At 34.3% G+C, this 72,089-nt stretch overlaps 3 protein-coding genes across 5 annotated transcripts; all 3 read left to right on the top strand.

Annotated features, from left to right (window-relative positions):
- The first annotated feature begins 930 nt into the window (after positions 1-930).
- Positions 931-3,232, top strand: LOC107435683 (ankyrin repeat-containing protein ITN1-like). Its single transcript, XM_016047313.4, has 2 exons — positions 931-1,720; positions 1,991-3,232. The coding sequence occupies exons 1-2, from the start codon at positions 1,115-1,117 to the stop codon at positions 2,942-2,944; spliced, it is 1,560 nt and encodes a 519-aa protein (XP_015902799.2). The 5' UTR covers positions 931-1,114; the 3' UTR covers positions 2,945-3,232.
- A 21,502-nt stretch (positions 3,233-24,734) lies between these two features.
- LOC107404825 (ankyrin repeat-containing protein BDA1-like) lies at positions 24,735-56,903 on the top strand. Of its 3 annotated transcripts, XM_048473827.2 has the most exons (3): positions 53,934-54,369; positions 54,722-55,338; positions 55,714-56,903. In XM_048473827.2, exons 2-3 carry the CDS (start codon positions 54,733-54,735, stop codon positions 56,680-56,682), a joined length of 1,575 nt encoding a protein of 524 aa, XP_048329784.2. In that variant the 5' UTR covers positions 53,934-54,369; positions 54,722-54,732; the 3' UTR covers positions 56,683-56,903. The 3 variants fall into 3 exon arrangements, with proteins under 3 accessions (XP_060671030.1, XP_015902744.4, XP_048329784.2); XM_060815047.1 differs by lacking the exons at positions 53,934-54,369; positions 54,722-55,338 and adding an exon at positions 24,735-25,468; XM_016047258.4 differs by lacking the exons at positions 53,934-54,369; positions 54,722-55,338; positions 55,714-56,903 and adding exons at positions 24,736-25,468; positions 26,979-27,863.
- Positions 42,922-44,044, top strand: LOC125422402 (uncharacterized). The gene is made up of 2 exons (XM_048473862.2): positions 42,922-43,442; positions 43,542-44,044. Exons 1-2 carry the CDS (start codon positions 42,922-42,924, stop codon positions 43,573-43,575), a joined length of 555 nt encoding a protein of 184 aa, XP_048329819.2. The 3' UTR covers positions 43,576-44,044.
- Positions 56,904-72,089: the final 15,186 nt, after the last annotated feature.

The raw sequence follows: 72,089 nt of genomic DNA, 5'->3' as shown, positions 1-72,089 counted from the left end.
GAACGAGCAGACCAGCTGGCTTGTGCGACGACTGGAGTGGTAGACCTAAAGTACTCAAGTATTGAATAGTCCAGCCTGTAGTTTAAGGCCATTTGGAAAAATTTCAGATGTTAGAACGCATTTTGAATGAAATTGCTGATGGAGATTTTGTCTCAGTTTATGTTCAGTCATTGTAGAATCTCACTTATTGCAGCTATCTTTTTCACTAATTTTTTTTAATTTTTATTTATTTACTAATGCATTAAAATAATATACATGGTATCATCTCAGTGATGGAGACAAATGAAAGACGAGAAAAAAAACCAAACTCAAAATCTGGATTCCAAAACCACAGTCCATCTTCTTCTTCTTTCAAACCCCTATTAAAAATAATAGAAATTAAATTAATATATTAATTTATTATCATCGTATCTTTATAATATATTTGTTTATTATCATCTTATCTTCTCTCATAAAAATTATTTATTATATATATATATATGTATCTCAAATTCTTTTTAAGATGAAACGGTAGCTTCAACAGTAAAGCTCACTGGGCCTAGGGCCTAGGAATAGAAAAAAAGCAAAAAAAAAAAAAAAAAAGGAAAAAAAAATATTTTTCCATAACATGTACATTTTCCAGTGGCCATCTGCCTTGTGCGATTTTTTCTCATAGATTAGATTGAAAACGACAAAGGAAGGTGCCAGGCAGCTTCGTGCTTTTATGTGGTTCTGCACATCTGCTTTTAAATTTTTAATTTGAGACGCAAAGATGATGACGGTGGATTATGATGTCAGCTATGACGTTCCTGCGGCAACGAGGACAACGCGTGCAAAACGTGCTTTTACAGAATAAGAAACTTTATCTACATATACTAACATCATCAGCAATAATGCATCCAGTTTATTTAATAATTAAGCATATGTGTATTCTCTACCCAAATTAATACTTTATATATCTTTATCTGGAATGTAAAATTGGGCATATGAAGCTAGCATTCGAATTAAGGTTGGTAGAATAAAGTAATCTATAGTAGATAGATATTAATACTATAATAGAAAACGGTTTGTCTGTGTTACACCATCCAACCATCTCTACTTTTTGGTTGGCTTAGCACCGCCAAGACAAAAAGCAATGGAAGTAAGACGTGACGAAGAAGCTAGAATGATGAGACTCTACAAAGCGTCAAGCGAAGGATGTGTAGCCACATTGAATTCATTGATGGAGGAAGACCCTTTAACTCTAAGCAAGATATCAGTTAACCGTTTCGGCGAAACTCCTCTTCACATATCAGATTCGCTTGGCCACTTAAATTTCACCAAACGACTTGTTTCTCGCAAGCCAAAACTTGCCGAGGAGTTGGATTTGCTCAAACGTTCACCTCTTCACTTGGCTTCAGCAGAAGGCCACAATGAGATAGTGGAGACATTAGTAAAAGCGAGCAAAGGTATGTGCTTAGCTGTAGATGAAGATGGGAAAATCCCTCTTCATTATGCAGCCATGAGAGGACGCGTTGAAGTGATGGAAATACTTGTTAGCGCGGAACCAACGTCAATTCAAAAGAAGCTTAGTGAAGGAGAAACGGTTCTTCACCTGTGTGTTCAATATAACCAATTGGAGGCTCTAAAAGTGCTGGTTCGAACTGTTGATGATGATCATAATAGCGAGTTCCTCAACTCAAAAGATCAGAAATGTGGCAACACCATTTTGCACTTGGCTGTGATGCTAAAGCAACTTGAGGTGCGTACATATATATCCAAATTTATTTTTTTATTTTTTTTTAACTTATAACCTTCTAGGTGTGTGTAAACTTCCAGATCTGGGAGTGACCGACATATCAACTAAAACATCTTTAATTGACATACATATATATACACACTGACTTAAGATATATATAATCTCCATTAGATTATGATTTTTTCCGGTTCCGCACCATTTCTCGATTTGATTATTGATCATTTTGAAAGAGAGGCAGTACTGCTCATAAATAAAATTAATGACTGGATGCAGACTATAAAATTCTTGCTATCGATACCAGGAGTGAAAGCGGAAGCAGCTGAAATGGAGAATCAGAGCGGTTTAACAGCAATTGACATGGTAGGGCACCTTCCAAAAGACTTGAAAAGCTTCCAAGTCCAGAATATTCTTCTTAAGGATATCAAGCATGTTCATGTGGGCGGTGGTCTTCTCCACAGACGACAAAAGCAACAACAACAACAACAACAAGTTGTAGTAGTAGAAGCAGCAGCAATAACTGGTCATCAGGCTGAGAGAATATCATCACCACCACCAGAAATCTCATCATCGACAAAAGCAAAAGCCAAAACACGCATCAGAAGGGGATGGAACAAATTGAAACAGTTCATGAAATACGAGGGCGATACTTCATTGAAAGATAGAAACAGCGGACTGATGGTGGGGGCTACTGTGATCGCAACAATGGCATTCCAAATTGTTGTTAACCCTCCCGGTGGTGTCTGGCAAGAAGATAAAGAAAAAGGCAGCGCTGGTTGCGCCGCAGAAGTTAAATGTCATGCCGGAAACGCCGTATTTGGCTATTCTTATGGATATCTTTCACTTGTAAATTATAATGCCGGGGCTTTCCTTACATCCCTGAGCATAATACTATTGCTGATCAGCGGAATACCTCTGCAGTATAAGTTTTGTATGTGGCTTTTGACAGTAGCTATGTGTCTCACTCTTACTTTTGTCACGCTCACCTTCGAAGAAGCAGTAAAGTTGATAACACCCGTTGCTAAGCTATACATGGTAAATACTATGTTGGATTTTACTACTAGTGCTTGGATTTTGTTGCTCGGGATGGTTGTGTTGATCCGCACACTTCGGTTTCTCTTTTTTATAATGACCAAGTTGTACAAGTTGGTATTTACCAAAAAGTTGTACAAGTTGGTTCGCAAGCTTTTCGTCGCCAAATATTTACGCTCTGGTACCCTACAAGTCTAAATTGATGACACTGCCATCTGTACACGTAACGCACAATTGGATGTACGGTATCACGAGGCAGTCTCTGTGCATTCCTAGCTATATCTATATGTTAATCACCTCTTTAATCACGTGTCTGTAGCTATAGCGTGAACTAAGCATTGCGTCATAATATATTGTGTTGTTATGTAGTTCATAAGCCTAGCATCTTTAATTATTATCCCTGTGTAATTAAGCTATTATATTGTACAATTTTGTACCTATAATTAAAAAGTCATCCACTTTTCCTGTGGTTGTGCATTTAACTTTGATGATTTCTCACCTTTTGGTAGACCTGACAATTCGTGTTCGTATCAACTCGTTTAATAATCAGGTCAAAAATATCTAATCCGAACACGATCCATTTATTAATTCTGTTGGGTATCCAAAATACTAATCCGACCTGTTTATAAACTGGTCAACACGACATGATCCGTTTAACACGATTACTTTAATGCGTCGTGTTGATCTATTAATCCGTTAACCTGAAATTGATCTGTTAACTTGAAAACTAATCTATTAACCCAAAAACTAACCTATTTATTGAAATAACTTGTTTAAAATGCCAAAAATTGTAATTCACAATACATAAGTCTTAATATGTGCTAAAAAAAAAAAAATTCAATACACCAACATAAAATTTTAATGTCCTAATAATAGTAATACACCAATACAAAATAAAATAAATGGTATCACAACCATATAAATAGTCTCAAATTGTTACCATAATACATTTAAAACCAAAGGAAAAAGGACATAACTATCATTATGCTTCAAATTTATTTGTTGATGTCCAAATTCCAAACCAAATACGTCAATTTTTGATACTTAACAATCCGGCCTGGAGTCATAATATCAAAGTAAATAAAAAAAATCAATTAAATATCAAACAAGAAATAAAATATTAAAATATAATAAAATAAATTAAATAAATTTTAAGATTGATATTACCTTATGCTTGAGTATTGGCATAATTAGAGCATTGACTTGAAGATTCTTCTTTATTGATATCACAGCTCAAAACATCTTCAGTAAGATCATCAAGTTGTGCTTGAAATTTTTCTTGCATTCCATAAATTAGTGAAACAAAAAAATTATTTATATATGCAAATGAAATAAAGAAAACATTAATAAAAATAATTACATTTTTTCCCAAATAACCAATCTCTTGTACAAACTATTGCTTCAATAGTGCTAGGCTTTAATGAACTATGAAATTAATCTAATACTCGTCCACTAATGCTAAAAGCGTATTCAGAAGCAACGGTGGATATAGGGATACTCAATAGATCACGAGCCATTGAAGTAACTTTGGGATAACAAAACTAATTTGCTTCCCAATAATCAAGCACATTCAATTCAATTTCAATAGCCATCTTTGGCTCCTCTAAATAAAGCTTCAATTGTGATTTTTTTTGTATTGGCACCTAACTCTTCAAGTTTACAAATATTAAATTCCTACATTGTTAGAAAATAAAAATTTCAATAAGATTATTTTTCAAAAAATTATAGATAATCACTAATTAACAAAAATACAAAAATTAAAATAAATAAAAAATTTAATAGTCATTTACCTTCAAAATGGAACTAACTGTCTTTCTAAAAGAAATGACATCTTCTCTAACACCACAAGATGTGGTACTCTTTTCTTTCTCCAAAGAATGTGTAGAAGATGTTAAAGGTCTTTTTTGAACATACTCCTTAAATATTGAAAATAATTTGCTCTTCACATGTATAAACTCACTAGAACCACTTGCTCCATAAATTTTTCTATAACACCAATCTACAAAATTGAAGCTTATATCAAGAATCCATAACCACTGCAATTGCTAATATCAAACTAAATTTTGACCAATACTTCTCAAAGTTTTTAAGCATTTGATTAGCCATGGTTCTCAAGTAATCATCCTCACTTTCAATATTTTCCTTCAATGTAACATAACAAAAGAAAACCGAGGAAAATTACAAATTTGAGGGAGGATATTTAGTGTCCGAAAATATACAAGTGATATCATAAAACAAACCCAAGAATCTGCTTATCTTTTCAATCTTCTCCACTCATGACTAGAAGGACAACTCTTATAATTTGAATCACTTAGTTCCAAATGACAAAAGGCACGTCGATAGTACAATGCACTTTCAAGTATTAAATATGTAGAGTTCCATCTAGTAGGCACATCTTGCCTCAAACCTCTCTTAGAGTCCATTGACAACTATTTAACACATTTTAAAAACTTTTGTTTTCTTACTTGTGACCCTCTTACATATTTAATACTTTCGCGAATCTTATGAACAACATTATCAATATCTTTCAACCCATCTTGTACCACCAAATTAATTATATGAGCATAACATCTAAGATGAAAAAAATCACCATTACAAACTATAACCCCTTTAATTGCAATTGAGTAACTAATATATCAACAGAGAAATCATTGGCAGAAGCATTATCCAAAGTTAAAGAAAATAACTTTGTCTTAATTCCCTATTCACACAACAAAAAGTATAGTTTTTCTACCAATGCTATACCGGTATGTGGAGGTGGCATATAACAGAAATTTAACACTTTTTTTTGCAAGACTCATTCTTTGTCAATGAAATGGCAAGTAAGACATATATATCCATTAGTAGTTGCAGAAGTCCATAAATCAAAAGCCAAAAAAAATTCTACCAGGAGTTGCATCCAACATGCATTTTATCCTACATTTTTCCTTCAAATGCATTTTAAGAACATCCAACTTAGCAGTATTTCTAGAAACAAGTTGTATATCAGGATGCAAATATTGAAATATGGTTCTAATTCCCTCATACTCAACAAATTGGAAAGGCAAATCATGCATGATTATGGCCGAAGTTACCAATTCTTGAAAATGTTCAAAGTTAAATTTAAATGCATTTAATGAGATAGTCCCTCTATCTTGATATATCAATAATTGGCCTATATCACGAATGTTTCTTCTCACACAATTTTTTAAATGACACATCAAATTTTCCATTCCATATTTACTATCACAAAGATAAATTATACCACAACCTTTATGTTTACATTTTTGCTTACCATCAACATCCAATGGAAGCACATCAAAGTAAGACCAAACCTTTGAAGTGAGTTTTCTCTTACGTTTCACTTTATGCTCAAACCTTTGAAGTGAGTTTTCTCTTACTTTTCACTTTATGCTCACTTGTGACTCCCTCCATAGGACTTGCATCATCTTCTAAATTAATAGATATTTCAAAGCTACTTGATTCAAGATTTACTTGAAGTCCATCCATGTTTATCTACATGTTTTCAAAAAAACAAATTATATATTAAAACAAAATATTGTAACAACCTTATAATAAACATGTATATAATTTTTTATTTTCAAATCTCAAAGAAAAATATATACACACATATGCACATATATAATTTTTTTTATTTCCCAAGCTATAAGAGGTATAAGATGGCCAAATATCTATGCAATCAGCTTCAACCAAAGTAATACAATCAAGATATTCATAAATTTTGAATAATACAATCCAGATATTCATAAAACAAAGAAAAAATTCAAAGGAAATAAAAAAATTCAAGAAAGCCACAAACTTCCAACAACTTCATAAACAAGTTCCGATTAGTTTTTAAGGCATACTTGTCTACCAACTGCTTGAAAGGTGAATGGCCCTATACAATCTACATAAAGCATGGTTCATAAAAAAGTCCCATCACTCACCAAAAAATAATCAAATAAAAAAATACATACTTAATAAACTTTTTGACAAAATAATAGACTCCAATTATTATCCAGGAAAGGAATGAGAATTTTGCAAACATCTATCATATAACATATAGAGGTGTAACATTAACACCCAATAGTTCGCTTAAATTGCATGCTCTTTTAGATTCTCAAAAACCGCCTCCTATTGATATAAAATAAGTATCAATATACTATTGGCTTTATAATCCCACAGAAAATTTACTAGTTGGGCCGAAAACATCAACTACTTGTATCAAGAAAAGGAAATTCAAACATTTTTTTTCTTTTTTTATGTAACTCGAAATTGCTTTATGATATGCAAATTTGAAAGTTTAGCATTTGCTTCAACTTAATATAAAAATTACTCATTGTTCATCAAGAATATGTACAGAACTCTCAAAGACCCTGCATTGCTGAACCCAAAGATAAAAATAAAATTAAATTAATTAATTAAAAATCATTATGACCAAGCAAGTGAAATAGTTAAAATGGAAATTAGTAATTTAAGCCGTAAAAATGTCAATATTACTGCAGATTTCAACTCTCCTGCTTCATAATTCAACCAAACAAAGTAGAGATTTGAGTAGCTTTCTCGGGTTCTGGTGAATAATTTAGGGTGTTCTTCAAAATTTACTAAGCCAGGGGATAGCATTATACCAAGCCAATTAAAATTAAAATATACACTCCTAAAATTTCAACTCCATTTCTTCAAATAAACATAGGGCTTCATATAAACATCCTTTGTCTACTTAAAAATCTAATAAAAATAAAAAATGATTCACTAAAGGACTCATCATGTCTGTTGAAAGTAGCTTCTTCTCCTTTGTTCTTTCAAAATTTAGATTTTAGGACACCAAATCAATGAGAAGAAATAATAAAAGACCAAAGTAAGAAAAAAGAGAAAGAGAGATAGAGAGAGAGAGAGACTAAGATTGAGGCAAAGAGAAGAAGCAAGGGGTAGAGGAAGGAAGCTTTGATGGCCGATGGCGATGGGGCTTACTGGTGGCTGCGTTGTGAAGTGCTAGAGAATAAGATGAAAAGTGGGGCTTGAGTTTTAGATCCGAAATTTTTTTTTTTATGTTTTTGTTTTTGTTCTTATTTTATTAAAGATTTATTTTTTGTTTTTAAAAAATTAGTAATAGAAAATTGTTTTTATACATTTTTAAGTTATAATATTTTTTTAGTTATTAAATATTATATTAGTGATAAAATTATAATTTAAAATTAAATTTAAATGGGTTGTAATAGGTGTATAATCGTGTCGGGTTGAAATTGACATGTTTAATAAATAGGTGATAACGGGTCAATCCGAAAATGATACTATTAATAATCGTATTAAATAGGTTGAACCAAACCCATTTATAATAAACTCAAATCCATTTATTCCGTGTCATTTTTGAGTCATATCGCCGTGTCATGACCCAAATTGCTAGGTCTACCTTTTTGTCCCACTCTTTCTAATCTCTCCACATCAATATCTTAAAGCGTGGTTTGTTGATCGATTGAATTATATATAATTATATATTGCATTCCATGATCACCGAGTTGGCCAACATAAGAATAAGGGTTCCATTGCACAACAGCTTTGCTTGGACACCTCAATTTCACTAGACAATTTCTTTCTTACAATGCACAAGGTCCTAGATTTGCATAAGAGTTGGGCATCCATAATCGCCAACCCCTCAACTTGGCTTCTGTTCAGGGCCACATTGAGATAATTCAAGTTTTATTAGAAGAAAATGATGAAATGTGCTTAGTGTCTGATGAAGGAAGAATCCCTCACCATTATGCAAACCTGATAAAGCATGTCGAGGTTATCAAACAACTTATCAATGCATGGGATGAGACCATTTTTAGTGCTGCTTGTTGAAGGAGAAATGGTTTTACACTTGGCTGTTAATATAATCATTTGGAGGCCTTGAAATTAAGTTAGATATGAGAACGATGAGTTATTCAACTTAAAAGCATTTAACTGTGGCAATATTATTTTGCATTTAGCTGCGATGCTTATGAGAAGAACACAATAAACCTGAAAGAGCATAATTCATTGAACTAAAGAAAGATATTAATACATCATGAGTTTAATAACTAGATATACATACATATACACACTAAGACTTATATGCTAGTAATACACAAGAGATATACAACAAGAGATAATAACAAATAAAATTAAATTATCATGTTTGAAAATTATTGAAATTAAATTAATACATTAATTTATTCTCATCTTATATATCTTGACTAATATATTTGTTTATTATTATCTTATCTTCAGTAGTAAAGAAAAATTATTATATCTCAAATTCTTTTTCCATAACTTGGACATGTTCTAGGGACCATCTGCCTTGTGCGATTGCTGATTTGTTTCTCTCAGATTTTTATTGAAAACGACAAGGGAAGGTGCTAGACGGCTTCTTGCGTTCAATTTCTAGACCAATTCTTCCTTATGCCGTTCCGCACATCTGCTATTAATTTTCAAATTTTTTTTTTATTTTTCTGGGTGAAAAAACATCAACTTTTAGGGGGATGTATTTGTAACACCCCGTCTTGAAGTACATACGAATTTTTGCACGTTGACTGAGGTTGACCGTTGACCAAGTGGGTTAAAATTTTGACTTTTTGCTCCGGATAGAATTTCGCCTTGGCTGAGGCACCGTTGCAAAGTACACATAAACCTGAGTTCATAAACTAGTAGCACATCAAAAACGAAGCTACCATTTGAAAGTTACGAGCAAGACAAGTTAAAGTTCAAATTGTCTAAGGGGTGCCGAAGTTGACTTTTTGTTCGTGCAAAGTTGAGCTTTGACTCATGCATGGTTGTGAAGTACTCATCGATACGAGGTCATAGACTAGTGGCACGCCTGATTTGGACATGTGGTTTGAAAGTTATGGACATGCAAAGTTTTTCGAATACCGTAATATTTTAATATATTTTGACTTGAATGAACAGTGTGTGCCACATGTCGTATTTTCAGTCAATCCCGTAAGTGAACAGTGTCACCCATGGGTAGCTTTTATTTTGGCCAAAACACATGTGGGCCGGGGGGAAGAGAGAAAGAGGGGAGGAGAGAGAGAGAGGAGAGACCACCACCACCGGCCACCACTGTTGACCGCCGTCTAGTTAGTTCCCACCTACACGCGCCACCTCACCTTGATGCCCACGAGAAAATCGGCCAGCCAGCCAAAAATCACGGCAAACCAACCACCGATACGCCCGGATATGAGGTTTTTCCTGCGACGGCACCGATTGCTTCAAACCCAGATTTCTCTCCATTTCGACCTCCATTTGCCTCACTGTTGGTCCCATCCATTCACCCATTTTTCGATCTACCTGTCCTCCAAAAATCACAGCCAATCGCCACCGGACACGCCGTCGGCGGTGATGGTTTCCAATGACCACGGCGGCTCGTTGGAAAACTTGATTCCGGCGAGTTTCTAGTCTATGAACTCGTGACAACGTGTACTTTTTAATGGTATCTTGATCAATGTGAAATTCCATCAGGAGTAAAAAGTCAATATTTGACCCCTTCTCGATCAACGACGGTCAAACCCGGTCAACCTTGGTTATTTGAAGAATATGTTTTATGTGTTGAATATTTTAGTAAATTTATATTTGGAATTTTGATGCCAAAATTGAATAAATTATAATTATTTGTGCATCAAGAAATATTTTGATTTCAAGAATTTTATGGATATGGGATTTTGTTAATAATTGTTAAATTTTATTGTTGGAATATTGTGTAACTAGAAATGCTTTCATGTGAATTTTAATATATGTTTAATATTTGAAGAAATTTCCATTAAATTTTACAATGCCGATTTATGATTGTTTTAATATATGTGTTGTTGCCAAAAATGTATTTGGGATTTTAAAGGAATTATGGTTTATGGTTTTTAATTAATTATTGTTGAGTTTGATGTTGATTTTATAATGCATAACAAATGCGTTTACGTTATTTTAAGAATATATGAATTTCATGTAGTTTTAATATTATTTTTGTCATGATTTGATTTTAAAGATTTCAAGAAAAATATTGGTCTAAGTTATAGTGCTTTCAATATATATATATTTATGCACTTAAAATATTATCTGGTGGATTTTATGATATGGAAAAAATTATATATTATCGATGGATTTATGCTGGCGATATTAAAGAAAAATGTGGGAATGTGAATTTGAAAAGTGATATAATTCCCACGGTGAGTTTTGGAAAAGTTATTATTTTTAAAATAATATGGTTATTTGTTTTAAACGCACTCCTACAGTACTGGTGTTCTGTACTGTATATGTGAATGAGCGCGCAAGTTATAATGTCTCCCCCGAGTTGCAACGGACCAAGGACAGGTAAGTTTTATATGGTGCACATAAGTCATCCCCCTCCATGGCTAGGATGACGGTTTAAATAGCGGCACTATCGAGATACCAAAGCGACCGTATGCAAGTTTCTCTCTTTAACCTCCCGCCGGACAATGCTCGGGACGCTGGGTATCGTAGGGTATCACGGGTATATAGTGTAGTGCGTCAAGTATTATTTTTCATATATAAATATCAAATTCTAAAGTTCTAAAGTCATATTTGAATTAAATGTATTTAACTTGTTTTATCACCTATTTCCAATTAGTATTTTCTAAAATGTATTTATTCATATTTTATGTCACTTATTTTAAATCAATGTTTTTAAAATGCATCTTGCCATATTTTTATTATATAGATTGGTTGAATATTTCAAAATGAATTTTATAATATTTTTTACCACTTATTTTACATGATTGTTTATAATTATTTAAATTATATTTTTGACACTGTTTATTTTGATTTATTAAATCAAATTTTACCAATTATATATTGAATTTCACTTTCATGTTATATTTTTTTAATGCAAGTATTTTAAATTATTTTATTGTATTTTATTCGTATTTGGATTATTTAATTATTTATTAAATTAATTATTCTTTGATTTTTGGGGCATAAAAGATTGGGTTTTGCAAAAATGTTTTAAAAAGAGAAACCTTTCCAACGTAGTGAATGGTGAGGGTTTTGAGGGAAAATATTATTTTCAATTCATTATTATATATTTATTTATTTATTCTTAATTAATCAAGTGTACTATGATTATTATTACTATTATAATTGTATAGTAGATAGGGTCACTCACTGAGATGATTAGCATCTCGTATTTTTAAATCCGTTCCCCTAGAATTGGCAGACGTTCTTCCAGAGCAAGCTTGACCTTTGTTGCTATCGTGTTTCGAGGAGTTCTCTTTCTTTCCATTTATTTCTATTGTAATATTTCTTTACATCCTTTGTTGTATAACTTTCATACTTAATTGTACCCTATGATGCTCTATATACTGTATTAGATATATTTTATTAAATACTATGTTAGTTCCCTATTTAATTTATGGAAGTGTTGATTATTATGGAAATAAACTATAGTAAGGTGGGAGGAATAAAGTGATGTAGATAGAAGTGTGTTTTCAGTGCAGGGAATTTGTGGTGATTCCAACCCTTAGAGGAGGTTCTACCGGATTTTTTCATTGGAGGGTCTGGTAGGGTTTCCCTAGGATCAGGGCTTGTCTAGAGTTCCAGTGAGGGATTTTGGACAGGTCCTGACAACAAGTTTGGATTTTGTGAAATGATTCTTAAACGGAAAACTTTTCAAACAAGTGGAACGAGAGATCTTGAGAGAAAGATTTTTCAGATATAAATTATTTTTCTATTATACTATGCCACTCACTAAGATTTTTTTATCTGACGTTTTATTTATTTTAATTTGTTCCCCTAGGCCCAGGCAGCTAGTAGAAGTCTAACTCGTGCACAGCTTATCGCTTGTTTCCTTCCACGACAACAGCCTTATTTATCCTTTCCTTATCTATTGTTATCTTCTGGACGTATTTATTACTTATTTGTACTCCTAGACTTTGTTGACACTCTTAGAATGCTCTGATTTTAAATATGGGACTCAGTAGAGATCATGGTATTTATTTATGTAGTTATGGCCTGTAGTACAGTAGGCTGGTTGTGGACTTTACACTGTTGTGGATTTATTTTTATATATATTAAGGTATTATTGTTATCGCTTATGTTCGTTGTCCACGTTTTAAGGTGAGGTTTCATTGGATACTCTCTAAGAATTGTCCAATGGGACTTCACTAGGCAGGACCAACCTGGAGGTCTTGGGAGTGTAACAGCCCAGACCACCCGCATAAGATATTGTCCTTTTTGGGCCTGGGGAATCCTCTTACAACCCAGCCCTCAAGGTTTTAAAAGGCCTCTCAAGGGAAAGGTATCCACACCCACTTATATGGAATGTTTCATTCTCCTTTCCAACCGATGTGGGACTTCACAATCCTCCCCCCTTGGGGTCCAGCGTCCTCGTTGGCACACCGATCCAGGTATTAGCTCCAATACCATCTGTAACAGCCCAGACCACCCGCATGAGATATTGTCCTCTTTAGGCCTGGGGAATCCTCTTACAACCCAGCCCTCAAGGTTTTAAAAGGCCTCTTAAGGGAAAGGTATCCACACCCACTTATATGGAGTGTTTCGCTCCCCTTTCCAACCGATGTGGGACTTCACAGGGAGGGTTTCCGGGGCAGGTCCTATCAAGCAGGGCCCCAGGAGAATGTCATAACAAAACTGAATGAAGCATCTCATAGGGATTGTTTTTCCACTTTGGACATATTGATTCAAAAATTCTCACTCTCCATCTTCATAAAGCTTCACTTACTTCCCTCACTGAAACTCCCTTGCACAGTTCAGCCTTGCTTGGCCACTTTGCTTTCACTCAAATTGACATGACCTTCCCCGAGAACCCTCCTAGAATCTCCCGAGTGGTCCCACCTAGTGAAGTCCCACTGGACAATCCCTAGAGAATATCCAATGGAACCTCACCTTAAAACGTGGACAATCAAATACCAGTATTAACAATAATATCTAAAAATATAAATATAAAAATAAATCCACAATAGCATAAAGTCCACCATCAGCCTACTATACTACAAGCCATAGCTACATACATAAGTACCATGGTCTTTACTAAGTCCTATAATTAAAATCAAAGCATTATAAGAGTGTCAACGAAGTCTAGAACTACAAATAAGTAATAAATAAGTCCAGAAGATAACAATAGATAAAGAAAGGATAAATATGGTTGCTGTCGTGGAAGGAACAAAGCGATAAGCTGTGCATGAGGTAGACTGCTACTAGCTACCGGGGCCTAGAGGAACGAATTTAAAACAATAAAACGTGAGATAAAGAAATCTCAGTGAGTGGCATAGCATAATATAAAAATAATAATTTATTTCTGCAAAAATCTTTCTCTCAAGACCTCTCATTCCACTCTTTGAAAAGTTTCCCGTTTAAAAATCACTTTACAAAACCCAAACTTGTACCCCAAATTAATATCATAAAATCGATACTCAAAAGTATCAAGTGCACGATCATTGTAATATTATAAAATGTATTAATCAAAATATGAATATTGAGCATAATATATAATGAATGCAGTTCCACAAAATACTTATGAAAATACAGTAGTAATCATAATATTTGAAAATCAATAAAGTACTCAAAACATATACAATGTACCATTTGATGTACCAAACTGTAAACCGTGCGATACCCCCATGTCACGACCCTTAATATCCGAAAGCTATCGTGGAAATAGTAAGCTATCGGGATGTACCCAACCTCACGATCCATGACAATAATATCCTGTGGGTCGAGCCCAACCTCACGATACCGTGGCAATAATAACCTATGGGATAAATCCAACCTCACGATCCGTGGCAGTAATATCCTATAGGCTGATCCCAATCTCACGGTACCATGGCAATAATAATAAATTGTCGGATAAACCCAACCTTACAGTCCGTGACAATAATATCCTGTGGGCTGAGCCCAACCTCATGATACCGTGGCAAAAACCCGGTGCACTGTAATATAATATAATATAATATAATACTATCCAAGATATTGGCATTACATAATACATTAATTTAAAAATAACCAATACAGTATCCATAAAATAATCTTGTAAGATCATATATACTTTTTCCAAACGATACTGTATCATAAATCATAAGTCCTTATTTAATATTCAAATTCAACTGCTTATTTAAATATTCCAAAATTTTCAAATCATCATTTCATATAAAACCAGAAATACCACATGAAACATATTCACCATAAATCAATTTTAAGAATATAAATTTTTAAAATGCTTGAACATGCTTAAAATCATATAATTTTCAATTTGCTTTCTCAAATCAATTATTTTCCAAAGCGATTTAAAACCTCAATCCAAATACCAAAATATTTAAATACCACAAGTTCATTCATGAACTCATTAGAATTGCCAAACATTTAAAATATTGACAAAAGTCATATTAAATGATAACACATATACGTAAAAGCAAATCCCCATATATCCATAAAGTGAACATTCAAATCAAACGATAGGTATGAGTAAAATAATCAAACCACATACATATTATACTATACACCCAAAGCATTTTTAAAATTATAACCACTCACAGTACTGCAGATGCTCACTCCTACTCCCCTGCAGGATCACCTCCAGGCTAAACTCGAGTGCCTGTAATATAATAAAATATTTCTCAGGCTCCAAATAACTAAACCAAAGACACTTGTATGATCCAAATGTCTTACAATAGTTTATGGTACTATAAAATTACATAAATTGGATACCAAACAGTCCAATTATACCACGTACCCTTATGACCCAGTACCAAAAATTGAGAATTTTCACCTGAAGCCTAATCTTTTAAAATTGAACCACCTAATGGGTCCTAATAATATCCAATTTTAGTAATCCAACTCCAATTTTAAGTAATTTGACCAATGCTATCCAAACACAGTCCGAATTTATCCAAAAATTAACTAATTAACCTGAAAATGGAAAAAATTATCAAATGACTTCCAATATTCACAAACTTTATATTGACAGAAAGCCCATGAGACAAGGAACCCACCAGTATGCCCACCTTGGTCCAAAGATTTCTCCGGTGGCCGAAAAATGAAATTGAAGCTTTGGCCGAATTTCAAGTCATCGTATCTCCCAAATGGTGAGGAATCGAAGAAAAATAACCATGTTAATGAGTTCAGAAGGGTCAAAAATAGTAGAAAATGTGTATGGGTTGACCTGAAACTGTCAGGACCTGTCCAAAATTCTTCACCAGAACCCTAAACAAGCCCTGATCCCAAAGAAACCCTACCAGACCCTCCAATGGAAAATCCGGCAGAACCTCCCTTAAAGGTTGGACTTACCATAATTTTCCTGCACTGAAAACACACTTCTATATACACCACCTTATTCCTCCCATATTACTACAATTTAATTCCACAAATTTGCTGCACTTCAAAATAATAACAGGGAATTAATCCAGTATTTAATAAAATGTGTCTAATACAGTATACAGACATTATACAAATAAATATGAAATTAATACAATGTCAGATGAAGCAATACAAGATGAGGAGGAAAAAAGGAAGAAATGTTTCTTGGACTTTCAGCAATGAACTGAGATGTCGGGCTCGTCCCGGACGATCAACGTCTCCCAATCCTTGTACATAGGGGAACAGAATTTAAAAATATGAGATGTTAATCATCGCAGTGAGTGACCCTATCTACTGTACAATTTTAACAGTAATAATAATTATAGTACACTTGATTAATTAAGAATAAATAAGTAAGTAAATAATAATTAATTGAAAATAATATTTTCTCTCAAAACCCTCACCATTCACTCCGTTGGAAAAGTTTCCCTTTTAAAACATTTTCGCCAAACCCGTTATTTGTATTCCCCGAAAACCAAGGAAACAATTAGTTAAGTAAATATCAAAAAAAGTATAATAGATCAAGGATCCAAAATTTATAATGAAAATAAAATAGAAATAAAATAAAAATAATATTGTAACAATTACTAAATGATTAATAAATGTCATAAACAAATAATATACAAGAATTTAAAGATCCAAAATTTATAATGGAAATATAGAATAAGACATCATTAGATACAATAAATAAAATCATAAATAAACTTATATTAAAGAAATTTGGCATAAGAACAAAAATAAACCCAATATATAAATTATAAAATTTATTAATTAAATCAATGAAATAATCAAAGAAACATTTTAAATCAATTTAAACATCGATATAAAACAAATGATAAAAATATAATAGAATTTATTTTAAAATATCAATCGATTTAAATGATAAAATCAAGACAAATAACTTTTAAACATTTATGAGAATAGGTAATAAAATGACGATATCAATTTCATAAAATTTGTGTAAAGTTTTAAATTTAAATAATAATAAAAACAACATTAAATACATTCTAATTTAAATACTACTTTAAAACTTTAGGAATTGAAATTTATATCAAAAAAATAATTACTCGACGCACCACACTATATACCAGTGATGTCCCACGATATCTAGCTTCCCGAGCACCGTGTAACAGGAGGTTAAAGAGAGAAACTTGCATACAGTCACTTCGGCGTTCCGATAGCGCTGCTGCTTAAACCGTCATCCCGGCCATGGAGGGGGGCGGCTTATGGCCAATATCAAACTTGCCTGCCCTCGGTCTGATGGCAACTCACGGGAGACATTATAACTTGCACGCTCATCCACATACACAGTACAGAACACCAGTACTGTATGAGTACGTCTGAAACAAATAAACAAGTTTATTATTAAAATATCTAATTTTTCCAAAATTTACCTTGGAAATTATACCATTTTTCAAGCTCACATTCCCACATTTTCCTTTAATATTTCCAGCATAAATCCACCGATAATAATATACAAATAATTTTTTTCCAAATCATAAAATCAATTAAATAATATTCCACAAGCATAATTATATTATTTGAAACCACCAAACTTAAACCAATATTTTTCTTGAAATATTTAAAATCAAATCATGCCCAAAAATAATATTAAAATCCAAATACAATTAATTAAATGAAAACACCTTGCTCATGTGTAATAAATACAATTAAATCACAATAATAATAATCAAGAATTTCTTAATAAACCAAATTTCCATTTAGCATCAATATGCATATATATATATATATATAATCAAATTTTTACCACAATTATACTTAAATTCCACCACATGAGCATATTTCTAAATATCAATTTAACACAAAATAAATATAATTAATCAACCCAAAATAGTTTTAAAGTTGGGTCACTCACCTCGAGCACACAATTTACCTAAGATCCTCCATGGGATCAATTCCACGACGGACACGTGTTCCTAGAACAACAATATTACACATCTCAAATAAATTAATATTTTATTCGGATAAATAATACCCGGTACCCAGAGGATTTAACACAAACGTTAACCAAAATTTATGAGTAATATACTGAATCAAAGCTTGTGGAACGAGGATTATATTACCGGCCTCCATTGACCCCAATTCCGTCGGTGGTGGTCGGAATTTGCCTAGGAAGTACCGGCCGAACTTCACCTCCTCATAACTCGCGAACCACTTCGAATTTAAACAATTGGAGACCATATTTGAACTCAGAGGACCCAATATAGGGGGAAATGGGTGGAAGACCGGACTGGGTTGGCCGAAAACGGTGAGAATCGCCAGAAAAACTCAAACCACCGCCACCGACCTCACCGGCCCGATCTGGGCCCGTCCGGCGGCGTCTAGCCGGGAAATTTGGAGGTCGGCGTCACTGGGGACTGGGCTCTTTCCCTGGCCAGCGCGTGTGGCTGTCCAGTGATCGGAAACTGAGAAACGACAAGGACCCAAGAGGAGGAAAAGGAAGGAGAAGGAAGAAGAAGAAGAAAGAATTCGGGGAGGGCTGGGCTGTTTTTTCCCACGTGGGGGAAGAAAAAAAAAGAAAAAAAGAAAAAGAAAAAGAAAAAGAAATAAAAAGAATATAAAATAAAATAATTAAATAATATTAAAATAATAGTATTGTATAAAAATAATATTAAAATAATACTGTATTTGAAAAATTCTACAGGTCCATAACTTTCAAACCACATATCCAAATCGAATGTATCGCTAGTCTATGAACTCGTATCGATGAGTACTTTACAATCATATATGAGTCAAAACTCAACCTTGCATGAACAAAAAATCAACTCTGGCACCCCTTGGACAATTTGGATATCAACTTGTTTTACTTATAACTTTCAAACTGTAGCTCCGTTTTTAACGTGCTACTAGTCTATGGACTCATGACAACGTGTACTTCGTAACGGTATCTCGGTCAATGTGAAATTCCATCAGGAGCAAAAAGTCAACATTTGACCCCTTCTCGGTCAACGACGGTCAAACCCGATTAACCTTGGTCAAATTTGAGAAATTTCCAATGTACTTCGGGACGGGGTGTTACAATCGGCCAAAAATAAAGAAAATCCGATGACCCACCTCGCCGGCCACCGCGGACTTCACCGGCCTGATTTGGGCGCGTTCAGCCGCCATTCATCATGAAATTTCATGATCAAAATCGCCTCAACGTGGGCTTCCTCCATGACCCGCGGATGTAATAGATTGGTAGCCAAAATGGGCAAAATGGCAATGACCTGGTTAGGTGAAAACCGGGTTCGAAATGACCCACTTTAGGTCTGTGGTTCTAGAGAGAAATTTCTTGGGTTTAGGTGACAAAATGGGTATTTTGGAACTCTCTTCCTACTGGGCATGCTTTCGCACATTTATATAAAATCTTGGGTCACTAACAGATGAAAATTGGGGACTGGTTTGGATACTGATGTAAAACTTATGCTTAAAACTTATCAGAACCATAAATTTTTATCTGTAACTCAGAATTTGACGTGCCACTAGTCTATGAACTCGTATCAATGAAATCTACACAATGGTACCTCAGTCAAACCAAAAATATTGGCTATTGAAAAAGTCAACTTGGACTCACATATTATTCACTTGGTCAAACTTAGTCAACTTGATCAAACTTGTTTAAAATATGTGTATTTTGGTACAGGGTGTTACACAAACCCTTCTTACTCTCGCACCAAAACTTGCTACCTTGTTGGACTCCTTCAAATGCACACCCCTCCAGTGAGCTTCCACAAGGGTTGCATTCACACTGTTAAAGCCTTGTTATATGCAAATCTCCATGCTTGCAGGCTTCCAGACCAGGATGGAGTAATTCCTGTTCACTATGCCGTAATGAGGGGATAGGTTGAGTGATAGAGTGAGTGTGCAAACAAAATCCCCTATTGGTAGGAAAAAGTTCCACATTGGCTAAACATGGGGATCCTAAAGGTATATAAGAAGCTTGAGTTACTCTTCTTATTGTGTTAACATTTTAGAGTGAAACCCCAAACCTTAACAAGTGATAACAGCAGGTGGTGGACCACAATGGTGAAGAAGAATCTCATGATCTATCAAAAATTGATGACAAAAATTTCATGTCAAGGTGGTTGGGCAATGGAGACCCTCCATGCCAGCCTCCTACATGGAAGAGACCATGCCATTAGCATTGTGGTGGAGGCAACTTGAGGACAGGTAGTCCTCAATTGGAGGGGTTGATTGTAATTTTCTTGCATTTGCAGTTCAAGAGGTGGTACAAGTGGATACGTTTGCTTCTCATCCTAACAATGAAAGTCAAGAATTATTTGAGAAAGCATTTTTGCTAATCCTGGAGATGAGAAACTGATAAACGATAGTGGTTTTCTTAGGAGAAATGAACACACATTATTGGTGGTAGCTACAGGAACTCCAACAATCGCTTTCCGAGCTGCAGTTAACCCAGCAGGTGTTGTTTGGCAAGAAATTGTCTGCGATTCCTCTCAGGGACTGAACTGAAATGAAACCAATGTATACGGAGCTAGAGCCTCTGTGTTTGCATACATTGGAAAAATGGTTTTCTCAAATTCATAACATACAATTCTGTGAGTTTTGTTGCTTCTCTCACTTTCACCCTTTTGCTATTTAGTGGATTGGCTCTAAAAAAATAGGCGTTTCATGTGGGATGTTGACAGTATGCATGTGTGCCATTCTTAGATCCATGGCGCTTACCTATATATATGCAGTTAACATGGTGACTCCAAATCAATCTACTTATTGAAGATTTATGAATTGATTAAGCTCTTTTTCTTTTCGTATTTTTAATTGATTGGGATTGGATTTCTTGGAATAATTAATTTCAAGCTTAAAATATATTATGCCCCGTACCAAGTTCAAAGAAGATCAAGAGTCTAATTGGATGAGTAAGTAGTTCCTGCAGTTCGATCCCAAAAAACCATAAAGAAAAAGTTCCTAGAGTGTTTCAGCTAATTATTAATAATGAACTTATTAATTGTTTAAGAAAAGATGTCCACACACCGTAGCATTTCTATATATCTATATATATGTATATATATGCTTAGCTCTTAATTTTGTTCCTTATGTTAATTAATTAGTTCATATTGTTCAGCCTAGCTATAGTTATTGCGAAATACAGTAACAAAATTTGTGAGGATGCCCAAGGCGTTTATAATACTTCTTCCTTTTTCTTTATTTATTTATTTATTTATTTTTTTGGCCATTGGTGGGAATTTGAGATCAATTCATAAGAAATAATTTTTTAGCTAAACTTAATTATCTGTTATTGGACATAATTGCAGTCCCCTGTTGAAAATTATAGAAATTAAATTAATACATTAATTTGTTATCATCTTATATATCTTGACTAATATATTTGTTTATTATTATCTTATCTTCTCTAACAAAAAAGTTATAATATCTCAAATTCTTTTTCCACAACATGTACCTTTTCTAGGGATCATCTGCCTTGTCCGATTGTGGATTTGTGGATTTGTGTCTCCCAGATTTGATTGAAAATACGACAGAAGAAGATGCTAGACAGCTTCTTTGCCTTCATTATGTCGTTCCATGCATCTGCTTTTAATTTTTAATTATTATATTATTATTTTTTTTTTTTTGGTGAAAAAAATCTGCTTTTAATTTTTAATTATTATTATCATTATTTTTTTGGTGAAAAAACATGAGCTTTCAAATTTTTAATTTGAGTCTGCGAGTCTAACTTTCTAATGAATGAGCGGACTGGCTGGCTTGCGCGACGACTGGAGTAGTAGACTTGATAGTGCTCAAGTATTGAATAGTCCAGCCTATAGTTTAAAGCCACTGGGACAAATTTAATATGTCATAACGCACTTTGAACGAAATTGCTGATGGAGATTTTGTCTCAGTTTATGTTCAATCATTGTAGAATCTCACTAATTGCAGCTATCATTTTCACATAATTTTTTTTCTATTTATATTTCTTTGCGAATGCATTTAAATAATATATATAATATCATTACAATAATGGAGAAAAATGAAAGACGAGAAAAAAAAAAAAAAAGAAAAAAAAAACCAGACGGTAAATCTGGATTCCAAATCTACAGTCTCTCCATCTTCTTCTTCTTTCAAGCCCGGCCAAAGCAAGTTATTTAAAGGGGTCTCAACTATATCATATAATTATAAAACCTCTTACGTATTGGCTTCGAATTATTATTTCTGTGTTGGTTTACGGTTTAGCATTTAGTATTAGAACTTCTTTCTTTGTCATTATCCCCTCTCACTTTATTTATTTATTTATATAGTTATCATTATTTATTTATTTATTTATTTTTGAGGATGAAATGAAAATTGTAGTGGTTAAAATAATTTTCTAATTGTCTATTTAATTATGTACTACAGATTAATAGCAACAAGCACAAACCATACCTTTCTTGTTTACGCAAATGTTTTCTATTATTGCATGTGTTTCTTACTTTTAATCAAAATGTTGCTAATAAATTTATTTTCTTATAATTTATTTTTGTTATATAATGTTCTTATCATAAAAAAATTTGTCGTTTAAAAATTATAACAAAATTCTTAAAAAAAAAAAGATTATAAAAATATAAGACCAATTCTTCGTTATCTCATTCCATACATCTGCCTTTAATTTTTAATTTTTAATTTTTTTTTGGATGAAAAAACATCAGCTTTTAAACTTTTAATTTGAGTCTGCCACGAGTCTGCTAGTCTAACTTTCTAGTGAGTGAGCGGACCAGCTGGCTTGTGCGACGACTGGAGTAGACTTAAGAGGACTCAAGTATTGAATAGCCCAGCCTATACTTTCACGCCACTAGGACAAATTTAACATGTCAGAACGCACTTTGAAAGAAATTGCTGATGGAGATTTTGTCGCAGTTTATGTTCAATTATTGTAGAATCTCACTTATTGCAGCTATCATTTTCACTTAATTTTTTTAATTTATATTTCTTTGCTAATGCATTTAAATAATTTATATGGTATCATCTCAATAACGGAGAAAATGAAAGACGAGGAAAAAAAAAAAAAAAAACAAACAAACAGAAAATCTGGATTCCGAAACTACAGTCCTCCCCATCTTCTTCTTTAAACCGGGCCAAAGCAAGTTATTTAAAGGGGTCTCAACTACATTATATTTTGCACGCTTACATATTGCCTTCGAATTATTGTTTACGTGTCGGTTTACGGTTTAGCATTTAGGATTAGGACTTCTTTCTTTGTCATTTAATCCCCTCTCACTTTATATATTTATATAGTTATTATTATTATTATTTTTTTTTTTTTTGAGGATGAGTTGAAAAATGTAGGGTTAAAATAATTTTCTAATTGTCTATTTAATTATGTACCACAGATTAATAACAACACGCACAAACCTTACCTTTCTTGCTTATGCAAATGTTTTCTTTCATTGCACGTATTTCTTATTTTTATTCAAAATGTTGCTAATAAATTTATTTTCTTATAATTTCATTTTTGTTATATATTGTTATTGAAGTAATGTTATTGAAGTAATTCTATGTTTTTATCATAAAAAAAAAACTGTCCTTTTAAGATTATAAAAAAAAAATTCTTAAAAAAAAAGATCATAAAATATTTTTAAAAAGATTATAAAAATATAATATTTTCAACACTTTTAAAAAAAAATAAAATAAAATAAAAATAAAAAACTAAAGCACCAAGTACATAATAATTAAATAATTAGTAAGACTTGTATCATTCATTAAACGATATATATTTAACGTGATATATTAAAAACAATTTTTTATTTTTGCAATTATATATCTCATTTTTACATTGAAAACCATGTTAGATGGCAAGTGTTAAAGTTGAACATCAAAAATATAATATAGAAACAATATATTTTTATATATAATGATACACATTTACTTGTGTGCCAATGCATATCTCTAAATAACATGTAATTTAATTTAATTCCAATCTACACCATCATATATGTATGTGGATGACTATTATAAAAAAAAAAAATTATAACGATATTTCAAATCGACAAATTGTAAAACGATATTTCATATCGACTTGTGAGATTTATACGAAGCAGAACATGTTTGGATCAAAATTTCGAAGGGGAGATGCAAAGATGATGACGGTAGATTGTGATGTGAGCAATGACGTTCCTGTAGTTATGAGGACAACGCATACAAAACGTGACTCTACAGCATAAAAAACTTTATCTGCATATATCATCAGCAATAGTGCATGGAATATTTTATTTAATAATTAAGCATATATGTATTCTTTAGCCAAATTATTATTTTATATATCTTTATATAGAAAATAAAATTGGGCACACTAAACAAAATCCGGATTGCGCTTTCATCCAAAAAAAAAAAAAAAGTTGATTGCGTGTATTTAGCTATGAACCTAGCATTCTAATTAAAGCTGGTGTACCGTATATGTAGAATAAAGTACTCTATAGTAGATATTAATTATAATACGAAATTGTTTGTACGTGACATACCATCCAAAAATCTCGGAGCGTCCTTTATTTTATATATATATTTAAACTTTTTTGTTGGCGTAGCACTAAATATTACTTTTACTTTATTGACCAAAAAAATATTATTACTTATTCGCCAAAAGAAAAAAAAAAAAAAACTTTTTTAAAAGAAAAAAAGTACTTACTTTTACTTTATATATATATATATATATATAGATATATCCCCACACATTGCTCGAGTACATTTATATAACAAATTGTTTTAGTGCTGTTTTTCTTGATGGAGATATTTTAGGGGTTTTGGATAGAAATACCGACTAGACGATCTCACTGCAGTACTCTTTTAAGTTTTTATGCCTAGGCAAAACCAATGGAATTAAGACGTGACGAAGATGATAGAATGATGAGACTCTACAAAGCGTCAAGCGAAGGATGTGTAGCCACTTTGAATTCATTGATGGAGGAAGACCCTTTAACTCTAAGCAAGCTATCTGTCAACCCTTTTGGCGAGACTCCTCTTCACATATCAGCTATGCTTGGCCACCTTAATTTTACCAAACAACTTCTTTCTCACAACCCTAAAGGGCCTAAACTTGCTGAGGAGTTGGACTTCCACAAACGTTCACCTCTTCACTTGGCTTCAGCCGAGGGCCACACTGAGACGGTGCAGGCATTAATAGAAGCAAATAAAGGTATGTGTTTTGTTAGAGATGAAGATGGCAAAATCCCTCTTCATTATGCGGCCATGAGAGGACGCCTTCAGGTCATTCAACTTCTTATTGGAGCCGAACCCAACTCAATTCTGGAGAATCTTAATGAAGGAGAAACAATTTTACATTTGTGTGTTCAGTTTAACCAATTGGAGGCTCTGCAAATGTTGGTTGGATCAGTTAAGGAGAATAGTGAGTTCCTCAACTCCAAAGACCAGAAATGTGGCAACACCATTTTGCACTTGGCTGTGATGCTAAAGCAAATTGAGGTACCTATATATATGCATTAAATAACATTAATTGAAGCCAACTTTTGTCATTTTGTAATTGAGGACATGCATATCTATATCTTAATTTGCTGTTTAGGAATTAAGTTAGAGTCAGCAGTGAACTCTTTAATATATTCTAGCTGAATGCAGTAGAGGACGCAAAAGATTTTGCCGGGGGCATGGTTACATTTTCCCCCTTTTGTTTTTTTTTTTTTTCTTCTTTTTTTTTTCCCGGGGGGGGTGGTTGTAAAAGGATGCATGGTTAGATTGTTCCTTTTCTTTTTTTTTTGGGGGGGGGGGGGGGGGGGGGGGGGGGGTTGGTCGGGTCGTGTTTTGGTGTTGTTCTCAAATTTATAGTTTGGAACCAAAAACATCTAAACATCTTTTGCTATATCATTATATCTAACTAACTAAAACATTCACTCATTTACCCAAAAAAAATAAAAATTGAAATCTTCACTAAACTAGGTAGGGTTAAATATTCTTTTTCATCTTTCTTTAAAATTTTTGAGAGAAAATGTAATTTCAATGCTTTTGACAAATTTGATTTGCTATTCATGCTGGACAAATTTATGAGAAGAAAATAAACATTTTTACGCTCTGGAGAAGAAAAAAAATTTAATTTTCACAGTGAATTATATATATATATTTATATATATATATAACCTGAAGAAATGTATAATTAAATTAAAAAATTTGGCGACTCAATTTCTATGTAATTAAAACAAAAAATAGTAGACAACTAAGTATTAATTACATAATTCTTTTTTTAATAAATAATTAAATGACAAAAAATATATATTTGATATAGTGATTATTTTGCTAAAAACATTATATATTTCAATTATTTTAAATAGTTATTATTGTAAATAAGTATAAAACTAAGATATATACATATATCTGTTTACATACATATATAGGTGATAAAATACTAAAATAGAAAACAGAAAGACAAAATACAAAAAAAAAAAAAAAAAAAAAGGTGCCATTACATAACATAGTTGATTTTTTTAGCTTTTATCTTTTATTATTCTTTATATAATTATGTATAATTTACTTATAGTAAATACTAGTTAATATTAATTAGATTTTATTGACTATCTAAATTAACTATAAAGTTAAGGCAGAAAAAAATAATAATAACATTAGCTCTAAATTAAAAGTAACTCAACTCGTATGTGTTAGATTTCATTGTTTTTTTTAATTCAAATTTATAATTTTTTTTAAAAAATATTTAACAAATTATAATTATCGACCACGCTTCCCAGTAACATCTTCGCATGGTCGAAAGTGGGGCAGAGGCGGCACGCGCCCTATGTGGGTAGCTGTCCGCCCATGGGCCCATGACTGAATGGCAGAAAAAAAAGAAAAAAAGAAGAAAATATGTATATATATATATTGATGGTCCTACATTTAGTTATTAATTTTCATAAGAGAGATTTGGCAGTGACTTCGCTATCTAGAGATTTGGTTGTTAAATAAAATTAATGGCATGATGTGTTGGTGGCAGACTATAAAATTCTTGGTTTCGATACCTGAAATGACAAGGGAAGCAAATAGTATCTTGAACAAGAGCGGTTTTACAGCCTTTGAAATGATACAGCACCTTCCGAAAGACTTCAAATGTGTCAAAATACAAAATATTATTCATGATGTACGACTAATGGGTCTCCAAACACAAAAACGTGATAATCCTGAACCATCAGATTCAGAAACAGCAAGTATTAGTTGTTGGAAGTATTGGTGGAACAAATTCATTAACCACTTGAAGACATACGATGTGGATTGGATAAAAGATAGAAGTGGAGCATTGATGATAGTGGCTACTGTGATCGCAACAATGACATTCCAAGCTGCACTCAACCCGCCTGGTGGTGTCTGGCAACAAAATACAAACACTACAGAGCTTAGCCATGGATTTGATTGCGGCAAAGAAGATAGATGCCTGGCAGGAACCGCAGTGTTACCGAATCTCCATAGAGATGAGTTTATCAGATTTCTAGCTTATGATACCACCGCTTTCCTTGCATCGCTCACTGTAATATTTTTGCTTATTTCTGGATTCCCTGTCAAGTTTAGGCTTTGTAAGTGGTTTTTCAATTTAGCCATTTGCGTTGCTGTGACGTTTACGGCGCTTACCTTTATGGAAGGAGTTTATTTGGTGCTTCCTACGGATATCAAGGATTTGGTATACATAATCTACGAGGGGCTCTTTTATAGTTGGAATGGGATGTTTGGAATCGTCATTCTGCTCCACACAATTCGAATGCTTTATAAGCCTGTGAAGAAATATTGCCCCACATGGTTGATTCAGATCACCCACACATTTAGAAGACCGTCACAGATCCCCAACATTCCCCTCTGTTGTAAATCATCTTGCTGCCTAGCTGGCTAGCTACTTTATTTTCTCTATGCATATATATGTATATGCAATTAAGTAGTTATTATAAACTTCGGTAATAAAATGTAACAAGGTCGCAGTATTTTCTAAATATATGCAATGGGGGAGTAGTAGCCTTTAAACTTTGATTTATCCCTATAATTATACGTCCCACTTTTTTTTTTTTTTTTTTACTCTCTAATACATAATGGATGATTCACCCAAAAACCAAAAAAAAAATATATATATATATATTAATTAGATGAAAAACCGATTCGAAAGTTTATTAAATTTGGATCGCTACGGAAAAAAATTTAATTAAATAAAAAAGGATAAAAAATGGATGACTCTTAACATAGTTTATATAATATGGGGTGTCAGCAATTTATTTATAAAATATGACATGTCACCAATTAATTGGTGAGACAGGGCTTTGGAGTCAAGCAAACTGAAAGGAGAGATAACTGCTATGTTCTGCTGGAAAAAATTTCTTGTACTCCTGGAGTACTAACCCACTCAGTACGCCTTCATCTCATTTCTAGCCACGTGGATTGCTTTAGGTCACATTAACCAATCCCTCCTATCTCTCACAACCAGCCACAGGCTCTCTCTCTCTTCTTCTTTCTGTCACAGCCAGAGTCTCTCATCTGCACAAAAACAAGGACCAAACGTCCTCCTTTGCTTCTTTTTCTTCTTCTTCTATCTTTAAAAATAAATAAATAAATAAAAGTAAAAATAATAACAATAATTAAAAAACAAAAAAACAAAAAAAAACCCTCCTTCTAGACTTCAACAATGACAAAATGGAATCATATAAAATATTTTTATGATACATGCTCAGAATTTAAAAAATACCTGCAGCCAATTCAAAAAAACTTTGAAATTGAGATCATCCATGATAAATAGATTCTAAAGAATTTGGATATATTACATATAGGGAAGAAAAAGTCGCCGACTTCAGTGAAATGTCGACGACAATGTCGGATTTCGGTGAGCATCAATATTGATAGAGAAGGGAAGGATTTCACCGATATTGCGCAGAGAGCTCACGAGAAGATCCCGGTTCTCATTATTGTGCAGTATATTGATGAAAAAGAGTTTGTGTGACGATTTTGGAACTTTTTTTTTTTTTTGGGGGGATGAAATAGGATTACGAATTTTGGCTGTAGAAGAGAGAGAGAGAGAGAGAGAGAGAGAGAGAGAGAGAGTGAAAATCAACTTTGGTTGCAGAAAGAGAGAGAGAGAGAGAGAGAGAGATTTTGGATTTGGTTGTAGAAGAGAGAGAATGTGAGCTGTAAGTGAACCGTATTTGGGACAGAAGGAGCTTAGAAAGTGACTTGTTATTTGACATGGGAAAATAATCCACGTGGGATTAGATGATGCAAAGGAGTATCCAGCTGTATGGTATTCTAAAGGGTATATTCATTCTAGGGATAGAATTTAAAAGATTTTAAAAATATTTAAAAATTTTAAGATGTTGGATTTATATTTTAAAGTAAAATCTACAAATTCAATGATATTTAATTTAAATTTTAATAGATTTTATAAAAATTTATTAAAATTTAGAAATGTTCAATTAGAATTTTATAATTTTTTTTAAAAATCTAATAGTATTTAAAAAGTAATTGATTTTAAAAAATTTTAAAAAATAATAAATTTTAATAAATTTGAAAAGATTTAAACAATGAAATTATGAAAAAAAAATATCAATATGAAATCCAACCTTAATCCTAAAGATTTCGTTGGATTCTTATAAATTGTTTATAAAATTTATAGAATTCCATTATAATTCATCAAGTTTCTTTAAAATCTATAACTCATTTTAAATTAAAAATACTCCCTTAAATATTACAAATTTTTAATTAAAAGTAATATATATATATATATATACACCGTAAGTTCAAAATTTAGCCCATGTCAATTAATTGCATATTTTATTAAATTAAAAAATTGATTTATTGATTTTTTAAATTGATTTTAAATAAAACTTATCATATCAAAAGTAAATATTGTTTAATAATGTTTGGCCACATTAGTTTGAAATTTACATGGCATGTTAATTTTCAAAATTTATATATTAATTTTATTGATTTTTCAAAAAAAAAAAAATCATTGACATGCATTTTCTTTTTTGTTTAGATGAATATTCTATATATTTTTTGGAACAGCACTTCTATGATTTATGATTTATTGATTTTAAAGTTAAGATTTGTATTATGATATTTTATAAATTTTTAAGAGTGTGTCTGTAACACCCCGTACCAAAAATACACATAATTAAATAAGTTTAACTAAGTTTGACCAAGTTTGACCAAGTGAACAATATGTGGATTCGAGTTGACTTTTTTTAACAGTTAATATTTTTGGTTTGACTGAGGTACCATTGTGTAGATCTCGTCGATACGAGTTCACAGACTGATGGCACGCCAAATTCCGAGTTACGGATAAAAAAGTTATGGTTCTGAGAAGTTTAAACATAAGTTTTATATCAGTGTCCAAACCAGTCCCTAATTTTTGTCTGTTAGTGATTTAGGCTCTATATAAGCCTGGTAAGTGTGCCAAACAGGAAAAAAAAAAGCCCAAAAATACTCATTTCCTTTCCAAAACCTGAGGAAAACAATCCAGACCCACGGCTCGAACCGACCGTGTTTACCTTCAACCGGGTTTACGCCGTTTGACCCATCTCCGGCCACCACCTTGCTACACGCACAAGCTAGAGAGGAGCGGGGGACAGAGGCGAGCTCGGCCGCAAAATTTCACGGCCACCAATCACCGGACGCGCCTAGATCGGGCCGGAGAAGCCTGACGGTCGGAAATTTTCTCTCTCCTCTTTTCTTGTGTTTTCCGGACAACTCAGCTCGATCCATACCTCTATCCCACCATTTTCGACCCCTCTGAGCCCATTTCCATGGTTAGATTACCCAAAATCCCCATCATTTGAGAGATCTCTCAAGTTCAAGTTCGGCCGAACCTTTACATCAATTTTCCGGTCACCGGAGGAGTCACCAGACCAAGGTAAGACCACTGGTGAACTTCTTATCTCTTGGGCTTTCCGTTGACATATAATTTGTGAATTTTGGAGGTCGTTTGATCATTTTCATATTTTTGGGGTTATTTGGTTAATTTTCGGAGAAATTGGGACTGTGTTTGGATGGTTTTGGATAAATTGGTTAGAATTGAAGTTAGATTAGTGAAATTGGATAATATTAGGACCTAACTGGGGGTTCAATTTTGAAAGATTAGGCTCCGAATGAAAATCTCCAATTTTGGGTACCGGATCCTAAGGACACGCGGTATAATTGGACTGTCCGGTGTCCAATTTATGTAATTTTATAGTACTATAAATTATTTAGAGACATTTGAGTTACACAAATGTCTCTGGTTTAGTTGTTTGGAGCCTGATGAATATTTTGTTATATTACAGGCACTCGAGTTGAGCCTAGATGTGATCCTGTAGAGGAGCAGGCGTGAGCATCTATAATACTGTGAGTGGTTATATTATTTTTAAATGATTTGGGTATATAGTATAGTATATATGTGGTTTAAATATTTTACGTATATATCATTTGATTGGAATGTTGTTTTATGCGTATATAAATATTTGCTTCACATATATGTGTTATCATTTTATATGACTTTTGATAATATTTTAAGTGATTTTCAATTTTAATGGTTCCATAAATGGACTTGTGGTATTTAAATATCTTGGTAATTAAATTGAGATTTTAAATCATTTTGGAAACTATTTGGTTTGAGAAACCAAATTGAAAATCATATAATTTTAAGCACAATCAAATATTTTATAATTTTATGTGCTTAAAATTGGTTTATGGTGAATATATTTCACTGTGGTATTTTTGATTTTCGTATGAAATAATGTTTTGAAGGATTTAATTAAGCGGTGGAAGTTTAAATGTTAAATTATAATTTATGATACAGTATTGTTTGGAAAAGTATATATATACAATCTTACAAGATTGTTTCGTGTATACTGTATTGGTTATTTTAAATTGATGTACCAGGTAATGCCAATACTTTGGATCAGTATTATATTATATTATATTACCGCGCGTTGGGTTTACCACGGTGCCGTGAGGTTGGTTTCATCCAACGGTCATCTATTATTACCATGGACTGTGAGGTCGGGTTTATCCGACGGTTTATTATTATTACCACGGTGCCGTGAGATTGGTTTCATCCAACGGTTATCTATTATTACCATGGACTGTGAGGTCGGGTTTATCCGACGGTTTATTATTATTGCCACGATGCCGTGAGGTGGATATCATCCAACGGTTTATTATTGCCACGGACCGTGCAGTTGGGTATGTCCCGATGGTTATTTATTATTTCCACGACATCGTTCATATATTGAGGGTCGTGAGGTGGGTATATCCCACGGTTTGTATATTTATACATCGTATGGTACATTGTATATGTTTGTATATATTGTTGATTTACAAATATTGTGGTGATTTCTGCATTTTCATATTTATTTGGTGGAACTGTATTTATTATAGTGTATGCTCAAATGTTTATATCTTGATTTGAGATATTTCATAATATCACAATGATCGTTCATTCATATTTTTGAGCATCAGTTTTTATGGTATTAATTAGGGTACAAGTTTGGGTTTTGGTGAAATGATTTTAAACGGGCAACTTTTCAAAAGAGTGGAACGAGAGGTCTTGAGAGAAAGATTTTTCAAAAGTAAATCATTATTTTTCTATTATACTATGCCACTCACTGAGATTCTTTATCTCATGTTTTATTGTTTTAAATTCGTTCCCCTAGGCCCAGGCGACTAGTAGCAGTCTACCTCACGCACAGCTTATCGCTTGTTTCCTTCCACTACAGCAGCCGTATTGTAACACCCTGTCCCAAAGTATAACGGAAATTTTCCAACTTTGACCGAGGTTGACCGTTGACTTTGACTTTGATCGTTGACCAAGGGGTCAAAAGTTGACTTTTTGACTCGGATGGAATTCTAGGTTGACTGACGTACCGTTACGAAGTACACGTTGGCACGAGTTCGTAGACTAGTAGCACATCGAAAACGGAGCTACGGTTTGAAAGTTATGAGCAAAACAAGTTGAGGTCCAAACTGTCCAAGGGATGCTGGAGTTGACTTTTTTATTCATGCAAATTTGAGTTTTGACTCATGCACAGTTGTGAAGTACTCATCGATATGAGTCCGTAGACTAGCAGCACGTCCGATTTGGACATGTGGTTTGAAAGTTATGAACCTGTAGAGTTTTTCAAATACTGTATTATTTTAATATTATTTTTAAACGTGAAACAATGTGCCACGTGTGACTTAATAAATGTGACCATGTGTCACCATGTTGAGATGCCACATGTCAACCATGCTTAATATCATATTATTTTATTATTATTTTATATAATAATATTATTTTCAATATTATTTAATTATTTTTAATTTATTTTCTTTCTCTTTCTTTTTCTTTTCTTTTTTCTTTTTTTTTTCTTTTCCCCCACATGGAAAAAATGCCCAGCCACCCCGAGCCTCTTCTTCTTCTTCTTCCTTCTTCTTTTTTTTTTCTTCTTCCTTTCCTTTCCTTTCTCCCTCTCGACCTCACCGTTTTTGTTCTCACCGGCCACCAGAAGGATCCACGAGCCGGCCGACGTGAAAGCCCGCAGCTGGGCAACACCGGCGGCCAAATATTCGGCCGAATGGCTAGCGGACGCGTCGGGATCGGCCTCCAACGCCGGCGGTCGGTGTGTCGCTGGTTTACCGGTTTTTCGGCAGCCACGGGTCTTACAACCGGTCCTTTTCCACTAATTTGGACACTCTGATTCCAATTCTGAGCTCCAATTAACTCAATTCCCGTTGATTTGCAAGATACGAAGGGATCAAGACCGGTCGAAGCTTTCCGGCCACCGCCGGTCGAATTGAGCTTAATGGAGGTCGGTAATGTGATCCTCATCTCACAAGCTTTCCATAGACATATAATTTGTCAATTTTGGTTAACGTTTGTGTTAGACCCCCCCGGTACCGGGTATTATTTATCCGAATAAAATATTAATTTATTTGACTGTGTGTGAATTGTGTTCTAGGAGCACGGATGAGTCGTGGAATTGATCCCATGGAGGATCTTAGGTTAATTGCGTGCTCCAGGTGAGTGACCCACCTTCAAATTAATTTCGGGAATTAAATTTGTGAATATTTTATGTGAATTGAATATTTGAAATTTATATTCTATGTGTCAAATAGTTAGCGGATTTATATGTGGAAATTTTGATGCCCATATTTGAATAAATTAAATCATATTTTGATTTTTGACAAATTATGAAAATTTGGATTTTATGGAAATTTGATATATAGAGGCATTGTGATTTTGATATTAATTGATTTATTGTGGAAATTATTGGTGGATTTATTTTGATTAAAAAAAATATGCATTATATAAATTTATGTAATGTGGAAATTATTTTATGGTATTGAGGATTGTGGAATTCAATTATATATGAAATTCTTGTGGTTTTAATATTGTTTTTGGGCATGATTTGATTTTTAAATATTTCAAGGAAAATATTTGTTAAGTTGGTGGTTTCAATTTTTATAATTATGCCCATGGAACATTATGTAATTTAATTTATTATATTTCAGAAATATTTATGCCATTGGAAAATTTGAATATTTAAATTGGTGGAATTGAGAGCTGGTGGATTTGAAAATTACGGTATTTATGCGATGAATTTTTGACGATGATGAAAATGGAATTGTGGTAAATTTACGGGTTTAATTGGATGGAATAAACCCGGTATGTTATGGAAAATTTGAGATTTTGATATATAAAATAAATATGTGGATTTAATGATTTTTAGATGCACCATACACGTACTGGTGTTCTGTATATATGGATGTGATTAGTGTGCACATGGATGTGATTAGAGCGCAGGTGGGTGTGAGTAGCGCGCAGGTGATTTATGGGGTTGTCCTGTGTTTGCCATCGGATGAGGGTAGGCCGCCCCTCCATGGCCGAGACACCTGTTTGCAGCGGCGTGGTGGGACACCACGTGACCGTATGCCGGTTTCTCTCTATAACCTCCTGTCTGGCGGTACCTTGGGACGCTGGATACTGGTGGCGCCACTGGTATATAGTGGGTGCATCAAGTGATTTCAGAACTGAGATTTTACAATAAATATTTTGAAATTGTATTGGAATTAAGAATATAAATAATGTTGTTTTTATTATTTATTTGAAGGGGGATTTTAAATTGATTTAATTTTTCCTTTACTTAATTATTCAATAAATTAATTTCTTTTAATTATAAATTTTGGATGCTTGACTTATTATATTTTATTTGATATTTAGTTGAATAAATTGACGTCTTGGTTTTCGGGGAATACGAATAAAGGGTTTTGTGAAAGTGTTTTAAAAAGGGAAACTTTTCCAACCGAGAGAATTGTAAGGGTTTTGAGAGAAAATATAATTTCCAATTAACTATTATTTATCTACTTAAATATCGTGGTATTATAATTGTACAGTAGATAGGATCACTCATTGAGATGATTAGCATCTCATATTTTTAAATTCCGTTCCCCTAGGTCCAGTTTGGGAGACGTTGATCGTTCGGGGAGAGCCCAACATCTCAGTTCATTGCCGAAAGTCCAAGAAGCATTTCTTCCCTTTTTCCTCTCCATCTTGTATTGCTTCTTTATCTGACGTTGTATTAATTTCACATTTATTTGTATAATGCTCTGTATACTGTATCGGACATTTATGTATTCATTATGCACTGAGTTACTGTTATTCATTTGGAGTGCTGTAAATTTGTGGAATCAACTTGTAGTATTGTGGGAGGAATAAGGAGATGATTATAGAAGTGTGTTTTTAGTGCAGGAAATTTGTGGTAAGTCCAACCCTTAGGGGAGGTTCTACCGGATTTTCCATTGGAGGGTTCGGTATGGTTTTCCTAGGATCAGGGCTTGTCTAGGGTTCCAGTAAGGAATTTTGGACGGGTCCTGACACGTATTTATCCTCTCTTTACCTATTGTTATCTTCTGAACTTATTTATTACTTATTTGTACTCATAGACCTTGTTGATACTCTTAGAATGCTCTGATTTTAAATATGGAACTCAGTAGAAACCATAGTACTCATGTGCATTGTTATGGCCTGTAGTACAGTAGGCCGGTTGTAGACTTATTTATATATATATATATATATATATTTATATATATTTATATATTTGAGGTATTAATGTTAGTGCTGGTGTTGATTATCTATGTTGTAACATAAGGTTCCATTGAATATTTTCTAGAGATTGTCCAGTGGGACTTCACTAGGCGGGATCACCTGGGAGGTCCTAAGAGGGTTCCCGGGACATGTCCTGTCAGTGTCATACATAAAATATGAGAAAAAAGTTTTTTTCCCAAAATAAAAAATATTAGTATTATTTGTTAAATTTTTTATAGTTTGATGCTAACAAATACTATATTTTTTTACTTACAATAATTTTTAATATTTATAAGCTATTTTATTATCATTGCATTCTAATTAATATATTTTTTATATTACTTTATTATATTAATTATCTCATATGTAAAAATATATATTTTAAATTAAATATTTACAATTTTTGTAATTTTATTGACATTCCCGTAAATATTGATATTTTCATCGATATTTTCATAAAATTATATCCTCAACATTTCCATTGGTGCCCATATTTTTATCACTAGTATAAACAAACTGCTCCTTGATGTCGTTCTGCACATCTGCTTTTAAATTGGAGGCCCTGCAAATGTTGGTTGGATCAGTTAAGGAGAATAATGAGTTCCTCAACTCCAAAGAACAAAAATGTGGCAACACCATTTTGCACTTGGCTGTGATGCTAAGAGAAAATCTTGGGTACCACAGTGGTACCACGTCATATTATACCACGTCAATACATTTATTGCCACATGTCACCTTTTTATTTTCAAATATTAAAATTTTGAAAATGCTTTCTGCATGTTCTAGAAGAACGGCGGTTTGTGTTCCAATTTAAGTTTCTCCTCCAGAAAATAAAATTTGGCTCATGAAAAAGCGTGCTTAAAAAAAATGGATTCATTTACCCATTGTTAGCTAGCTATGTTTTAGCGTGAAAGTCTCTTCTTCCAAAATGATCTTGCATCTTCCTTTTGCTTGACTTGGGTATTCTGCATTCTTCCATTTCTCTTTGGGCATCTTCCAAAACTATCTCATACTATCATTCAATTAACCTGGAAGGTATGATAATATCACTACTCATATAGAATCTTCATTTATATACCCTCCATTGCTTCATTTATGTTTCTTTATTTTAAATTTTTACTTTTTAAATATTGGATATGCTTTAGGACCTTTGAATTCAAACACCTTTCTTATGTTCATTTTTTTAGCTAAATTGTAAACGATACACTCATTATATCCAATAGTTGTAAGCTTTTTTTTTTTTTTAAATATTTAGTTAGGGATGTTGTTTTAATCTGATTTATGTTCCTACATTATAAATCATGTCTATGCATTTTATATAGGATGGATGAGTTTATTGGAGGGATAGATGATGGTGAAGGAAGTGGCAATATACACCACGATGATACTGTCATTTTGGACTACAATAAAGGTAGAGCTCATATATGTTACTTTTTAATATTTAATTGATATTATTCTTGTGATAATTAATTTTTTTTCTGTCATGTGCGATTTATATAATTAATTCAAATATTCAAAATTTTGTACGAAATGTATTTTTTTTTAATCATTTTTTATAGGGAGGATTGATGAAAAAGAACTTGATGATGAAGAACTAAAATTGGGAATTGAGGTCTTTTCTGAAGAAGAAGCTTATAATTTATGCAACATGTATGCTTTGAGGAAAGGTTTTAGTATTCGTAAAAGCACCATTCGAAGAGATGCACAAAGGAATATACGACAACGAGAGTTTTTGTGCTCAAAACAAGGACTTCAACATGATGGAGACTTAGGTGAAGTGAAAAAATTAAGAAGATTAGAGACAAGGACAGGTTGTAAGGCTTTAATTCGATTCACTGTGGATAACAGTATATGGAAAATTACCTATCTTAACCTACAACACAACCATGAGCTTGCTAATTTTAAAGAAAGACAATTTTTGAGATCAGGACGAAGAATACCACAAGGGCATGCACAGGTTATCAGTTCTATGGTTGATGCAGGTATAAGAGCAACAAGATCATATTCATACTTAGCAAATGAAGTTGGTGGCACTGAAAATGTTGGGTTCACTAAGAAAGATTGCCAGAACTTCTTACAGAAAAGGAAGCAAAAAGTGATAGAAGGAGGGGATGGACAAAGTTTGATAAATCATTTTAAGCATAAGCAAGCTGAAGATCCTAATTTTTTTTATACTGTACAAGTAGATCAACAAAATCGGATGACTAATTTTTTTTGGCGAGATGGTAGATCAAAATTGGATTATGAGTGCTTTGGAGATGTTGTTTGTTTTGACACTACCTTTCGAACCAACAAATATAATTTAATTTGTGCCCCGTTTGTTGGAGTCAATCATCATTGGAAAAATGTTCTATTTGGTTGTGCATTTTTATTGGACGAAAGCATCGACTCATTTGTTTGGTTGTTTGAAACATTTTTAGAAGCAATGGGAAATAAACAACCAAAGACTATCTTTACGGATGAAGATAGATCAATGGCAAGTGCAATTGAAGTTGCACTTCCAAAAGCATGCCATCGGTTATGTACTTGGCATATTGCTAAAAATGCTACTAAACATCTTGCTAGCTATTATGGTAATCCAGAGTTCAAGAAGCATTTCAACAAATGCTTTCATGGTTGTTATAATGAAGTTGAATTTCAAGCTGCATGGGATGATATGATTTTGAAATTCAATCTTGATAGTCATCCATGACTAAAAAAGCTTTATGCACTTCGGCAAAAATGGTGTCAAGCTTTTAGCTTAGATACATTCTCAGCGAATATTAAATCCACCCAAAGAAGTGAGAGCACAAATAATGTCTTCCACCAAATTTCCACGAAAACTATGGATCTTGTGGATTTTGTACACCATTATGAGAATAAAATAGAAGAAATGCGACTAGCTGAGTTGGAAGAAGACTTCCGTTGCAGGAATGGCATGCCTCATCTCAGAGTAAAGAGTGGAATTTTTAAGCATGCAGCCAGTGAGTATACAATGAAAATATTTTCATTTTTTGAACAAGAGCTTATGAGTTGTTTTGGAGTGAGGATGACTGAAATTAGTAACAATGGTATTGATTATATTTATGAAGCATTTGAAGAAGGTTGCAAAAGGATCTTTAAAGTTCAGTTTAGCTCTCTTACTTCTACAGTTTCATGTTCATGTAAATTATTTGAATCAATGGGATTATTGTGCTGTCATGCTCTTAAAGTGCTAGATTCAAAATTTTTTACATGTATACCTGAACAATACATAATGAAGAGATGGAGCAAAGGAGCAAAAAAGGGAATTGTGGCTAGTTATGATTTGTCTGACTCACTTGATAAAGAGAAGAAATCTGCACAATCATTGCGTTTGAGTGAGTTGATGCATCAAGGAAATTTTGTTTTTAGTGTAGGTTCCCTAAGTGATTTGGGAACAAAGATCGTCAAACAAAAGTTAATGGAAGCCATGAAGATACTTGAAAATGATGAGGAAATTGCAAATGTGATGGGAAACTTGAACAAAAAAGATAACCAGATAAATAATAATGTGTCATCCAATGAGTGTCCGGTGCTTAATCCCCCAATAATAAGAGCTAAAGGTGTGACAAATGCTCGAATAAAAAATAGCTTGGAGAAGAGGAAAAAGAAAAGTGCAAAAGTTGGGAGTTCATCTCAATCTTCAAGGCCTAATACTATGAGTTTTGGTAATTTCATTTTATTACTCGCTTTGATGATTTAGTAGGTATTAATTCTTTGTTAGTTTAATATACACACATATATATATATATATATATTTGCAGGGAGTAACAATCAAGGGATAGTGACGAATTTCAAGCACCCACTAATACTCCAAGTCAATTGCCAACATTTCATCCATTCGGTGTAATTATTGTAAAATTTATTTTTGAATTTTTTCCAAATATTAGTTAAACCTATTTAATTTTTTATTTTTTCTTTTTTTTCTTTTTTTTTTTTTTTATTTTAGAAAACTTCAAATTGGCATGTTGAACATCCTAACCTTCACTTTATAAGAATGCTTTCAACAATAGATCAAGTGCCTTACTTAACTCAGGTATTTATGGGAATTGAATGTATGTATGTTTACACTGAAGCTTTTATTCTTTTGGTTTGAAAGTTTATAGTTAATTTATAAGCTACTGTTATAGCTTTCCTCAACCATCCCTTTGTGATGGAGGTGCAGAAACACAATAACAGTTTGATGGAGGTGCAGAAACACAACAACAGCAGCACGATATGCAGAAACATGCCAACAGCAGCAGCACGGCAGCAATACAGCAGCACCAGCAGCATGGCAGCACCAGCAGCAACACAGAAGCACCAGCAGCACGGCAGCACCAGCATCAACACAGCAGCACCAGCAGCAACAATGGCAGCAGCAGCAGCAGTAACAGCAAGTTCAAAGCAGCAACAACTTCAGCATGAACAGTAACAGCTGCTAAAACAGGGGAGAGCAGAGTGCTACAATACCAGCCAAATATAACCCAGTTTAAATTTTTGTTGCTGTTAGCTTGCATGTGTCAAGGTTTACGTGAACCAAAGTACCAATAAACCAAAAACACACCGTTTTAATCTTTCTAGATAATTGTTTAAAACGCGTCGTTTTCATCCTTTCGATTTATATACTTCACTCCTTTGTGCACCTCTTTGAATGGTGGCTTTATATATGAATGCTAAAACCTTTCCTTAAAGCATACATGTTACATAAATTATATGCTTCTTCTTTGAAAAATACCTTTATTAATTCCCAATTTTAATTCCTCATCAATTTCTTTTTCATCAATCTTTCTTGTAAAAATAATAAAAAAGAAATATATTTCATATAAAATTTTTAATATTTGAATTAATTACATAAGTTATATATATAAATATTAAAAATTAACATATATGAGCTCTGCCTTTATTGTAGTACAAAATGACATTATCATCTTGGTATATATTGCGGTCACCATCATATATCTCTCCAATAAACTCATCCATTTGTATAATTGAATAACAGTGTGAAATAGCTTTAGAAGAAACCCGAAGAGAAATGAAGAATGCATAGTATCTAAGTCAAGCTGAAGAATAACTTCTCTTAGAGAAGCCAACTAAGCTCCAGAAAAATCGTATTTGCCAAACCAAAAATGTTATTGCTTTTTCTGGGTTAAATAACTTGCAAGATAATTTTGAAAGAAAAGCTGGACAATTCAATGGGTAAATGAATTCATTTTTTTTAAGCACGCTTTTTCATGAACCAAATTTTATTTTCTGAAGGAGAAACTTAAATTGGAACACAAACCGCCGTTCTTCTAGAACATGCAGAAACCATTTTCAAAATTTTAATATTTGAAAATAAAAAGGTGACATGTGGCAATAAATGTATTGACTTTGTATAATATACCACCGTGGTACCCAAGATTTTTTCCTAAGGAAATTGAGGTGCCTATATATATACATTAAATAACATTAATTGAAGCCAACTTTTATCATTTGACAATTGAGGACACGCATATCTATATCTTGATTTGCTGTTTAGGAATTAAGTTAGAGTCAGCAGTGAACTCTTTAATATATTCTAGCTGAATGCAGTAGAGGACGCAAAAGATTTTGCCGGGGGCATGGTTACATTTTCCCTTTTTTTTTTTCCTTTCTTTTTTTTTTTTGGGGGGGGGGGGGGTGTTTTTTCTCAAATTTATAGTTTGGAACCAAAAAATCTAAACATCTTTTGCTATATCATTATATCTAACTAATTAAAATATTCACTCATTTACCCCAAAAAAAAAAAATTTGAAATCTTCACTAAACTAGGTAGGGTTAAATATTCTTTTTCATTTTTCTTTAAAATGTTTAGAGAAAAATATAATTTCAATGCTTTTGCCGAATTTGATTTGCCATTCATGCAGTACACATTTATAAGAAGAAAATAAACATTTTTACTCTTTGGAGAACAAAAAAATTTAATTTTCACCGTAAATTAAATATATGTATATATATATATATATATTTAACCTGAAGAAATGTGTAATTAAATTAAAAAATTTGACTTCTCAATTTCTATGTAATTAAAACAAAAAATAGTAGACAACTAAGTATTAATTACATAATTCTTTTTTAATAAATAATTAAATGACAAAAAATCTATATTTGATATAGTGATTATTTTGCTAAAAACATTATATATTTCAATTATTTTAAATAGTTATTATTGTAAATAAGTTCAAAACTAAGATATATATATATATATATATATATACTCATATGTAGGCGTGATAGAATACTAAAATATAAAACAAAAAGATGAAAAAAAAAATTTAGGTGCCGTTAGATAATATAGTTGGTTTTTTAGTTTTTATCTTTTATTACTCATTATATAAATATGTATAATTTGTTTATATTAAATTTTAACTAATATTAATTAGATTTTGTGACTATATGAATTAATAAAATTAAGGTTAAAAAAAAAAAAAAACACATAAGCGCTAAATTAAAAGCAACTCCAAATCCTATGTGTTAAAACACTTTTTTTTTTCCCTTCAAGCTTATAATTTTTTAAAATATTTAACAAATTATATTTATCAACCACCTTACCCAATAATATCTTCGCATGGTGGAAAGCGGGGCAGAGAGGGCACGATTGGGCTTTAAGAGTTAAACTAATAAATAAAAAATTAATAAATAAATTAATAAAATAAAATAAAAACAAATTTAAAATTAGAAATAAACTTGAGGTGGGCACGCGCCACATGTGGGTACGTAGCTGTCCGCTCATGGGCCCATCACTGAAAAGCTGCAAAAAATAAAATAAAATAAAATATTGATGGGCCTACATAGTTGTTATTTTCATAAGAAAGATTTGGCAGGGACTTCGCTATCTGGAGTTTGATAATTAAATAAAATTAATGGGATGGTTTATTGGTGGCACACTATAGAATTCTTGGTTTCGATACCTGAAGTGATAAGGGGAGCAAATAATATCTTGAACAAGAGCGGTTTTACAGCCTTTGGAATGATAGAACACCTTCCAAAAGACTTCAAATGTTTCCAAATACAAAATATTATTCAGGATGTACGACTAATCGGTCTCCAAACACAAGAACATGATAATCCTGTACCTGCAGAATCATCATCATCAATAATTGATAATAAACTGTCAGCGTCAGAAAGAGCAAGTGCTAGTTGTTATTGGAAGTATTGGTGGAGCAAATTCATTGGCTACTTGAAGACATACGATGTGGATTGGATAAAAGATAGAAGCGGAGCACTGATGATAGTGGTTATTTTGATCGCCACAATGACATTCCAAGCTGCACTTAACCCTCCTGGTGGCGTCTGGCAACAAAATACAAACACCACAGAGCTTAGCCATGGATTTGATTGCGGCGTAGGAGATAGATGCCTGGCAGGAACCGCAGTGTTACCGAATCTGTATAGAGATGAGTTTATCAAATTTCTAGCATATGATATCACCGCTTTCCTTGCATCGCTCACTATAATATTTTTGCTTGTTTCTGGATTCCCTGTCAGGTATAGGCTTTGCACGTGGCTTTTCAATTTATAGCCATTTGTATCGCTGTGACGTTTACGGCGCTTACCTTTATGGAAGGAGTTTACTTGGTGCTTCCTATCGATATCAAGAATTTGGTATACAAAATCTACGAGGGGCTGTTTTATAGTTGGAATGGTTTGTTTGGAATAGTCATTCTGGTCCACACAATTCGAATGCTCTTTCAGCCTGTGATTAATTGGTCCGCAAGTTTGATTCATCAGATTCAGATCGCCCACACATTTAGAAGACCTTCACAGATCTCCAACATTCCCCTCTGTTGTAAATCATCTTGCTGCCTAGCTACCTAGCTGCTTTATTTTCCCTATGCATATATATATATATATATATACACACACAATTAAGTAGTTATTATAAACTTTGGCAATAAAATGTACCAAGGTCGGGGTATTTTCCAATTTTATGCAATGGGGAGTAGTAGTCTTCAAACTTTGATTTTTCTCTATAATTATATATGTCTCACTTTTTTAACTCTCTAATACATATTGGATTATTCACCAAAAGAAAAAAAAAATCATATATATTAATTAAATGAAAAAAAAAAACGATTGGAAAGTTTATTTAATTTGGATCTATCAATCCAAATTTACGGAAAAAAAATTAATTAATTAAAAAACGGAAGACGAAAGAAAATGGATGAATCTTAACGTAGTTTATATAATATGAGGTGTTACTAATTAATTTATAAATATTTGACATTTCACCAATCAATTGGTGAGACGGGGCCTTGGAGTCGAGCAAACTGAAAAGGAGAGTTAACTGATATGTTGTGCCGGTTCAATTGATTAATCAATTAAACATGTAGAAATTAAGGTACATAAGGAAAAAATTGAAGTGTTCCCGTAGCGCTAAAAGTTTGCTAGTGGCGTTATTGCCACATGTCATTAAAGTTTTTTGTTTTTTAATGTCACATGGCAGCACTTTTTTATAAGTAATAAAATGCTATTTTTTCTGTAATTGGTGATCCCAAAAAAAATTAAATTGGCTATGCAAGACGGCTTACATTCTTGTATAATATATTAGATTTTGATGTTTAGGTGAGATCTTCTAGAAAGTTCTAATAAAAAATTTTCATATTAAATACCTTAATTAAATTGAAAATAATATAAAAAAAAAAAGATTCGTGATGAATGTTAACACATTATCTGCGTCTATATTGTAAATTTGAATTTCTCTCACTTAATGAGTCTTTAGCGACCAAGTTTCTGCCTTAACACTGAGGAAAAGAAAATAAAGTAATATAGCGGCATCGGAGAACCATGTGTGAAGTCCAGCCGCACCACCACTGCACCGACAGTGTGAAGACTGCACAGCCACCATTTTTGACAATGGCCATTGCTGCATTTAACACCGAAAATGGATTACTCAACAATTGTGGGCTACTATCAGAAGCTGTTGAAGATTGTGGCCATGCAACCGACTTTGTAAGCCTATAAATAGGCTCCATCCTGTTGCATGCAAGCTAAGCCAAAAGAGCAAGCTCAATATCATCCCAAGTGAGGAGAATTGAGAGAAAACTCCGAGATAGAGAGTCTTTAAGTTCCAAAGAGAGATTGAGAGAAGAGTGAGCAATTCCAGAGAGAATTTGAGAGTGTAGAGAGAGGTTTCACGTGAGAATCCTCCATGAGAGAAGTTTTTATTTTTGTATTCTATTTCTAAGAGAGTAATAGAATTCTTTTTATTTTTCTTCTCATATTTCTTCTCTAAAGTGGTCAGAGAACCACAACAAGTGGTATCAGAGCTCCAGGTCGAGAGCTTGGGTTCAAAATTTGAAGAAACAGAGCCACTGTTTTTCAGGTTGGTGTTTCGAAAAGTTGCTCAAATAATTAATTTGACAATACCAGGAGAAAGTATCCGACGAGAAGAGAACAACGAAGTTCGCCGGAGAAAAACGCAGCGTCTCATGCGCCCGCACGCGCCGCCTGAAGTTTTCTGCAACAGTTCACGCGCCTCACGCGCCGTCTGGAGGTTGAAGACGACCACGTCAGCAGACACGTCAGCGAACCCAGCCACGTCATCTGCCACGTGTTAACACGTCATCACAATCGGCCACGTCATCAGAAGTTTCTGAAATTACGGAACAGCCCCTAAGTTGTTTGAAATTACATATTGACCCCTGTAGTTTCTGTATTTATAGGTTGACCCAAAAGTTTTGTGAAATTACATTTTTGCCCCAAAATTTCTGGTAATTATATTTTGACCCCGGAAGAGTCAAGTCCACCATTTTCGGCCGTTCCGGACGCAACGGTTAACTCCGTTTTGCCAAATTCGGCTCCATTTTCGGTCAAGCCATAATGTCAATGGAAGAATCATCTTCGGGAGCTATGGTTAAGCTCATTGCCACAAATTATACACTTTGGAGACCTCGGATGGAATATCTCCTCAATTGTAAGGATCTCTTTGATCCTATAGAAGCTAAAGGAGAAAACTCCGATCCCAGCAAAGAAGCAGAATGGAAGAAATTAAACAAGAAAATGATCGGTCAGATCAGGCAATGGATCGACCACAGTGTCTTCCATCATGTAGCGAAGGAAACGGATGCATATGCCATCTGGACAAAATTGGAGGACATGTACCAGGCAAGACTGCTCGGAACAAAGCCCTGTTGCTTAAGCGATTGGTAAATTTAAAATTACAGAGTGGAACTTCTGTAGCCGAGCATACCAGTGAGTTCCAGAGCTTGGTAAATCAACTATCTGCTGTGGATTATCAACTAGGGGATGAGGATCAGGCCCTCCTACTTCTAAGCTCTCTTCCAGACAGTTGGGAGACATTGGTAGTCTCTCTCAGCAATTCGGCCCCGAATGGAAAACTTACTATGTCTATAGTTAAGGATGCCCTATTTAATGAAGAGGCCAGGAGAAAGGACATTGGCATGGATCAGTCACATGCCCTCATCACAGAGAGAGAAAGACAGCAAAGAAGTGGTCGAGATAGGGGGAGAGGCAGGAGCAAGAGCAGAGGCAGATCTACAGACGGCAGAAAATCATCGTATAAGTGCTATCATTGTGGCCTGGAGGGTCACATGAAGAAGAACTGCAGAAAGTTGTTGAGAGAGCAGAGACTCCAAGGTAATCAGCCGAAGAAGGATGGAGAGACACTAGTCACTGTTACAGGAGAAGTGGCGCTCTGTTCCACTGAAGAAGAGACATGCCTTCATATATCAACCCAAGATGTTGAGTGGGTAGCCGATATTGCAGCATCCTACCATGTCACTCCACACAGAGATTTCTTCAAAACGTACAAAGCAGGAGACTTTGGTACGGTAAAGATGGGAAATTCCAATTTCGCAAAGATTATGGGAACTGGTGATATTCAGGTAAAAACGAATGTTGGTTGTACAATCACTTTGAAGGATGTCCGTCATGTTCCAGATCTTCGGCTTAATCTACTTTCAGGAGCAGCCTTAGACAAGCAAGGCTATGACAACTACTTCAGCAAAGGCACATGGAAAATGACGAAAGGTGCCATAGTTGTCGCCCGAGGACATATTTGTGGAATGCTGTACAAGACTCATGTGAAGATATGTGCAGATAGCCTCAATATTGCAGAAGGAGAGGCGTCTCAAAATCTGTGGCACCAGAGACTCGGTCACATGAGTGAAAAAGGATTGTCCACTTTGACAAGGAAAAAGCTTATCATTGTTTGCAAGGATGCTGCGCTAGATCTTTGTAATCACTGCTTGTTTGGTAAGCAACATAGAGTCTCCTTCAATTCCTCTGCATTGAGAAGATCAGAGTTGCTTAGTCTGGTACACTCTGATGTTTGTGGTCCCATGGAGGTGGAATCATTAGGTGGCAACAAGTATTTCCTGACCTTCATTGATGATGCTTCTCGGAAGGTGTGGGTATCTTTCTTGAAGACAAAGGACCAGGTATTGGATTACTTCAAACTGTTTCATACCATGGTAGAGCGTGAAACAGGAAAGAAGCTGAAATGCCTTCGCTCAGATAATGGAGGTGAGTATACTTCCAAGGAGTTCGATGCCTACTGTAGAAGACACGGCATTCGACATGAGAAGACGGTCCCTCGCACCCCACAACATAATGGAATAGCCGAAAGAATGAACTGAACCATTATGGAAAAGGTCAGAAGTATGATCAGTATGGCTAAGCTGCCAAAGCCATTCTGGGGAGAAGCTGTTCGTGCCGCCTGCTATTTAATCAACAGATCACCGTCAGTACCGTTGAATTTTGAAATTCCGGAGAAAGTGTGGTCGGGTAAGATTCCCTCCTACTCTCATTTAAGAGTGTTTGGTTGTTTAGCTTATGTACATGTATCCAAGGAGCTCAGAAAGAAGCTCGATGCAAGATCTACTCCATGCATCTTTATAGGATATGGAGATGAAGAATTCGGATACAGGTTATGGGACCCGAAAACAAAGAAGGTTATTAGAAGCAGGGATGTAGTATTCTATGAAAACCAGAAAATGGAAGACATTGAAAAGCCCAGAATGTCTCCTAATTGTAGTTCTAGTGCCGAGAATTTTTGTCCTAATCCAGCACCAGCACAAATAGCCACAGAAGATAATGAGGTGCATGAAGATATACCAGAAGCAGACCAGGAGGAAGAAGGGGATATTGAGCAGGGGGAGACTCAATCCTCTCAAGCAGCTGCAGGGCCATCACAGCGGTCAGATGATGGTACATCTCCTGAAACCAGTGGTTTACAAGTTCGGAGATCTGAACGAGGCCGAATTCCATCAAAGAGATTTTCAGAATCCGAGTATATTCTGCTTACTGAAGAGGGGGAGCCAGAGAGTTTCCAGGAAGCTGTTTCTCATCAAGAGAAGGAAAAGTGGCTGCAAGCAATGCAAGATGAGTTGGTTGAGCTTCCAACAGGAAAGAAGGCACTAAAGAATAAATGGGTGTTCAAGCTCAAGAAAGATGGCAGCGAAAAGGTGGTGAAACACAAAGCCCGATTGGTGGTCAAAGGATTTCTTCAGAAGAAAGGAATTGACTTTGATGAGATTTTTTCACCAGTGGTAAAAATGACTTCAATTTGAGTCATTTTTGGTTTAGTAACAAGTCTAAACCTAGAGCTTGAACAGATGGATGTGAAGACAGCATTTCTTCACGGTGATTTACATGAAGAAATCTACATGGAGCAGCCAGAAGGATTTGAGGTTTCAAGGAAAGAAAACCTCGTATGCAAGCTGAAGAAGAGCTTGTATGGCCTCAAGCAAGCACCAAGACAATGGTACAAGAAGTTTGACTCGTTTATGGTGAGTCAAGGCTATAAAAGGACTGCAGCAGACCAGTGTGTTTATATTCAAAAATTTTCAGGTGGAAACTTCATTGCACTTTTGCTATATGTGGACGACATGTTGATCGTTGGACAAGATGCAATGAAGATTAGTCAGCTGAAGAAAGAATTGTCTAAGTCCTTTGATATGAAAGACTTAGGACCAGCTCAACAAATTTTGGGAATACAAATAATCCGAGACAGGAAGAATAGAAGGTTATGGCTATCTCAAGAGAAGTATGTTGAACGGGTGATAAAGAGATTCAACATGGATAAAGCCAAACCGGTCAGCATTCCACTTGCAAATCATTTCAAGTTGAGTAAGAGATTGTGCCCCTCATCCAAAGAAGAGATAGAGGAGATGGCTTCAGTACCATATTCTTCAGCGGTAGGAAGTCTGATGTATGCAATGGTGTGTACCAGACCAGACATTGCTCACGCAGTAGGTGTTGTGAGCAGATTTCTGTCAAATCCTGGAAAGAAACACTGGGAAGCAGTCAAATGGATTCTCAGGTATCTTAAAGGTACATCGAAGCTGTGCTTGTGCTACGGGGGAGGTGATCCAATCTTAAAAGGCTATACAGATGCAGATATGGCCGGAGACCCTGATAATAGAAAGTCTACATCAGGTTATCTCTACACTTTTGCGGGGGAAACTGTGTCATGGCAGTCAAGATTGTAGAAGTGTGTTGCTTTATCCACTACTGAAGCAGAGTACATTGCCGCAGCGGAAGCGGGTAAGGAAATGTTGTGGTTAAAACGTTTTCTCACAGAATTGGGCATTAAGCAAGAAGACTACAAGATACATTGTGATAACCAAAGTGCCATGGATTTGAGCAAAAACTCAATGTATCATTCCCGTACAAAGCACATTGACATCCGCTATCATTGGATACGGGAAGTAATAGATCAACAGTTGCTGAAACTGATGAAGATCCACACAAAAGAGAATCCAGCAGATATGCTAACAAAAGTTGTTGCTCAAGAGAAGCTGAAGCTATGCAGAGACATAGGCGGAATGGATGGCAGATGATCATCAGTTTTAAATGCGGCTGGAGGGGGAGAATTGTGAAGTCCAGCCGCACCACCACTGTACCGACAGTGTGAAGACTGCACAGCCACCATTTTTGACAATGGCTATTGCTGCATTTAACACCGAAAATGGATTGCTCAACAATTGTGGGCTACTGTCAGAAGCTGTTGAAGATTGTGGCCATGCAACCGACTTTGTAAGCCTATAAATAGGCTCCATCCCGTTGCATGCAAGCTAAGCCAAGAGAGCAAGCTCAATATCATCCCAAGTGAGGAGAATTGAGAGAAAACTTCGAGAGAGAGAGTCTTTAAGTTCCAGAGAGAGCTTGAGAGAAGAGTGAGCAATTCCAGAGAGAATTTGAGAGTGTAGAGAGAGGTTCCACATGAGAATCCTCCATGAGAGAAGTTTTTATTTTTGTATTCTATTTCTAAGAGAGTAATAGAATTCTTTTTATTTTTCTTCTCATATTTCTTCTCTAAAGTGGTCAGAGAACCACAATACCATGAAGGCAAGGCGGCGGATCTGGGCCCTGCGCCGCGGTTCCTTTGTATGTTATCCAACTCTTGCAAAGTTTTTCCAGAAACTCTTTTGTTACCTCCTTTTTCAATTCTACGTCTCCAAAACATCAACGCACATCAAACAACAACACCAAACTTCAAGAACATGAATTTAAAGTGACATTCAACACTTATGTTAATTAATAATTAGCTCACATTGTTCAGCCCAGCGTTAGATAGCAGTCTTGTTGTGATCTTAATTGTAATTGAGTTATTGAGAAATATGGTAAATAAATTTGTGTATGTAGAGACTGTGGAGGGTGCTCAAGGCATCTATAAGACTTCTTCCCCTTTTATCATTTTTTCCTTCTTTGTCATTAGTGGGAATTTGAAAATTCATAAGAATAATTAAACTTAATTATCCGTTTATTATTTTTTTTTAAAGAAAACTTAATTAATCCCTGTTGAAAATAATAGAAATTAAATTAGTACATTAATTTATTATTATCTTATATGTATCTTTACAATATATTTGTTTATTCTCATCTTATCTTCTCTAATTAAAAAAAAAAAATTATATATATATATATATATATATCTCAAAATCTTTTTCCATAACATGTACACATTTTCTAAGGATCATCTGCCTTGTGCGGTTGTTTCTCCTAGATTAGATTGAAAACGACAAATGAAGGTGCTAGGCAGCTTGTGCTTCTACAAGTCTACTTTCTAGTGAATGAGCGGACCCGCTGGCTTGTGCGATGACTGCACTGCGTTCTGGAGTAGACTTAAAAGTACTCAAGTATTGAACAGCCTAGCCTCTACTTTAACGCCACTTAGACAAATTTAGATGTCAGAACGCACTTCGAACAAAGTTGTCTCTGTCCGATCATTATAGAATCTCAATTATTGCAGCTATCTTTCTCACTTGATTTTTCTTTTTTTTTTTTTGCGCTTTGCGAATGCATTTAAATAATATATATGGTATGGTATCAGTAATGGAGAAAAATGAAGACAAGAACCCAAAAAAATTAATAATAATAAATAAATGGCAGAGTAGCTGGATTCCAAAACTACAGTCCTCTCCATCTTCTTCTTTCAATCCCGGCAAAAGGAAGTTATTTAAAGGGCTCTTTACTTTATTATACTGTGCACTTTGTCCTTTATATTATAAAACCCTTACTTATTGCCTTTGAATTATTATTTCTGTGTTGGTTTACGGTTTAGAATCGGGCCACATCCAAGAGATGCACACAATCCCTTTTGTTGGCGTGCCCCACGGAACGGTATGACGGCATTGGCGCGCTCAGTCTGTCCGTCCGTCTGTGGGTGAAAAGTCGCTATATAGTCCCTACTACTTTGTTTGATTCAAAAGGCGAATAGCCCCCCAGCTAGTCGTATGGGGTGGGGTGCTTGTGGTAAGCTGCCTTGGATATGAGGAATTCCTGAAAAAAGGAGGCAAAGTCCGGTATTTGACGAAGATCTTTCTATCATTTCTGTGTTGGTTTACAGTTTAGCATTTAGGATTTAGAATTTCTTTCTTTGTCATTTTAGCCCCCTCTCACTTATTTATATATTATCATTTTTTCTTTTTTGAGGATGAAATGAAAATTATAGGTGTTAAAATAATTTTCTAATCTGTGTGTTCAATTATGTACTACAGATCAATTACAATAAGCACAAACCACACCTTTCTCGTTTACGCAATTGTTTTCTATTACTGCATGCGTCTCTTACTTTTAATCAAAATGCTGCTAATATATTTATTTTCTTCATTTCTTGTCGTTTCATTTTTTATTATATAATGTTATTGAAGTACTTTTATCTTTTTATCATATAAAATTTGGTGTTTAAAGACTATAAAAATATAATATTTTCAATATTTTATTAAAATAATAAAAAAAACTAAAGCATCAAGTACATAATAATTAAATAATTAGCAAGATTTGGACCATTCATTGAAAGATAAACATCTAAAGTGATATGTTAAGAATATTTTTTATGTTCTGCAAATATATCATTTTTACAAACCATGTTACATTGTAAATGTTAAAAGTTGAACATAAAAAATTTAATATATAAACAATATATATATATATATATATAGAGAGAGAGAGAGAGTTATTTTATGGTCTGGATATTCACGGGGATTTTCCATACAAATATGAAAAAAAAAAATTATTTTTACAATAAATAGTTGTCAATGTAATGTCTATGCATCAAACAAAGATGATCCTTTTTACAAAAACTGTTGTTTTTTGAGGAATGTCAATTGACACCATAATATTCATGTGGATACCTAATTAGCAAAATTTTATAATGATATTTCATATGGACTTTTGAGATTTATACCAAATACCACCTTAACAGATGGAACTTGTCCATCCAATTCTTTTCTCATTACTATGTAATGTAATATGATAAATCAAAAATATTCATTAAACTAAGAAAAATATTCATTAAGCTAAGATTATAATAGCTCATAAATAAAATATATAAAATGTGAAATTACAAAATTCTTCTAAACATCAATTAATAAATCATATCTAAAATTGAACCCCGAAATAAAATAACCAAAATTACAAAACCTAACAGACCCATACTACTTAACTAATATGAAAGCAGAAAAACTAAAAATGCTTTTAATCAATGCCAAAAATCCAGGTACTATTTATGGCATTTCTGAAACCATAATAATATATATTGAGTATAAAATTTCAGCAAACTTAAAAATAAGACAAACATTTATTATTTCAATTTTCTAATAAAATTGAAGTAATCCTTATAAATCCAAATTCAATAGGCTTATTTAATATATATATATATATATATATTTATTTTATATATATATATATATATATATATTTATATTTATTGTATCCCGATCTTGCTGCTGTTTATCATAAAATGTTCAAAAAACAACGAATAATCAATACAGACAACAATCAAGAATCCGATGAAGACATAGAGATTGATCCAGATGAAGATGATACCTATCAATTTGGAGATGAAGAAGATCACAACATCAACAACATATTGGAAGCCTGAAGTCATAATCATTAGGAATCTTTGATAGTACAAAGTTGCTTTCAAAATTTCAAAATTCCACTCACAAAAACAGATCACGAGATTTTACTGTTCAAATACTATTCATAAATAGTAAAAGGAGCCGAAGCAGATCACTGATGTGTATATATATATATATATTCCGTGTACATGTAATCCGGGTGAAAACGACGGGTATTAACGAAATTTTCTCTAAAAAAATATAAATACGATAGCTACACTTTATCCCATTGGTTATTAAAGCTTTTGCACATTGTATTCAGAACTATAAAATCCATCAGTTTACAAGTAAAATAAAATAGTATAAAATTATTTTTAAACAAAGTTATAGAAGTTGGGTATAATTAGTTTCACCAAAGTTACTTGTCAAAATACATGACTGAATTTCACTAACCAATTAAAAGAAAAAAAAAATTAACTGACAGAAAAACAATAATTCAAGGATAAATGTGAAGAAACTTGTAACATAGGTGACGAGGGTACAAAAGATAAAATTTAATTACCTCATAATATAATGATAAGCCTTTATAAGTTTAAAGTTTTAATTAAGAAAATTGACAAGAGTAAATGATTAAAACACACACAAACACACACAGTGACACAAGATCCAACTAAACTAGAAAGACAAGAGAAATATGTTTGGAACAAAATTTCAAAGGTGGAGATGCAAAGAAGATGACGGTGGATTATGATGTCAGCTATGACGTTCCTGCAATAATGAGGACGATGCATGCAAAACGTGCTTCTACAGAATAAGAAACTTTATCTACATATAATAATATCATCAGCAATAATGCATCCAGTTTATTTAATCATTAAGCATATTTGTACTCTCTACCCAAATTAATATTTATATATATTTATCTGGAATATAAAATTGGGCACATTGCCTGTTGTCCAAGCCCCGGATTGCGAGAATTCAGCTATGAAGCTAGCATTCTAATTAAGGTTGGTAGAATAAAGTATTCTATAGTAGATAGATATTAATATTATAATAGGAAATTGTTTGTTTGTGATATACTATCCAACCATCTCTACTTTTTTGTTGGCTTAGCACTTACTATTACTTTTACTTAAAAAAATATATAATAATTCCTCCCACCCCCCACCCCCCCCCCCCGGGCTTCCTTTTGCGGAGAAAAATAGTACTTTCTATTTACTTTATGTATGCATACAATACACTGCTCGAATATATTTATACAACATATTGTTTTACTATTTTTCTTGATGGAAATATTTTAGGAGTTTTGTATAAATACGGACTCTATGATCTCTTAGTAATCTTAAGTTTTTACGCCAGGGCAAAAAACAATGGAAGTAAGACGTGACGAAGATGATAGAATGGTAAGACTCTACAAAGCGTCAACCGAAGGATGTGTAGCCACCTTGAATGCATTGATAGAGGAAGACCCTTTAACTCTAAGCAAGATATCAGTTAATCCTTTTGGTGAAACTCCTCTTCACATATCAGCTTCGCTTGGTCACTTGAGTTTCACCAAACAACTTGTGTCTCGCAAGCCAAAACTTGCTGAGGAGTTGGATTTGCTCAAACGATCACCTCTTCACTTGGCTTCCGCGGAAGGCCACCGCAAGATAGTGGAGACATTAGTACAAGCGAACAAAGGTATGTGCTTAGTTGGAGATGAAGACGGGAAAATCCCTCTTCATTATGCAGCCATGAGAGGACGTGTTGAAGTAATTGAAATGCTTATTAGCGCGGAACCAAATTCAATACAAGAGAAGCCTAATGAAGGAGAAACAGTTCTTCACTTATGTGTTCAATATAACCAGTTGGAGGCCCTGAAAGTGTTGGTTCGATCAGTTGACAATGATAATAATAACGAGTTCCTCAACTCCAAAGACCAGAAATGTGGCAACACCATTTTGCACTTGGCTGTAATGCTAAAGCAAATTGAGGTACCTACATATATATATATATATATATATCCTTTTTTTTCTTTTTTTCTTTTTTTTTCTTTTTTCGGAATCTAGGACCTTTATGACCTTCCAGACATATGTGTCAGCCCCTAGATGTGGGTATGAATAATATACCAACTAAGTCAATCTCGTTTGACATCCATATATATCCATACCAACTCTGTCATTAATTAATATATATATATATATATAGATATATATATATATATAATCTCAATTAGAATATCTATATATATAATCTCAATTAGAATATGAATTTTCGGGTTCCACACCATTGAATTTCTCAATTTGATTAGTGATCATTTTGAAAGAGAGAAAATACTGCTCGTATATTAAATTAATGACTGCATGCAGACCATAAAATACTTGCTATCGATACCTGAAGTGAAAGCCGGGGCGGCTGATATGGTGAACCAGAGAGGTTTAACAGCAATTGACATGGCAGAGCACCTTCCAAAAGACTTGAAAAGCTTCAAAGTCCAGAATATTCTTCTGAAGGATATTCATCATGTTCATGTTGGTGGAGGTCTTCTCCAAAGACGACAAAAGCAACAACAACAACAACAACAACAACAACCAGCTGTAGTAGAAACGGCAGTAACTGGTATGCAAGTTGAGAAAAAATCAATATCATCATCAGCAAAAGCAAAAGCAAAAGCAAAAGCAAGCAGCAGCTGGAGTTGGAACAAATTGAAACGGTTCATGAAATACGAGGGTGATAATTGGTTGAAAGATAGAAATAGCGGGCTCATGGTGGCGGCTACTGTGATCGCAACAATGGCATTCCAAATTGCTGTTAACCCTCCCGGTGGTGTCTGGGGCGAAGATAAAGAAGGCGGCAACCCTGATTATTGCACGGAAAGCGATAAATGTCTTGCCGGAACCGCCGTGTTAGGCTATCCCATCTGGGGTTCTGATCGATATCTTTCACTCGTATATTATAATGCCTGGGCTTTCCTTACATCCTTGAGCGTAATACTATTGCTCATCAGCGGAATACCTCTGGAGTATAAGTTTTGCATGTGGCTTTTGACAGTAGCCATGTGTCTTACTCTTACTTTTCTCACGCTTACCTTCAGAGAAGCTGTATGGTTGTTAACACCCGCTGCTATTCTACAAGATGTAGATTCTCTGTTACGTTTATTTTTTCGTTTATGGGTTTATTTGCTCGGGATCGTTGCGTCCGTCCGCACACTTCGCTTTCTCTTTGTTATAGTAACCAAGTTGTACAAGTTCGTTCGCAAGCTCTTCATCGCCAACCGTTCACGCTTTGTTAATCAAGATACCCTACAAGTCCAAGTGATGACGCCGCCAAATGTGTAACGCACAATTGGACTTGTACGGTATCACAAGGCAGTCTCTGTGCATTCCTAGCTCTATGTTTATCACCTCTTTAGTTAGGTGTCTGTAGCTATAGGGTGAATTAAGTAATGTATCATAATATCTTGTGTTAATTTAGTTCATAAGCCCAGCAGCTTTAATTATTATTCCTCTCTAATTAAGCTGTCATATTGTAAAATCTTGTGCCTATAATTATTAAGTCATCTACTTTCCCTGTCGTCGTGCATTAAACTTTGATGATTTCTCACCTTCTGTCCCACTCTTTCAAATCTCTCCACATCAAGTACAACTTGAAGCGTGCTTTGTCGATCAATATTTGAATTATATATAATTACATATTATATTCATGGTCCCTGAGCTGGCCAACTTAAGAATAAGATTAATATAAAATAGAATAAAAATTGAGAAATTCTACTTGCACAGTAGAAAAACTGTATACCATCTCATCCGTTATCAATTTACCGAAATACATATTTTTTTTTTTTAAATTATGAAATACACATTCATATAGAGGTTACCAAATGTCAAAATAGCATCATTAACAAACGCCGGATTTCACCCTGATTTACTCTTCCCTATATAAGTTTTCCTTTATTTGCGGCACTTTTCCAATTTTCCATATTCAATATCTTTCATCCCAACTACATTTGGAAAGTGTCAAACTTTTGGAAAGATTTAGTTTTCCATAAATAAAACATGGATTCTATATGAATAAAATGGATCGTGGCAAATCATTACTACTAGCAATGACTTCCTCTTTCATTACTTCATCTTTTCCGTATCCCATCTTTCTTGTTCTTAGTTACTCATCAAATGGGATTCAGTTTATATCTTTATGTTCGAGCATTAATAAGGTTCAAAGAAAGGGTCTTCAAATAGATGGTTGCCATAGTTGCTGTACCATAGGAGGTTGAATTAAATTTCAGGAATCAGTTTTTCTCATGTAATATGGTTGGTCATATGAATGTTAGTGTTCGTAAATAATTAAATTAAATTTTATATTATAAATTAAAAGTAAATTTATATTTTAAAAAAAATTCAAAACTAATTTTCTAAAAATTTTTAAAATGACGCTTTCTAGATAAAATAATTTTCTCACATATTGTTTTTAAATTTGAGAATTTAATTTTATTGACTCACATTTTCTTTTTTCCAAGTAACTAGCTAAACACATAAAAATAGGATCACTTTCCTAATTGGATTCTCACACTTTACCATTTATTAAATGGGTTAAATAAGAAAATTAATAAGTGATAAAAAGAAAATTTAATGGTTTATCCCGTTAAAAAGTACCTAATTAATAATTAAGAAAAAAGATTCGGAAGAAGCAAATCAATAAACAAACTTTTTCCACTACTACGTCAATTTAAATTAGGTCATCTATTTATCTCCATGATTGCCTTTCTTTTTCATTTTTACTTTTCTTTTCCTCCACTAAAACATTCAATCTCTTTCCAAGTTGTTCAGATCATTGCTTTCATCACTACTGGTTCAGTGCATAGGATTTATAGCGACCACACAATCGACAAGGACACTATCCAAAAAAAAAAAAAAAAAAAAGAACAAAAATCATAAAAAAATATATTAAGAAAAAAAAAAAAAAACCATTGACCACCATTCCCGTCTAGATTTTTCAAAAGAGGGGAAACACTTTGAAATCATTCAAGAGACCTACTTGTCACGTGGCAAGAGGCCAAAACTCGAAGATTGAATCAACCTTTCTCCAAAAACAAAAAATTAAAGAAAAGAAAAACAGAGAATTAAGGGAACCAAATATATATATATATATATATATAAACCCGAGATTCAAGGAACGTGGAAAAAATGGAATGAGCCAAAGATAAAGGATGAGCTTTTTTATAATAACCAAGTTGTACAAGTTTGTATGCAAGCTGATTATCGATAAATTTGTTTTTTTCATAATCAAAATATAATGAATAGTCATTCCAATTGATCTGCAATATGTTATTTGTGTATATATATATATGTATATTTGATTTGTATTTACCTTATTCAACTATACGTTGCCTTGTATTATTGTATTGTATCAATATTTATATGTTTAATCAATTCAATGAGAGCATACGGTTTTATATGAAAGCGTAGAGAACCAATGGAAATAATATTGGAAGTCTATATTATTGAGTACATCAAACTCATATAAATACAAGGTGTAGGCTCTATCAAAAGCCTTGCGTAGGTATCAAACAAGAATTTACATAAGCAAGTATTACCATACACGTATATCTATAAGTGGTTTACAAGTCTATCATAGTACAACTAAGTGGTTGTGTTAGTTATGCTATCATCCCCCCTTAAGCGAAATGGGGGAGACACAATATCGAGCTTGTTCCAAAAATTTCGAAATGTCGAAATGTGTCTGTAGAAAGGATTTTGGTGAAAATATTAGTTATTTGATCAATTGTGACTATGTAAAGAACTTCCGGTGTCAGGACCCATCCAAAATTCTTCATCGGAACCCTAGACAAGTCCTGATCCCAGGGAAACCCTACCGGACCCTCCAATACAAAATCCGGCAGAACCTCCCCTAAGGGTTGGACTTACCACAAATTTCCTGCACTGAAAATACACTTCTATATACACCACCTTATTCTTCCCATTTACTACAATTTAATTCCACAAATTTGCAGCACTTCAAATGAATAACAGGGAATTAATGCATAATCAATTAAATAATACATCCAACATAGTATATAGAGCGTTAATAAAGTTCTAAGTATGATAATTAATACAAATAGAGTAGAAAGAAAATAACATAATAAGAAATGAGGAAAAGAAGACTTCTCGGATTTCCAGGAACGATCAAACTGTCGACCTCACCCTGATCGAACAATGTCTACCACCTGAGCCTAAGGGAACAAAATTTGAAAATATGAGATGCTAATCATCTCAGTGAGTCACCCAATCTACTACTCAGGGAAATAAATAATAATAATAATAATATAACAATAATATAACTTGATTAATTAATAATAATTGAAAATAATGTTTTCTCTTAAAACGCTTATGATTCACTCATTTTAAAATGTTCCCTTTTTAAAACGTTTCATAAAATCCTATATTTTGAGCCCCAAGATCTAGAAAATAATTAATCAAATAATTTACAAATAAAACTCAACAAATCAAGAATCCAAAATTAGAATGGAAATAATAATAGAAATGAAAATAAACTTTATAACAATTATTAAAAGATTAACAACATATCATAAACAAATAATACAAAAATATCAATGAAACCCATATTAAGACAATTCAAGAAATAATTAAATAATTAGAATAAATAAATTAATTAAACAATTAAGTAAAGGAATAATTTAATCAAAATAAAACACTCATTTAAAATAAATGGTAAGAATAAAATAAAATGAAGGAAAACATAATATATTAGAATTGATTTCAAAATACCAAAACAATTTGAATAATAAATTTGTAAAAAAGTTTCATAAAAATTGTGTAATTTAAATAAATAAATAATAAAACACCGTTAAATACATTTTATTAAAAATAATATTTTAAATATTTCATATTTGAAATTCATGTCGTGAAAACCAATTGATGTACTCACTATATACCAGTGGCGCCAATGGTACCCAGCGTCCCGAGCATCGCCAAATAGGAGGTTAAAAAGAGAAACCGGCATACGGTCGCATGGCGTCCCACCGCGCCGCTGCAAACAGGCGTCCTAGCCATGGAGGGGGGTGGCTACGGCTGATATCAACTTACCGACCCTCGGTCCGATGGCAACCACAGGACAACTATAACTGTAACATCTCGTCCCAAACCCCATCGGAATTCTCGCACGTTGACCGAGGTTGACCGTTGACCGAGTGGGTTAAAAGTTGACTTTTTGTTCCAGTTGAAATTTCTAGTTGACCATGATATCGTGGCAAAGTACATGATGCCCCGAGTTCGTAGACTGGTAGCACGTCGAAAACGGAGCTACGGTTTGAAAGTTATGGGCAAAACAAGTCGAGATGCAAACTGTCCAAAAGGTATCGGAGTTGACTTTTTATCATTGTAGAATTTTGTTTTGACTTTCATATGGTTGTAAAGTACTCGTCGATACGAGTTCATAGACTAGCGGCACGCTTAAATTGGATATCTGGTTAAAAAAGTTATGGACATATGAAGTTTTCCCAATACCATAATATTTTATTATATCTGGCTTAAGTGCACAGTGACGCCACGTGTCGACACCTGAGTAGTCCACGTGGGTGAACAGTGTCACCACGGTGGCTTTTATTTGGCAAAACGATGGGGGAGGAGAGAGAAAGAGAGAGAGGAGAGAGAGAGGGAGAGAGAATTGCCGGCCACCGGAGTTGTCAAATTTTCCGGCCAATTTTTGCCACACGAGCTGGCCAGACGGGAGCGCCTCTCCATTCCTGGCCAAACCCAAAAATTTTACTGCCAACCGACTGGCGACACACCCGGATCGGGGCTTTTTCCTGCGGCGGCGCCGATTCCTTCAACCGCCGAGATCTCCACATTCCGGCCTCCATTCTTGTCACCACCGGTACCGTTGAGCCCCCCTCCCTTCAAGCTACAAAACCTCCAAAAATCTCGGCCATCAGCCACCGTACGCGCCGTCGGCGGTGACGGTTGCCGGTGACCACGACGGCTCGCTGGAGAAATCCCTGTTCCGGCGAGTACCCAGTCCCGTCTCCGGTCTCTCTCCACTAATTCCGACCCTCTGAATCCAAATCCGATGTCCTTTTCCTCCAATTCACGATGGTTTGAGAGAATCGAAGAGTTGAACCCCGAAAGCTTTCCGGCGAGATTCCGGCCACCTCGGGTCCGATCTCCGGGAAGTGAGATCGGATTTGTAATCCTCGTCACTCAAGCTTCGATTCGGTATATTACTCGTCAATTTTGGTTGTCGTTTGTGTTCGCTCCCCGGGTACCCATTTGGGTGTTACCCGATTAAAATATTAATATATTTGGTTTGGTGTATTGTGGATGTTTTAGATGCACGTGTGGGTAGTGGAGTTGATCTTGCAAAGGATCTTGATTGATATACGTGCTTAAGGTGAGTGACCCACCTTGAAAACTATTTTGGGCAATTAATTATATTTATGTTATGTTAATTTGATATCTAGAATTTGCTTATGTGGTGGAATTTAAATATAATTGGGAAAAGGTATTATTTTATATATATATATATACCCATTGATGCTAAATGGAATTTTGGGTTATTAAGAAATTCCCGATTATTATTTTATTGTGATTTAATTGTATTTATTACGCATGAGCAAGGTATTTTCAGTAATAAATCGTATCTGGATTTTAATATTATTTTTGGGCATAATTGGTTTAAATATTTTGAGGAAATTATTTGTTTAAATTGGTGGTTTCAAATTTGATAATTATGCCCGTGGAATATTATTTGTTGAACCTCGTGTTACGAGAAAAATTATTTGTGTATTGTTATCGATGGTTTCGTACCAGAAATGTTAAAGGAAAATGTGGGATGGTGAGTTTGAAAATTGGTATAATTCCCACAGTGATTTTTGGAAAATCGGTACGGAAATAAGAAATTAATAATTGGTTTTAGACGCACTCATACAGTATTGGTGTTCTGGTTGTATATGTGGATTAGCGCGCAAGTTATTATGTCTCCCGTGAGTTGCCATTGGACCGAGGGCAGGCAAGTCTTATATATTGCGCATTAGCCGCCCCTCTCTGTGGCCGGGATGACGGTTTCAGCAGCGGCGCTGTCGGGACGCCGAAGAGCTGTATGCAAGTTTCTCTCTTTAATCTCCCCGCCAATCGGTGCTCGGGACACTGGGTATCGGAGGGCATCATTGGTATATGGTGTGGTGTGTCAATGATGTGATTCCACCCGAGCCCGCTTAACCGATAACCCGCTGGGGTGCTGACTCGACACGGATGAAGACTAGGCCAATCACAAGAGCTCAAATTAAGAGATTTAAGGGCAACCTGGGAGTATTTATATAGAGGGTAATCAATCTCAACAGAGCTTCTCCATACTTGAAGATACAAAGCCTATTCGAAGCATCCAAGTGGTGGAAGCCGATACGGACCCGGGTGACGGTTTTGGTACATATTTGGAGTCCGGGAAGCATGAAATGCTTCCAATGATTTATGGGTTCAATACATATGCCTAAGAGGTCATGGAATCAAGTTAAAGCAGCCTCAAATGCAATCAAAAAGGGCTTGTACGGACAGCATCCATAATTTGGCCGAATTTGCTGTATTGCTTGCTGGCTTTACTGTATTTTACTGTATTAGCCTTTTCTTATTTTTCCAAGCATGGGCAACGTGTGGGACTTCATATTCAGCTTATTTGGCATCCTAAAAGGAATCTAGAAGCTGATTTGAAGCTCAAAGAGGTCAAAGATTGATCAAAGTCAACTTGATCAAAAGGCTAGCATTTTTAGTTTCCTAATTTGTTTTTACTTTTTGTTTTAGGAAACTACCATTACTTTTTGTCTTTTATTTATTTATTTTCTGGAAAAATAACTTTAGGAAGGTTTTTATTTTATTCTTTCCATTGTAAATTAATTAATTCCTAATTTAATATAAAGGAATTAATTAAAATTAATCAAACTTAGATTAGGAAAGGAAGTATAATTTCGGCCAACTAGGTTTCTTTATGTGTGGTGGCTGGTTTTCTTTATGTTCTAGGGTTTTATTTCGTGGCTTTGTAGCCTATTTAAAGGCTTATTTTTCAATAGGAAAACAACTTTGATTTGATAAAGAAAATACTTGTGAGATTAATTATCTCTTTGTTCTTTGAGAACACCTAAAACACCATTAGAGAATTGGTTGTTTTAGCTTGACTTATCAATAGGTTTTCCATCCCCTATTGTGGCGTCTACATTATACCAAGGTTTCTAACCACAGGTTGGTTAGGGGTTAAGGTCCATTCCATGAGAACTTGAACTTAATTAAGATCCGGGCTAATATAATACAGGTTTAGGAACAGGTCGTCCTAGGTTCGTATCATTTGGTATCAGAGCTAAATTTTGTTCAGGTTTGATCTATCTTTATTTGCTTTATTTGTTTTTGTGTTATTCTACAATTTTAGCATTAGGTTAAGGTTGCATCCATCCTATACACGTTCAGCATCTTAAAAAAAAAAAAAAAAATTCATTCCTAGTTGATTTAGGATTTCCTAGTTTTATCGTATTTTTGTTTCCTAGTTTGTTGGTTGTCTTTTATCATTGTTCTTGTTAATTTGGTTTTGTTGATTTTTCTTTGCTGTTTTAGTCTTAAATATTTGCATTCATATATTCAAAAAAAAAAAAAAGAAAACAAGAAAAAAAAAAAAAGAAGTTTGCGGCAACATTTAAAAAACAAAAAAAACTGCACATTTTGTTTATTTGGAGGTCACGGGTTTGGTGTTTGTTTTGGAGTTGGAATTGCAATTTTGGTAATTATTCTTGCTACTGCAGTTGTTTATGTTCCGTGAGTGAAAAAAACAAAAAAAAAAAAAGAAGGTAAAGCCGAATAAAAAAAAAAAAATATTTCGGTTTGTTGGAGTTTGATTTGTTTGCTGGAAATTTGTTGGAGCTGCTGGTTTTTTTATTATTTATTCAATATTTGAGTTGCCGGAGAATTATTTTTGCTGCTGGATATTTGGATTTTGGGTGCTTAAATTATTTGGATTAAAATTAGATAAAGGAATTGATACAAAACTTGAATTACAAGAACAACAACCAACACTTTTCTATAACTCTGTTCTCTTTGATTCTTGTTCGTATTTGAATTTCTTTTTCTGGAATTTTATTCTTGAACTCATAATCTACTACCATCTGGTGCAGTTTTCAAAAATTCCAACGTTTTCCCATTATTTTGTGTTTTCTTGTCTAGAAAGCCGAAAAATTAGGATTTGTTGGATTCTTTCGGTATTGCCTACTTTTTGCTACTGTTTTGTTGATAAGTTTAATTAAAACATACTAGTGATCTAATTGCTGTTTTGTGGGTGTTTTAATTAGAACTTTGAGATAATTCATTGAGTGGAAAAAGGCAAGAGTGTGTGAGCTTAAAAGAGGGTAAAAGCCGAAACTAGTGTGCAAACACGAGTGTCGAGACCTTGTTTGAGTGAAACACGTGAGGGAGTGAATATTGTGAGGATTTATTTTATTTTTGCAATATTTTACTAACATGGCAGATTCTAGAATAAGGAGAGGGGATCCACCCTTGAGGATTAATGAGGAAGACTCCGTAGCATTCCATGGCGATGACCGAGCTACCGGGAGTGGAGACCAATTAGACATGAGAGCTGTTTTGGAATCAATACAGCGGGTTAGTGCTCAAGTTGAGCATGTGAATCAAAGAGTGGGAAGACTAGGAGCTTCACAAGGAAGGTCGAATACAAGAAATAGGCAAGAATTCCATGGAGGACGAGGCTGAGGACGAGGAGGTCGCGAGAGGCCGAGAGAGGAATTTGATGAGGATCCATTCGACGGTGACTTTGAGGAAGGTATGGACGAAACCTTTGCTGTCCTAGATAGAGCTGGCCATGGGAGATATAGGAGGGAAGATACAGATGATGATTTGGGAAATATCAAGGTTAATATCCCACCTTTTATGGGTAAAAGTGATCCCGAAGCTTATTTGGAGTGGGAAGAGAAAATGGAGATGATTTTTGACTGCCACAACTATTCGAAAGGTAAGAAGGTGAAGTTGGCAGCAATGGAGTTTGGCCATTATGCACTCCAATGGTGGACAAAAGAGCAAAGCACCCGAAGGAGAGTTGGTGATGACTTAATTACAACATGGCGACAAATGAAAGGAGCCATAAGGAAGCGGTTTGTGCCATCCCATTACCATAGGTTGCTGCATCAACGACTTCAATCTTTGTCTCAAGGAAGTAGGTCCGTGGAGGATTATTACAAAGAGATGGAGATGTTAATGATGAGGCTGAATATGAATGAGGATAGGGAGGCAACCATGGCAAGATTTCTTGGAGGGTTAAACCGAGACATTGCCAACCAACTTGAATTACAACAATACTTGGAATTGGAGGAGATGTTGCATGTAGCCATTAAGCTTGAGAACCAATTCAAGAGGAGGGGTGTTAGTACACGGTTTGGAGGAGTTTCTAGCAGTGGAAGGACAAGTTCAAGTGGCTGGAAAAACAATTCCACTTATGAAAACAAGTTGAAGCCGAAATTAGGAGAAGAATCTACCAACCGGCCAAGAAGGGAGGTCAAGACCGAATCTGTCCAAGCACTTAGAGGTGAGATAAAATCTGATCCTAAACCTCAAAAATCCAGAGAAATAATTTGTTTTAAGTGCCAAGGAAGAGGACACATATCCAGCCAATGCCCAAATAGAAGAATCATGGTATTAAAGGGTGATGGTGAGCTGGAATCCGCATCATTGGTATATGGTGTGGTGTGTCAATGATGTGATTCCGCCCGAGCCCGCTCAACCGATAACCCACTGGGGTGCTGACTCGACACGGATGAAGACTAGGCCAATCACAAGAGCTCAAATTAAGAGATTTAAGGGCAACCTGGGAGTATTTATACAGAGGGTAATCAATCTCAACAGAGCTTCTCCATACTTGAAGATACAAAGCCTATTCGAAGCATCCAAGTGGTGGAAGCCGATACGGACCCGGGTGACGGTTTTGGTACATATTTGGAGTCCGGGAAGCATGAAATGCTTCCAATGATTTATGGGTTCAATAAATATGCCTAAGAGGTCTTGGAATCAAGTTAAAGCAGCCTCAAATGCAATCAAAAAGGGCTTGTACGGACAGCATCCATAATTTGGCCGAATTTGCTGTATTCCTTGCTGGCTTTACTGTATTTTACTGTATTAGCCTTTTCTTATTTTTCCAAGCATGGGCAACGTGTGGGACTTCATATTCAGCTTATTTGGCATCCTAAAAAGAATCTAGAAGCTGATTTGAAGCTCAAAGAGGTCAAAGATTGATCAAAGTCAACTTGATCAAAAGGCTAGCATTTTTAGTTTCCTAATTTGTTTTTACTTTTTGTTTTAGGAAACTACCATTACTTTTTGTCTTTTATTTATTTATTTTCTGGAAAAATATCTTTAGGAAGGTTTTTATTTTATTCTTTCCATTGTAAATTAATTAATTCCTAATTTAATATAAAGGAATTAATTAATCAAACTTAGATTAGGAAAGGAAGTATAGTTTCGGCCAACTAGGTTTCTTTATGTGTGGTGGCTGGTTTTCTTTATGTTCTAGGGTTTTATTTCGTGGCTTTGTAGCCTATTTAAAGGCTTATTTTTCAATAGGAAAACAACTTTGATTTGATAAAGAAAATACTTGTGAGATTAATTATCTCTTTGTTCTTTGAGAACACCTAAAACACCATTAGAGAATTGGTTGTTTTAGCTTGACTTATCAATAGGTTTTCCATCCCCTATTGTGGCGTCTACATTATATCAAGGTTTCTAACCACAGGTTGGTTAGGGGTTGAGGTCCATTCCATTAGAACTTGAACTTAATTAAGATCCGGGCTAATATAATACGGGTTTAGGAGCAGGTCGTCCTAGGTTCGTATCAGTCAAGTATAAATTTTCAGATAGAAATTTCAAACCCTAAAGTGTTCAAAAATTATTTATTATATTTTATTACATTTTATTTATATTTGGGTTATTTAATTATTATTTATTAAATTAATTGATCCTTTGGTTTTCGGGAAATACGAATATCGGGTTTTGTGAAAATGTTTTAAAAAAGGAACATTTCCAACGAAGTGAATAGTGAGGGTTTTGAGAGAAATTATTACTTTCAATTGTTTATTATTTATTTATTTATTTAATTGTTGGTATTAATTAAATTCCTTTATTTGTTATATTATTAATATTAAAAGTGTTCAGTAAATAGGGTCACTCACTGAGATGATTAGCATCGCATATTTTTAAATTTCGTTCCCTTAGGTGCAAGGGGTGGTAGATGTTCTTCCAGGACGAACCTAATCTCCGTCGCTGTCTTAGTTCGAGAAGTACCTTTGTCTTCATTTATTTCAATTGTAATATTTCTTTCATCCTTGTTGTATTCTATGCTTAATAGTACTTCATGAAGCTCTGTATACTGTCTCGGAGATTTATGTATTAATTGTGCACTAGATTACTGTTATTCATTTGGAGTGCTGTAAATTTGTAGAATCAGCTTGTAGTAATGTGGGAGGAATAAGGGGATGAATATAGAAGTGTGTTTTCAGTGCAGGAAATTTTTGGTTAGTCCTACCCTTAGGGGAGGTGCTGCCGGATTTTCCGTTGGAAGGTTCGGCGGTATTTCCTTGGGATTAGGGCTTGTCTAGGGTTCCAGTGAGGAATTTTGGACGGGTCCTGACAGTAACAGCCCAGAACACCCGCGTTCGATATTGTCCTCTTTGGACCTGGGAAATCCTCTTACAACTGAGCCCTCAAGTTTTTGTCAAAATGCGTCGTACGGGAAATGTATCCACACCACCTTATAAGGTGTGCTTTATTCTCCTTTCCAACTGATGTAGGACTTCACAATCCTCCCCCCTTGGGGCCCAGCGTCCTCGCTGGCATACCGATACCATCTGTAACAGCCCAGACCACCCGCATCCGATATTGTCCTCTTTGGGTCTAGGAATCCTCTTACAACCCAGCTCTCAAGGTTTTGTCAAAACGCATCGTACAGAAAAAGTATCCACACCACCTTATAAGGCGTGCTTCGTTCCCCTTTTCAACCGATATGGGACTTCACAACAAACCTTGCGCATTACTCACACCTACCTGCGTGCTAATCATATCCATGTGCGCACTAATCATATCTACATATATAGAACACCAGTATATGTGTGGTGCATCTAAAAACACGTAAATCATAAAGTCAATATTTGTATAAAATACCACTGGGTTTGTTTTAACCATTTAAACCCATAAATTTTTCACATATCTCTTTTCAAAATCATCCTCATAAACCCACCACTTTAAAATCCATCAATTTCAAATCCATCAACTCTTAATTCCATCAATTCAAATATATGAACTTTTCAATGGCATAAAGTCAAATATTTAATATTCCAATGTATAAATATTTTTGAAACATAATAATTTAAATCAACATTTTTCCTCAAATCTTAAAAAAAAAACAATTTGAATAAAATATTTCATTTAAACCTCATAAAATCCGCAATAATCAAAATTCCTATAAATACATTTTCAAACACAAAATAAATTCACAATTAAATTCAACAAAAATTCAAATAAAATTAAATTAACAATTTCTATAAAATTGAATTTCATAAAATTAAAATTTCCATAATTTATCAAATCAAAATATGCTTTAATGCACATATACATTTCAATTTGCTCAAATATTGGTATTGAAAATTTAATTAACAATTGTCAAATATTTAACATACAATAAAAGCATTCAGTTATTAAAACATCACAAAATATAATTAATTTAACACTCGAAATTAATTTTGAAGGTGGGTCACTCGCCTCGAGCACGCATATTAATTAAGATCCTCCACAGGATTAGTCTCACGACCCACACGTGCTCCTAAAATATCAACATTACCAACAATAATTAAATTAATATTTTATTCAAGTAATTAATACATGGTACCCAGGGGAGCTAACACAAACAGTAACTAAAACGCGTGAATAATATACCGAAATGAAGCTTAGGGAACGAGGATCACAGATTGGATCTTACCTCCCAGAGATCGGAACCAAGGTGGCCAAAATCCCGTCGGAAAGGTCTCGGATTTTGGATCCACGGATCTCACAAACCACTGCGAATTGGAGGCAACGGATCTCAGATTTGGGTTTAAGGGTCGGAATTAATGGAAAAGGATGGGCGGTGTGACTAGGAACTCGCTGGAATTGGGTTTTCCGACAATTTACCGTGGTCACCGGAAACCGTCACCCCCCGCGGCATGTCTGACAACCATTGGCCATGATTTTTGACTGGCCGGTTAATTTTTAGGTGGACGTCAAGGTGGGGTGGTGCGTGTAGGTGGTAACTGACTAGACGGCTATCAACGGTGGTGGTGGTCTCTCCTCTCTCTCTCTCTCCTCCCCTCTTTCTCTCTCTTCCCCTTCAGCCCACATGTGTTTTAGCCAAAATAAAAGCCACCCGTGGGTGACACTGTTCACTCATGGAATTGGCTGAAAACACGACACGTGACACACACTGTGCACTTAAGTCAAAATATATTAAAATAATATGGTATTCAGAAAAATTTGCAGGTCCATAACTTTCAAACCACATGTTCAAATTGAGCGCGCCATTAGTCTATGAACTTATATCGATGAGTACTTCACAACCATGCATGAGTCGAAGTTCAACTTTCCATGACCAAAAAATCAACTTCGGCACCCCTTGGACAGTTTGGACCTCAACTTGTCTTGCTCATAACATTCAAATGGTAGCTTTGTTTTTAATGTGCTACTAGTCTACGAACTCGAGTCAATGTGTACTCCGCAATGGTGCCTCAGCCAATGCAAAATTCTTTTCGGAACAAAAGTCAAAATTTTGACCCACTCGATCAACTATCAACCTCGGTCAACATGCAAAAATTCCAATGTACTTCGGGACGGGGTGTTACATCCAGAGTGCGTTGAAGGACCTTATCCTTCACAAAGTGGACATCTATTTCAGTGTGCTTGCAGCGATTATGGAACACTGGATTGGCAGCTAACGACCCTGTGCCTAGATTATTACACCACAGTATAAGAACATCCGGTGAGAAATTTTTTAACTAAAGCAGCTGTTGTAACCAAGACATTTCAACAGCCCTTGGTGCAAAAGCCTGATATTCAGATTCGGTACTCGATCTAGCTACATCATTTTGTTTTCGTGAAGACCAAGATACTAATAGATATTTCCTAAATTTAGTATCCATTGATGGACTTCTTCTAACACCCTGTACCAAAAAATACACATGTTTTAACAAGTTTGACCAAGTTGACTAAGTTTGATCAAGTTTGACCATGTAAACAATATGTGGGTCCAAGTTGACTTTTTCAATGGCCAATATTTTTGGTTTGAATGAGGTACCATTGTGTAGATCTCGTCAATACAAGTTCATAGACTAATGGCACGTCAAATTCTGAGTTACGGATAAAAAGTTATGGTTCTGAGTAGTTTTAAGCATAAATTTTATATCAGTGTCCAAACTAGTCCCCAGTTTTTGTCTGTTAGTGACCTTAGGCTCTATTTAAGCCTCTGTAAGTGTGCCAAACAGGAAGCAAAGCCCAAAATACCCATTTCATCTCCAAAATCTGAGATATTCTCCCCCATACCCGTGGGTTCGAACTAGATCATTTCAACCCCATTTGCCGTCGAACTGGGTCACTGTCATTTTGCCCATTTCTGACCAACCACCACTTACACATGCTAGCCAAGTAGGAAGGTCACTTGAAGGCGAGCTCACCGTGAAATTTCACGGCGATTGGCGGTCGGACGTGCCAAGATTGGGCCGGAGAAGTCCGCGGCGGTAGACGAGGTGGGTTGTCGGATTTTCTCCATTTTTGGCCGTTTCAACTCAACCCATACACCTTTTCCACTATTTTCGATCCCTTTGAACTCATTTTCGTGGTTCTTTTGCCCAGATTCCTTACCGTTTGAGAGATCTAATGATGGAAAATTCGGCCAAAGCTTCAACTGAGTTTTCCAACCACCGGAGGAAAATTTGGACCAAGATGAGCATACTAGTGGGTTCCTTGTCTCTTGGGCTTTCCATCAATATAAAGTTTCTAAATTTTGGAGCTCGTTTGATAATTTTTTCCATTTTTGGATCAATTCGTTAATTTTCGAATAAGTTGGGACTGTGTTTGAACAAAATTAATTAAATTGGTTAAAATTGGAGTTGGATTAGAGAAATCGGATATTATTAGGACCCATTAGGTGGTTCAATTTTGAAAGATTAGGCTTCGGGTGAAAATCTCCAATTTTGAGTACCATATCCTAAAGGTACGCGGTATAATTGGACTGTTCAGTGTCCAATTTATGTAATTTTATAATACCATAAATTATATTAAGACATTTGGTTCATACAAGTATCTTTGATTTAGTTATTTGGAGCCTGAGGAATATTTTATTATATTATAGGCACTCGAGTTGAGCTTGGTGGTGATCCTGCAGAGGAACAGGAGTGAGCATCTGCAATACTGTGAGTGGTTATATCATTTTTAAATGTTTTGGGTATATGGTATAATATATATGTGGTTTAAATATTTTACGTATATACCAATTGATTGAAATGTTATTTTATGCGTATATAAATATCTGGTTTCACATATATGTGTTACCATTTTATATGACTTTTGATAATATTTGAAGTGATTTTCAATTTTAAAAGGTCCATAAATGGACTTATGGTACTTTAATATCTTGGTAATTAAATTGAGGTTTTAAATCATTTTGGAAACTATTT

The sequence above is a fragment of the Ziziphus jujuba genome, chromosome 1 (genome assembly GCF_031755915.1).
Source record: "Ziziphus jujuba cultivar Dongzao chromosome 1, ASM3175591v1".
NCBI lineage: Eukaryota > Viridiplantae > Streptophyta > Magnoliopsida > Rosales > Rhamnaceae > Ziziphus > Ziziphus jujuba.
The sequence above is the reverse complement of the archived record's forward strand: the minus strand, read 5'-3'. Positions and strand labels throughout refer to the sequence as shown.

Bases quoted from the DNA above. Each gene is read 5' to 3' on its own strand.
- LOC107435683 (XM_016047313.4), top strand. From the start codon at position 1,115: ATGGAAGTAAGACGTGACGAAGAAGCTAGAATGATGAGACTCTACAAA. The intron at 1,721-1,990 runs GTGCGTACATAT...GACTGGATGCAG, and splicing joins TGATGCTAAAGCAACTTGAG to ACTATAAAATTCTTGCTATC.
- LOC125422402 (XM_048473862.2), top strand. From the start codon at position 42,922: ATGGTTTATTGGTGGCACACTATAGAATTCTTGGTTTCGATACCTGAA. The intron at 43,443-43,541 runs GTATAGAGATGA...ATTCCCTGTCAG, and splicing joins ACCGCAGTGTTACCGAATCT to GTATAGGCTTTGCACGTGGC.
- LOC107404825 (XM_060815047.1), top strand. From the start codon at position 24,860: ATGGAATTAAGACGTGACGAAGATGATAGAATGATGAGACTCTACAAA. The intron at 25,469-55,713 runs GTACCTATATAT...GACTGCATGCAG, and splicing joins TGATGCTAAAGCAAATTGAG to ACCATAAAATACTTGCTATC.